At 43.3% G+C, this 71,381-nt stretch overlaps 3 protein-coding genes and 1 long non-coding RNA gene across 6 annotated transcripts in view; 2 read left to right on the top strand and 2 right to left on the bottom strand.

Moving 5' to 3' along the window:
* Window positions 1-12,147: 12,147 nt before the first annotated feature.
* Window positions 12,148-23,767, top strand: PMPCB (peptidase, mitochondrial processing subunit beta). The gene is made up of 13 exons (XM_034766124.1): window positions 12,148-12,298; window positions 13,789-13,929; window positions 14,363-14,449; window positions 15,305-15,434; window positions 17,058-17,256; window positions 17,597-17,676; window positions 18,328-18,440; window positions 18,956-19,099; window positions 19,757-19,917; window positions 22,369-22,454; window positions 22,530-22,618; window positions 23,282-23,357; window positions 23,444-23,767. The coding sequence occupies exons 1-13, from the start codon at window positions 12,200-12,202 to the stop codon at window positions 23,506-23,508; spliced, it is 1,470 nt and encodes a 489-aa protein (XP_034622015.1). The 5' UTR covers window positions 12,148-12,199; the 3' UTR covers window positions 23,509-23,767.
* Window positions 23,761-48,504, bottom strand: DNAJC2 (DnaJ heat shock protein family (Hsp40) member C2). Of its 2 annotated transcripts, XM_034766107.1 has the most exons (17): window positions 48,305-48,502; window positions 46,371-46,561; window positions 45,017-45,092; window positions 42,465-42,563; window positions 39,941-40,082; window positions 36,939-37,019; window positions 35,573-35,638; window positions 31,057-31,148; window positions 30,832-30,953; window positions 29,259-29,408; window positions 28,685-28,773; window positions 28,529-28,598; window positions 27,579-27,763; window positions 27,055-27,155; window positions 26,023-26,130; window positions 25,230-25,384; window positions 23,761-23,888 (listed from the first exon to the last, which is right to left on the bottom strand). In XM_034766107.1, exons 1-17 carry the CDS (start codon window positions 48,360-48,362, stop codon window positions 23,814-23,816), a joined length of 1,860 nt encoding a protein of 619 aa, XP_034621998.1. In that variant the 5' UTR covers window positions 48,363-48,502; the 3' UTR covers window positions 23,761-23,813. The 2 variants fall into 2 exon arrangements, 1 of the variants encoding a protein (XP_034621998.1); XR_004645192.1 differs by lacking the exon at window positions 23,761-23,888 and having other exon boundaries at window positions 25,253-25,384; window positions 27,038-27,155; window positions 48,305-48,504.
* A 1,465-nt stretch (window positions 48,505-49,969) lies between these two features.
* LOC117867562 lies at window positions 49,970-53,400 on the top strand. Its single transcript, XR_004643441.1, has 3 exons — window positions 49,970-50,128; window positions 52,617-52,654; window positions 53,295-53,400. It is a non-coding gene; the product is annotated as an uncharacterized LOC117867562 (long non-coding RNA).
* A 7,855-nt stretch (window positions 53,401-61,255) lies between these two features.
* Window positions 61,256-71,381, bottom strand: part of RELN (reelin) — a 438,814-nt gene continuing 428,688 nt past the window's right edge. The window contains exons 64-65 of one of the 2 annotated variants that reach the window (XM_034766139.1): window positions 69,466-69,471; window positions 61,256-62,382 (exon numbers count right to left, since the gene is read on the bottom strand). In XM_034766139.1, the coding sequence (XP_034622030.1) occupies window positions 62,286-62,382; window positions 69,466-69,471 (103 nt within the window). In that variant the 3' untranslated portion in view covers window positions 61,256-62,285. The remainder of the gene's footprint in view (window positions 62,383-69,465; window positions 69,472-71,381) is intronic. The other variant, XM_034766147.1, reaches the window with a different exon arrangement.

Consider the following 71,381-nt stretch of genomic DNA (forward strand, 5'->3'; position numbering starts at 1 on the left):
GTCTAACCAGGGCTGGCTCCAGCATTTTTGCCGCCCAAGTGGGAAAAAAAAAAAAAAAAAGCTGCGATCGGCGGCACTTCAGTGGCAGCTCTACCGCTGCCGCTTCATTCTTCGGCAGCAATTCGGCGGCAGGTCCTTCCTTCCGAGAGGGACTGAGGAACCCGCTGCCGAATTGCCACTGAAGAACCGGACGTGCCGCCCCTCTCCGTTGTCCACCCCAAACACCTGCTTGCTGCGCTGGTGCCTGGAGCCGGCCCTGGGTCTAACATAGTTTAATCAGCTAAGAGCTCCCTCTTAGCTTCTGGGGTCTTCCCAGCCCTCCTTCTTGAAGCTGAAGAGATTTTAGTCCTGGTCTTCCTGGCCTGTTGATTCTCCCTCAGGTTCAGGGGATCTCTCAGCCCTTCCTCCTTCTTGGAGCTGGCTTAAAATGCGAAGTCTCACTATCCTTGAACCAGTAGTCCACAGCCAACTTCCTCCACTGGGTTATTATGCAAATAAACTCACGCTTTTCAGATAAGGAGCCCACAGCTCTCATAGACTTAAGATCAGAAGAGACAATCATGATAATCTAATAGTGGTTTTTCAACCTTTCCAGACTACTGTACCCATTTCAGGAATCTGATTTGTCTTGTGTACCCCCCAAGTTTCACCTCACTTAAAATCTACTTGCTTACAAAATCAGACATAAAAATACCAAAGTGTCACAGCACATTTTTACTGAAAAATTGCTTACTTTCTCATTTCTACCATATAATTATAAAATAAATCAATTGGAATATAAATATTGTACTTACATTTCACTGTATAGTATATAGAGCAGTATAAACAAGTCATTGTATAAAATCCTAGTTGGTATTGACTTCGCTAGTTCTTTTTACGTAACCTCTTGTAAAACTAGGCAAATATCTAGATGAGTTGATTTACCCCCTGAAAGACCTCTGTGTGCTCGATTTCCCCTCTCCCCCCCCCGCCCCTGGATCTGGCCCTCCATCGCCTCTGGCCCCACCCCTGCATCACCCTTGCCCAACCCCCATTCCACCCCTTCCCCAAAGTCCCCACCCCACTCTGCCTTTTCCCACCCCAGCCCCGCCCCCTTCCCGCCCCAATTCCACCGCCTTCCCCCAAGTCCTCACCCTTGCCCTGCCTCTTTTCCACCTCCTCCCCTGAGCACGCCACGTCCCCGCCCCTTCCCCTCCCTCCCTCCCTCCCAGAAAGTCCTAAGTGCCACCAAACAGCTGTTAGGTGGCAGAGGGTGGGAAGCGCTGGGAGGGAGGGGAAGGACTGGGGACGCGGCACGCTCATGGGGTGGTGGAGAAAGAGGCGAGGAGGGGGGAGCTTGGCTGCTGGTGCGTGCGGAGCACCCTTTAATTTTTCCCTGTGGGTGCTCCAGAACTTCACCTACCCACTTATATAATAAACCACTAAGCTCTGGCTGAGTTACTGAAGTCCTCAAATCATGATTTAAAGACTTCAAGATACAGAGAATCCACCATTTACACTAGTTTAAACCTGAAAATGACCCATGATTTGATGTGACCCCTTTCTCCTTCACCATTTTACCTCTCAACTTAGAGAGTTTAACAGGCTGTAGCTTCTCCTGCAGCAAGAGAAAGCTCCTCTCCCCAAGTCCACATCCTTGCGACTGATGGCCTTTGATCAGGGCCAAGTGCTTGATAGACAATCAACTGCCTACATGGCTCTTTCCTCTTAAATTAGCTTCCCATACATACCCTGGGCCCAGACTCCCCTTAAAGGTACCAGTAACCCCATGACACATCTGCACTGACATTCATTAGTCTACATGGAAGATGGGAGCTATTTATCTAGTGTTTTCAGTTGGTTCCCATCACCATAGTATCTGAGGGCCAAGTATCTGAGTGTCATTTCTCCTGTGGGGAGGCAATCTCTCTTCCCTCTTAACAAGAGCCTGACTTTTTGTATTTAATTCAATATAAAGGTGCATGAGTGTTGGTGAGTGGGGGCTTGTTTACACTAGAAAGTTGTACTGCTTGAGCTCTGCCAGTATAACAAATGCGGTACAATCCCCCTAGTATAGACAGAGACATATCAGTATAAAGGTGCCTTTTACCAATATAGCTATTCCAGGACAGGGAGGGGAATACGCTATTTTTTTTTTATAAAGATATAACTTTCTCCACACTAGAAGTTGTGCCAGGACATTTTTTTATGTAAAAATAAATAAATTAATTAAATAAACGCATCCCTAACCAAAGTAGTTATATAAGTACAAAGAACTGTGTGTAGACCAGGCCTTTAAATGTTAGGAAACACCAGAATGAAGGTTGCTTGTACAACCTTAGTGCAGTTCCGTTGTGTATATGTATTCTGATACAGACTCACAAGTGTGGCCTTGGGATCAATTCCCTTCCCCTCACTTCATCAGTTTCCTCCAAACTACCAAGGGAAGTGGTGGACACCCCATCTTTTGATATTTATTAATAAAGACTAGATGCCATTCTGGAGTGTGCTTTGGTCAAAAACTAACTACTCTGCTATACTGAGGCCTGTGATATGCGGGGGGCTGGAGGGGCGGGGTTCAGATGATCTAATGGTCTCTTCTGGCCCTAGAGTCTAGAAATCTCTGAAAAACTGAGTGTAGTACATTGAGCAGCCTCCGCTGTTTTCATGTATAGCCTGCTTGATCCCAGAACTAACACTGAGTGAGTAGTGTGATATAGGGGGAGCAGCTCAAATATCCAAAGGGGCTGGCCAGGGGCAGGACATTAGCATTGCGGGGCAGGGGTGAGTGGGGCAGTGATATCACAAGGGCCATTTGCAGGACCTCAGCTTATTGGTCAAAGGAGGTTGGAAGGTGGTGACCTCACAGAGAGAACCTGACAACAGCCAGACAGGACAGGCTGCAGAGCAGGGGCACTCTCAGAGGCCCCTATGGCTTTGCTATAGCGAGTCTCTTCTCGAGGTCTCTCCTTGAGGACTGAGAGAGAATTCAGGTTCTCGTATGTGAACATGAGGAGGAGCCTCTTTCGAGTTTTCTCCTTGCCAAGTACTAATTTTGCTAGAAAACAGATGTCCCTGTTGGGAAGGTAAGAACCTCAGAGAAGTTTGGAACCTATTCAGCCTGATCCACCTGGTGCCGGCCAAATTCTAGGCACGGAAATCACTAGATTGAGGGGGCAGAATTTTTTCCCAGTTAGGCCTTATTCTCTTAGAATCACTGGGGACATTGGGATTTGTCTTTTCGTTTCCCTTTTCCCTGCTTCCCTCCCTCCACCAGTGAGGAGGGGGTTGCTCTCTAGCCATGGGTCGCGGGTGAAGCCCCGTTTTGGACAGGCTATCCTGTTGGCCATGCCCCTTCCAACCGAGGCTCCGCCCCCCACATGCCAGAGCCTCGGAAACCCCCCATCCCCTCCCGTAACAGGAGGAGCCCTGAGAGCCTCCCCTGTGACTGGAGGAGTCCTGGGCTGCCCTCCCACCCCGAGTGTCAGTCCGGTCCCAGCAACACTGGGCCAAGCCAACACTACCCCCTGAGCTGCCAGGCTGGCCTTAGCCACGCCAGGCTGAGCCGCCGGCCAGCCCCCCGCACCCGGCCAGACCCCACGCCAACCCCAGTGCACGGCCGAGCCAACTCACTCCCCCGCCGGACCCTTCTGCCCACCGCTGGCTTGCTGCATTCCCTCCTCACTCCCCTGCCTCCCAGGAGGAGGGACACAGCAAGCTGCAGCAGGCAGGCAGCAGCAGCAAAGGCAGTGGGGGTCTCGGGGAAGGGGAAGGGGCAGGCCCAGGTCACCGTGGCCCAGGTGTCCGGCGGGTCCACAGCAGCTGTGCCAGGGAAGGCTTAGCCTTCCCTGGCCTATTATACCCACCGGCCATATCTCCAGCACTCATTGTGGGAGGTCCTCAGAGAGGTGGGAATGGACGAGTGCTCTGACAGTGATCCCCACTGGGGTGTCCTGAGCCATCTTTTGGGCCATCTGGTGAGAACCCTCAGCTTCCTGCCCCTCAGAGACTAAGTCTCGCTGCTGATTGGCTGAGCTGGGGATCTAGTGACAGGCAGGAGACTCAGGACTTTGTTGTTCTCTTTTAAGACCAGGCAAATAAGCCATAACCAATCATATGCTTGATGAATTTTGCTACGTCTCTCCATTAATTTTCTCTGAGCAGTTAATGATTCTCTCTAATGTTCTAGTTCTTCTCAAATACTTGCTGAATAATTACTATGAACAGTTGTTGGTCTGTAGCTCTTTTGAGATCACTTTATTCTGATCATTTGGTCTATGAAATTCAAGATTGATGGTTAGTGTTAAAGTCAGGACTCCTGAGTCCTATTCTCAATTCTGCCATTGAGTAGCTGTCTGATGTAAGACAGGTCCCTTCTCCTTTCTCAGCCTTAGTTTCTCCCTCTGTCAATTAGGGATAACAATCCTCTCATACCTACCTTATGGCAGATGGAGGTTGGGGAGCTTTGAAGATCTCTGAGAGCGTTTCACTAGTAGCAGTCTATAATATTAGGTGTCCTATCATGTTGAGTCATTGCAGATTGTGAAGTAATGCAGTAGAACCCCATTTATCCAACCAGGGGTGGCAGGTTTGTATAATTTTTGTGGCGCCCAGAACAGATCCACATCCCGTCCCACCATCCCCAGGACCCTCTGTTGCTTTTTACAGATTCAGACTAACACGGCTACCCCTCTGATACTCATCCCCACCTTGTAAGCCGATATATATATATTTTTAATAATGTAAAAATGGATGGGAAACAGTAAGCGTTTAACAGTTTCCCTATATTGAACAATGAGGAGGTGGAGGATGAGGGCTCTGGTGTGGGGCTAGGGGTAAGGAGTTTGGGAGGAGACTCATGGATAGAGCAGAAGGTTAGGGTGAGGGGGTGAGGGCTGCAGGGTGGGGCCAGGGATGAGGGGTTTACAGTGGAGGAGGGGACTAGGGATGGGGCAGAGGGTTGAGGTGTGGGGGGGTGAGGGCTCTGGCTGGGGGTGTGAGCTCTGAGGTGGGGCAGGGCTGGGGATGAATTTGGGGTGCAGGCAGGCAGCCCCATCCCTTTCCCCTTCAGTGCACACTTACCCAGCACCATCACGGCACGTGCTCCTAGGGGCCAGGTCCCTCTCAGGTCCAGAAAGCTCCCTCACCTCCCCTGTGGTGAGTGCCAGGGGTGGGGGAGGGGAAGGACTGCCATCACATGTGCGCCTCCTCCATCCACAGGTTGATGGCTGTGCTGCCACCTCAGCCTGCTGCTGGCACCACTCCCTTTTGTAGCCGGCAGCCAGTGAGGGAGCACAGCATGCAGCTGCAGGGGGGCAGCAGCTCGCTGCCCTGGGGGAGGCGCACAGGACGGTAAGCGGGGTCGGGGGAGAGACCTGGCCCTGAACATTGGTGGAGCCGGGGCCCCAGGCCCTGAATTTGCTGGAGCATGGGCACTATGGGCCCATATAACTTGCCACCCCTATGTCCAACCCTCTATTATCTAGCTGTCCATATTAACCAAACAACCAGCGCACACAGGTCCAGAAGCGATTTCTACTGTGGCCGCTAGATGGCATTGGAGCCTCACACCTTCCCATTCTCTGGATTATCCAAATTTTTTATTATCTAATCTGGCCTGCTTCCAATTAGAGTCAACAAGCAGGGTTCTGCTATAATAACTGAAATATGCTATTTTATTTGTATTTTATGATTTTTAAATCATTAAGAGGAGCAACTACTTAGTCCAGACTGAAGCATCTTATCTAGCTTTCTAGATCAAAGTGTCTCTTCTTTGTGTGCAATGAGACAATTTAACAGTATGTGAAAAACAGGAGATGCTTTTGCAAAGAATTTTCATCCAACTTGATTTATAATTTCAAAAGGCAAGTTTATTTAATCTTAATGGGATTTTCCAACAGAAAACCGTTTCAATGAAAATTGTCCCCCCCATCTCAATTCCTGGGCTCTGTCACTGCCTCGGGGGGGGGGGGGGGTTGTTGTCTGTTGGTGAGAGCAAGTCCCTATTTCTCCTACATCCCTGGTGAGTGCCCTTACCGCTGGCTTACTGGGTGGCCCTCACTCCCCAGAATTCCATACTGGACTTGAGGAAACCTTTCAGATGAAACTTTTGTCAAAACAGATCCTTTTCCATGAAGTTTTTCAGTTTGACAAACTGGCATTTTGCAAATATGTTTTGTTGAAAAATTCCAGACCAGCTCTAGTTTGGAGTTTAAAACTTGCTAGTGATTGTGATGTGCTCGCCTGTTGTCTCGGCTCTGCTGTCCTGGGACCCGCATTGCTCTCTGCTCAGCGGCATCCTCTGCATGACCATCCTCATCTGCTTCAGGAGTAGGACATGGCTCTCCAGCAGTGCCCACTACGCTGGTCTCACCCCCTTCGGGGGGAGCATTGTTAACAGCAGTCCTTCTGTTTGTCCCTGCCTCAGTGGCCAACTGCAACCCTATAGTCTAGCCCCTCATCTCAGGGGCCGGTCACAGCCTGTCTCAGCCCCTCTCCTCGGTGGCCAGGGGCAATGCAAGGGGGGGGGGAAGAAGGAAAGGGAGGGACCCAGGCCCACCAGCTACTCTGGGTTCCAACCCAGGGACTCTGTAGCGGCAGCCTCTCCCTGCTCTCCTTCTCTCCACGCTTGCTCGTCTTCCCTGTGCCACTTCCCCTTTGGCCCTATGCACCTTTTCGGCCCTTGGTAGCAGAGGCTGCAGCCTGGCAAGTAATGGGCTAGAGCGGAGCGGAGCTCTGCTCTGCTCCCCCAAGCCTGCCCAGCACTGCTCTGTCCAAGGTGCTACTCCTTACCTCAGGAGCCAGTCCTTCTCCCTTGCTAGCCAGAGAGTGACTGCCTTCTCCTCTGCTAGGCAGCCTTTATATAGGACCTAGCCCGGTGCTGATTTGCTGCCTCTTCTTCTGCCCTGTTTGGTTTTCCCCAGGCCTTTACTGGTTGGCTGCTGGTCTGCGCAGCCTCTCAGGCCTGGTTCAGGCCTTTCTCTCAGGGGGTGGGGCACCGCCCCACCACACCTTGTTACAGCACTAAGGCTAAATTCTGGTTTCAAGTATCAATTGAATCAATTAATATCAGTGGAGTTACTCTGTATTTATATCAGTGTAAACAATAGCAGAATTTAGCTTCTGGCCTTTACAGGGCTGTAACTCTGTTCTTTAACATAGCGATTCAAAAAATGGCTTATGTGACCATTTTTCAATGTATAGATTGTTACTGAACAGCTCACTGTGACAACAAAGATGATTTCCTATACATAACATGCTGTCTAGTTAGTCACCTTAGTCACTTGGTACTGTTCCCTGTGATTTTATATGTATATGATGTGTACATATATGTATGAATATATGTAACAGCATCAGTGGACTTGGTGGATCAGTGCTGTAACTTGAACCTACCCCCTTAGGACCATAGATAAAACTGCTATAAAATTAATCATCTCTTGCCAGACTTTGGATTTTTGACCTCTCATCAGTATATTAATTGTAGTGACACAGCCATAACTGGAATAACCCATGGAAATCACAGGGTTGAGATAGGAGAAAAGACTACAGCAATGGAGCCTCCACGTGCTTTGTGGGAGGTATGGATGATGGACAGAGTTCAGCATCAAATGAGGAGCATATTAAGCAGAGGCCTCTCATTCTTGTGAAATGATACTACAGTATGTACCTCAATTGGAATGAAACAAATTGATTTCCAAATGCCGCAAAGTGGTCCTCCCTGGCTGTCTCCCCACAGCCCTAATACCTCTTCTGGCCCTGACATCAAGGCCTCTGCTGGGGGGGTTGCCAGGCTGGAGCTCCCCCAGCTCCTCCTGCCCTTCCCCAGCACTACGCTGTCCAAGATACTCTTTGCTCTTTCAGGCAGCCAAGGCTGGAGAATCTCCACCATTGTACTTCAGGCCCCCTGCCTTCCTGATCGTCTCTCAGCCCCAGCCCTCTCCAAGGGCTGGCTTTTAACCCTTTCTGAGCTGGAGCGGGGTGATCACCCCGCTACAGGGCCACATTGAGAGAGTTCCAGTAACTTAAGCCACTATGTTTTATAAACCATATTACCACCATACAGTGTTGGTCTTTGTTCCCCTTTAGCAGTCAGTCTACATAAGGCCATGTCTACACTACCAATTTGTGTCAACAAAAGTGATGTTGACACCCAAAAGTCGACATAATAAAAATCGCAAATTTGTGTTCACACTTGCTCTCTCTGTCAGCAGATCATGTCCACAGTGGGGGAACTATCATTGACAGTGTGAGCAACGCACTGTGGATACCTATCCCACAGTCCTTCTGTCGCTAGGTGTTATGGGATGATGGAGCGGATTGCGGCGCATCTTGGGAAAGTGCTAAATGTCCCATGATGCATTGCTTTCTGTCCCAGCACTCCATGGGCTTCCAGCTTTCTTTCATGGCATTTTGTCAATGGCCCTTCTTTGCTGTGTACCGCACCATCTTTGTGAGAAGGGATGGATCCCGCACTGCTCTCCTATGCTCTGATATCTGTCATGAAGACATCGCGGATGGCAGTGCAGTTAATCATGAAATTCCTAACTGAAGAAGACTCGCAGGTGCCTGACAGTCTGCACGATATGGACAGAAACTTTAGATTGCTTTTGGCATTCACACAGCAGGTGCATAGGGTAGATGGTCGTTTTTGGGCTCAGTGAAACAAGCACTGAATGGTGCGATCGTATCGTCATGCAGGTGTAGGATGATGAACAACGGCTACAGAACTTTTGGATGTGGAAAGCCACCTTCCTGGAACTGTGCACGGAGCTCACCCCAGACCTGCAGCGCAAGGACGCCAGAATGAGAACTGCCCTCTCGGTAGAGAAGCATGTGGCAATTGCTGTGTGAAAGATGGCAACTCCAGACTGCTACCAGTTGGTCGCAAATCAATTTGGAGTGGGGAAGTTGACCGTTGGGGCTGTGTTAATGCAAGTGTGCAGGGCAATAAATTGCATCCTGCTACGAAGAACCGTGACTCTGGGAAATGTGCATGAAATAGTGGAAGGCTTTGCAGAAATGGGCTTCCCTAACTGTGAAGGGGCGATAGATGGCACACATATTCCAATTTTGGCACCAGACCACCTTGCGACGGAGTACATCAATAGGAAGGGGTATTTCTCCATGATGTTGCAGGCACCTGTGGATCGCCACGTGGGTGTTTCACTGACATCAACGCAGGCAGGTCTGGGAAGGTGCATGATGCACGTATCTTCAGGATCACTCACCTGTACAGAAAGCTGCAAGCGGGGTCTTTCTTTCCTAAACACAGAAGATTACAGTGGGGGGTGTTGAAATGTCCATAGTGATCCTGGGGATGCTGCATACCCCTTACAGCCGTGGCTCATGAAACCTTACACAGGACACCTAGATAGCAGTAAGGAGCGGTTCAACAACAGGCTCAGTGCAAGGTCCTCCTATTTAAGCCCCTCCCCCCCCCAGGGCCTGAGCAGATGTCTACTATCAATTGTACAGGGGAACATGCACAGCTCTTCAGAAACAATCTCCATGGCAGCAACACATACCCCATTGTGGAAAGCTACAAGAGAGGTGGATCAGTTTATGCGTGGGTTTCAGTTCCCCACACAACTGGCACAGGGAGACTGATATATGTAAGGGGAGAACTAGAAAAAGTGTCTCCAGTGGCAAAAAAAACAAACAAACAAAAAATCTTTAGGCTTTGTTCCAGCAAATATCCTGGGTGAAATCCCAGTTTCACTGAAGTCAATGACAAAACTGCCATGGACTTCAATGGGAACAAGAATTCACCCTATGGGCTTAGGGTTGCCAAACCTCCAGGAATTAAAGATGAATCTTTAATTAAAGACTATGTCATATGATGAAACCTCCAGGAATACATCCAACCCAGTTGGCAACCCTAGGTTTAATATTACTGATGTGATTAAGTAAAGTTAAGCACGTTTGCAGGCTTGTGCCCTTATTTTTTTGCACTTAGTGCACATGTGGAATTGCCATTTAAACCCTTCACTGCTGAATTCATAGCTATCACATGCAACATGAATGCGAGTCCCACGTGTGGAACAATTATATTCCACCCTTAGGGTAAAATCCTACCTACCCTGAAGTCAATGGAAAAATCCTCCATTGACTTAATGCAGCTAGGACTTTGCCCTCAGTGTTTACCCAAGACTTCTATGTGATGCCAAGAAGAGTTTCATTTAAGGGTAGTAAATACAAGGTGTAATCTTGCTGTCATTCCAAGAGAAAAATTCCTACTGGACACTTGAAACACAGAGGACCTTAAGTTATGATGACATGAAAAGTTATTGAAAAGAGTCAGAATAAAACTGGGCATCCTTGCCTACCCCATGGGAGAAAGTGGAGAGTTTTCAGAGATAATCTGCAGAGCAAGTGCATCAGGAAATAAACTATCTGCTGCCTGATATACAAGATACTTCAGAGACAAAGTCAAATAGTTCTAATAAAATGTACAAATAATTTAAAATGTGAGGGTCAAGTTCTGCTCCCAGTTCAGAAGAGTCCAGTGGAGTTACACTGGATTTAAAACCAGTGTGAATAAGAGTGGAATTCAGTTCCCTGTTGGAGAGAACACCACCCAAAGCCTTACGAAACTGAAATGGATAAGTTGTACTATTAAAAAGAAGCTACTGTTTTCCATTTTGATGGTGGGAATAAACAAAAATATACATTGTGCATAGAATCCAACCTACATTAATATTTTAGTAAATATTTCTAAACGCGCAGATCACCAGCATGTGTCTGCTCTCTTCCTGGGCTTGGGTCAACAGAGTAAAGTACAATAAATCCTTCAGGCCTAAAGTATGATGGATTAATCCATAGCTATACTGTATGTCACCAGAGACTACGAGTTTGCTAAAATATTATGGGCCCCTTCTGAGGTTTAGAAAAATTGGATTCCTTTAAACTGTCATCCAAAGGCAGATTTATTCTTCAAGTTTGTGTGCAAACTCAGTAACTTACATATAACTGGGCTTTTTGTTTTAATCATGAACATTCAAGGCTTAACTGTTATCATTTTGTGTTTGCAGAGTTTAAAAGAACTTTAATGGTAAAGCTGAGAAAGATAATTTCTCTTTCTACCCTGCCTTATGCATTCTAAATGGTTTTTCCTGCTTCCACAATAACCTATTTAAGCTTAGCATCCCATTTCAAAGTACATAAATAACCAAAAGCAAGTTAATGATCCTAGGAGTGAGTCATGCATACCCCTTTCTCACATAAGTGACCCAATAAGGATTACTCAAGTGAATAAAGACTATTTGTATTAATAAGGTTTTGCAGCACTATCTGAATTCTATTTTAATAATAAAGAGCCTGATCCTGCAATCAATCTGAACTCAAAACTTCCATGTCACTTCTGTAGTAGAAGACAATTTATTTCTTCTTGTTACCGTTCACTATATTTAGGAGTCTATTTTTTTAAAATTTTGAGTAATATTAAGATCAAATCTTGTTTGCCTTACTTGTACAAATAGCCCCATTGAAGACATGCTGGTTAGATGGGCAAAATTAACTTGAAGTCAAAGGAGTTGTACCCATTTACACCAGAGAATTTGGCCCAGCTGGTCTACCTGTCCCAGGAAAGTGAGCACGATTAAGCATTATGTCCCAAATCCTGCAAAATCTTACCTTCAAGAGCAGTCCAAAAGAAATCAGTGGGACTACTCATGAGACTATACATTTGCATTAATTGTTAAACCAGAAAATAAATTGCCTCATCACGAGCTTCAGATATTTTTCATATTTTAATAATAATATTTATTCAAAGGATATTGTCAACCACTTAGGCTCATTTAAATGTTGTAAAATAAAGTGCTGTCATGAGAGAGTTGGAGGTTGGAGGTATGGGGGGGTGGGGTGGTTGAAATTTACAAAACCTGATCTGAATATAAATGCAAAAGAAGCCAATGCAAGCAATTTTGTTTTGCTTATTTTAACATATGTGATTCATTCCCTGAGCCCTTAGAGCTGTGCTGACAGAGGCGTTTATAAGGCTACATGGAGAACGCAATCTATACCCGGCCCATGACGTACGGACTCCAAATGGCAAAACAGAGACATTGAGGATCACAACGCGCCGCTGCCGCTAAGAGCCAGACCCGCCTGCCAGGGCCGGCCTTCGCCCCGCCCCCACCTATCCCCGCCCCGCCCCGCCCCTCCGCCCTGGGACGCTCCCGCCGGAAGTCGAGACGCGCGGCCGCCCCGGCTCTTCTCTAAGATGGCGGCGGCGCTGAGTGCAGGTTGCCTGGCGGCCCGACGGCTCCTCTGGGCCGGGTCTGGCCGCCGCCTTGTGCGGGGCTCAGCTCCAGCGAACCGGGTGAGTGGCCGGGATCGGCGCTCGGGGGAGATGCTGGGTGGGCTCCCAACCCTCCGGCCGGGCCACAGGCTGCCGGCAATTCAAGGCCAATGGGCTTCCTCCGCGCGGTGCACTCTGGGAGCTGTAGTTTCAGGTTCTTTTCACGGGGGCGCACTGAGCCCTGGGACCTGCACACTCCCACCCCACGCCCCCACCCCAAGCTGCGTAGGCCTATTGGGTGCTGGGAAGTGGGAGGCATAAGCTAAAGGCCCCTCCCCCAGCCTGGGGAGGAGCTAGTGAGCCCAGACATCAACACAAATCGGGGGACAACAAATTAAAAAAACAATAACAGGTGTGGGGGGGGGGTTGAAGGACCAAAACTAGGGGACACCGAGCAGAGAACCCTGGATAGCGCTCACTGCTCATCAAAAGCATCCAAGGAGCCAGCGGACGCTGCACAGAGGGACGCTGCCCAGATGCGTGAATGGATGAAAGAACGAAAACAGGCCCCATAGTTGCAGGCCCCCCCTCAGCCTGGTGTTATAAATGCCCACTTTGGCCATGGCTAGGAGGAGGTTGACAAGGTGGTCCCGTGACTTTGTGGGGCCCCGGATTGGGTGTGTATATATAAAAAGGGGTGGGGAAAAGTGCAGCCAGAACCTCAACAAGGGGTTCTGGAGGAGCTGGAAGAGGGACTGCAACTTGGTGCACTGTAGATAGACATGCGCCAGGGTCTCCCACACACCGCAACAAGGACAAGCATTGGGAAGAGGGGTGAACCGTGCCAGATACACACCTGTACTCACAGCTCCATGAAGGAGTCGCCAACTAATGTCCCCGGCGGGCCGTGGAACCAAGGTGGAATACAGGCTGGCACACTGGGGTCCCCCAAGCTTTGTAGTTGCCCGCTGTACTCGTGGGGTTGTCTGGCTGTGTGGGATCTGCGCAAGCCACAGTGCGGGTGGCTCTGCAGTTTTTGGCTGAAGCTGGAGCAGCCTGAGTTCTGTAGGCTACATGGGGTGGCATTGCAGGCTGAGCCCTGGACCCTGGGTTTCTTGAATAAAAACATGGATCTGTGCAGATTGAGGAGCTGTAGATGTTGGCCCTTCTGGGACTAGTTCAGGTACTTATATGGCCCCTTACTGTAATATGTAAGCACCTCATAATCTTTAATGCTTTTACTACTATTCCCCATTTTACACATGGGGAACTGAGGCACAAAAAGACTAAGTGGCTTGAGCTGAACCCAAGTTTCTCACAGCCCAGGCTAGTGCTCTAACCATTGCATTAAAAAGGGGTCAGCTGCAGACTGGTCCATTTTATGCCCCTTCATGCTTCCTTTCTGGGCAGAGTTGGTGCATTTCTGAGGAGAAGAGCAGTGGCCACCAAATCAATGCTAATTTTACAAAACAAAAATAAATAATTCATACTTCTAAGTTCATGAGCATGCTTTCCTGACAAGCATCATAGGATGGTGCCTACAATTTGTAACTAATGGCTTTTCTTTACAGTCCATACAACTTGGGACAAGCAGATTCAGGGCCACCAAGGCAGCAACGCAAATAGTTTTAAATGTTCCTGAGACTAAAGTGTCTTCTCTGGAAAATGGCCTGAGAGTAGCTTCTGAAGATTCTGGACTCTCAACATGCACAGTAGGTAACTTGTGAATGAATGTTTTACTTAACTATGTACCTGTATTTTCATTACATTGTGAAATTAGATGTACTATTTTCCTTGAGTATTTAGCAGAAGTATTTAACAGTTTGTAAATAACGAACACAAGTTTGGGTGAAGGTAAGTCTAAGCCTTTAAAAAGTGACTAGTGATTTTGGATGCCAAACTTGATACACTGTAAAGGGGTCTGATTTTTCAGAGAGTGGGTGCTCATCACTTTCTGGAAATTGTGCCCCTTTAACTGCAAATTAGTTTACCCCAAAATTGAGGCACCCAAATCACTAGTCACTTTTGAAAATCTATGTGTAGTCTATTTATAAAAGTTAAAATCTTAGCCAAAGTAAGAACCAGCAAAACAATGCCAATGCTATCTTCTATTAAATAGTAAAATTAATATTTGTTTTTAATAAGGTTGGTCTTTGGATTGATGCTGGAAGCAGGTATGAAAATGAGAAGAACAACGGAACAGCTCACTTTCTGGAGCATATGGCTTTCAAGGTAAGTATTAAAACTAGTTTTCAAATTAAAATTTTTAAAATTAAAATTGTTACTTATCTTTAAGGCTAACTATGGAGACTCTTTACAACTGATTTCAGTCTATCACTTTTCAAAATCACCTGGAAAACGCAAGCAATTTGGATTTTTGTCCAAAATAAAAATCAAGGATGCAATCCTGGCCTCATTGAAGTCGATGGCAAAGTTGCTGTTGACTTCAGTGGAGCCAGGATATCACCTCAGATCTGTATGGCTTCATCCGTACATTTGCATGTGCTGCTATGGCCTTGCCTGAAAGAAGAATTTCATGTTTGATCTATTTGAAACAAAAAACAAACAAACAAAATGGCTGACAGGAGGAATTCAAGAATGATAGATCTGTTAGTTTCAAGAGTTAGTTCTGCATGTTATTTCAGCATTTTAAAATTAACAATTTGAGTGCTTACTGAGGTGCAGTCAAAACAACACTGGTCTGAGTCAGGTGTTGTGCAACCTTCCTTCCATATTTCTGCCACTATGTTTAAATTCCTGAACTGATCCGCTCCTGCTGATACCTGAGATTGGTAGAGTTGAGTCATGCTGAATTTAACTAATCTTTAAGGAGACTAAGGAGACAAATAGGCACGCTATCCTCAAGTTAATTTTCACTTGGAATCTGTGCAGGCTTTAAACTTAGTTTTCCAGTGGAGAAAGACGGATTTGCCAACCTTCCCCCCTCAAACCAGTTGTTTCTCTTGTGCTCAAATCAGTTTTTTTTTTTTTAAAATAAATCCTTGCTGTTCCCCATGTGCAAAAGCTACTTTGTGGGTAGGTACCTTCCAGAGTGCAAGTAAACAATTTTTTTCCCTTTAATTTCAGGGGACAAAAAAGAGGTCTCAATTAGACCTGGAACTAGAGATTGAAAACATGGGAGCTCATCTTAATGCCTACACATCCAGAGAACAAACTGTGTATTATGCAAAGGCTTTCTCAAAGGACTTGCCAAGAGGTAACTGCTTCTGTTCTGCAGAATTTCTGAAGGAGCATCCTTCCTAAAGATTGTGAGGAGGGGAACAACAAGGAATTAAATGAGCTGACAACCCTCTAAAAAAGCAGAAATGGCAGAACAGTGCCTCTGCAGTGTGCTTCCCACCTCCCTTCCTTGGCAGCCCCCTGCTGAAACTCCATGGGGATGAGGCTTAGCAGGTTTGGAGAGGAGCATGTCAGCATTGTGGCCCAGGCTTGGCACATCTCCTAGGGACCAAATGGCTCTCCTTTGGGGCTAAAGATGTGAAATTCTCACTCCCCTGCAGATCTCAGAGAGATCCAGAGTTTGCAGACCATGTTCCCTGCCCCTATTTTGGCACCCTTGTCCTTCTAAGGGAACTTTTGTTCAAGCTCTAAAGTGAACCTCCCAGTGTATCTTGGGCACTCTGTGCTCCTCCAGTGTGTTTGACCTTGGGAAGGTATGATAGGGCCCTGGATATTTGCATTGTGGTTAACTTAAGCTATTGTCTCTAAACATATTGTGAAAAAGAAGCTTCCAAGAAGAGAGAAACAAAGTGCTGCCAGTTGAAGAACAAGCTATATTTTTGTTTAGTTTTCTCTAATTGTTCATTCCTGGTATGTCTAAGTGAATTGTCTTACTCCATAGTGTTCATCTGAAATAAAATAATTCATATTGACAATTCCTTGATGAGAATACTAAACTGCTCAAGATAGTTAAGACCAAAGCAGACTGTGAAGAACTTCAAAAAGATCTCACAAAACTAAGTGATTGGGCAACAAAATGGCAAATGAAATTTAATGTGGATAAATGTAAAGTAATGCACGTTGGAAAAAATAACCCCAACTATACATACAATGTGATGGGGGCTAATTTAGCTACAACTAATCAGGAAAGAGATCTTGGAGTCATCGTGGATAGTTCTCTGAAGACGTCCACGCTGTGTGCAGCGGCAGTCAAAAAACCAAACAGGATGTTAGGAATCATTAAAAAAGGGATAGAGAATAAGACAGAGAATATCTTATTGCCCTTATATAAATCCATGGTATGCCCACATCTTGAATACTGAGTACAGATGTGGTGGTCTGATCTCAAAAAAGCTATACTGGCATTAGAAAAGGTTCAGAGAAGGGCAACTAAAATGATTAGGGGTTTGGAACGGGTCCCATATGAGGAGTGATTAAAGAGGCTAGGACTTTTCAGCTTGGAAAAGAGGAGACTAATGGGGGAGATGATAGAGGTGTATAAAATCATGAGTGGTGTGGAGAAAGTGAATAAGGAAAAGTTATTTACTTGTTCCCATAATATAAGAACTAGGGGGGCCACCAAATGAAATTAATGGGCAGCATTATGTTCTTTAGAAGTTTTAGAAATCCCTGAAGAACACACATTCTCTCCAAGAAGGACACTAAAGTTTTCCTAAAACAAATATTACAAAATAAGATTACACTATGTAGAAGTTTATTTTCAATTTCCTGTTAGATCTCTCTTCCTGTACTCTATGCTAACAGTTCTGCCTACTTATAATATGTATTTGAGCTACTTATTTGATTACGATATAGTGAGCTGAAGGTTCCAGTGTTGCTGAAGCACACTTGCCCCCCATCCCTTTGTGTTTTCAACTAGCTGTGGAGATTCTTGCTGACATCATACAGAACAGTACACTGGGGGAAGCGGAGATCGAGCGGGAGCGAGGAGTTATCCTTCGAGAGATGCAGGAAGTTGAAACCAATTTGCAGGAAGTTGTCTTTGATTATCTTCATGCCACAGCCTATCAGAACACTACACTGGGACGGACAATATTAGGCCCCACCGAAAACATCAAGTAAATCCACCTTTTATTTCTCCTTTGTCTTAATTTCATGGTTACTTTCCAGTATTTGAAAACCACACTTAAAGATAAATGGAACAATTTCTGTTCTCTTTATGCCTTATGAAGTGTTTGGGGTTGCACAAGGTGGAATTGCAAGGGGAATTTCCCCTGAGTACCTTACACTCAATCAGACATGTTTGCTTTGGACATTATTACAATGTGAAACTTCTGTTTATAACTTTTATATACACTTAAAACGCTGCAGTGGCATAGCTGCATCGCTGCAACGCTTCAGTGTAGACACTACCAATGCTGACAGGAGGTGTAGTCATTTTCTTCTTTACCACTACAGATCCATAAATCGCAATGACTTGGTGGAGTACATAACAACACATTATAAAGGACCCAGGATAGTGCTGGCTGCTGCTGGAGGTTAGTATGAGACATGCATCACAGCAAGCACTTGGAAATAAGTTTAAAAACACAGCACTTTAACTTTGTTGAGATAGTACAAAGATCAGACACAGAAATATGACTTATCCACTACTTAATAAGTCATAGAAGTCTAGCCCTCAAAGTTCTGTGTATCTGCATCTCATCTGTTGTGTTCCCCCTTCTCCCCCCCCCCCAGTAATCTTCCAGGGACACCCTTAAATTTATCTTTAGGCAAGGAGGGTGCTTGGAACAGCCTCTCAGTTGAAAGCCAAGTGTAAGAGGACAGTGTGACAGAGCACAAAGCTACAAATATGGGAAGGAGATGGTGTTCAGGATGGGAGAGGGAATAAGGGAAAATAGAAAGGTGGGGTGAGATGATATAAGGCCTTGCAGTTGAGAACAAGGAGCTTGTGTTTGGTGCTGTATAAGATAGAGGAGGCAAGAAAGGTGATGAAGATGATTTTAGCAATGACATTTAATGACGTGGAAAGGGGGGATGGGAAATCAGAAATGTACAACAATCAAGTTGGGAGAGAACCAAAGGTTATGATGGATTGTTGTAACTCTGGCATCTTGGCTGAAGCTTTTTAACGTCTGTGAAAAATGATCTTCTTAGATGATACATTTTTTTGAACCTCTCTTGTTCAGGAGTCTCTCATGACGAATTGCTTGATTTAGCAAATTATCATTTTGGTAACTTACCGTCTACTCAGGAAGGAGGAATGCCAGCCCTACCCCCTTGCAAATTCACAGGTAGTGAGGTAAGCACTGAGATTGCTTTTTGCCTTTTCAGGTTAATCAGCTCAGCAAGCAACACTGAGTAATGACTAATATTAACGAGTTGTCTGGTGTGATCTAAGTTTCTAGCGTGACTTTCAAAGCTGCTAAGCACCCATTGCTCCCATTGAAGTTAATAGGAGCAGCTGATGCTCACCATCCTTGAAAATCATCCTGTTCACTTGATATATTTCTGGGCAGGGGTTTTTAAAGGTTACAGCAGAGGACTGGAACTTGGGACTCGTGTGCTGTGCCCCGACTCTGGCAAATTACTTTGCCATCCTATGTCGTCTTAATCGTCTGCAAAATGACTAGTATAATAACTTCCTTACACACAGCATTAGGTTTACACAGACAGTGAAGGGTATTATTGAGTAAAGCTTTTTACGCTTTGCACTAGATTTTATTTGAAAGTTTCTAGTTTCCTTCATTTGAATAAATGTATACACTATGATATGTTTGCTGCATTACATTTGAAATTAACATTTTTGTGATTCAGATTCGTATAAGAGATGACAAGATGCCTTTGGCACACATCGCAATAGCTGTCGAAGCAGTTGGCTGGTCTCACCCAGATACAATTCCCCTTATGGTAGCAAATACTCTGATAGGCAACTGGGATCGTTCCTTTGGAGGAGGTGTGGTGAGTGAACCTCAAGAAGCTTTGATGAGGGTTGATTATACCAGTAAGAGGGGTTTAATTCAGTAATTTGCCAGCATCAGTACACAAATTCCTCCTTGTCTGGGATGGAATCAAGTTTTCTGGCTATTTCTATCGGCGTTTAAAAAAAAAAAATCAAAATCCAGCCCAAAGGTCTCTGAATGCATTCTGTTGCCATGTGACATGAGAATTGGGGCGCAGGTGCAGTTGGGGAATGGCACACTGAGTCACCAAAGGGAGGAGCCTTCATAGAGCCTAGCAACCTATAGTGAAAACAAGTTGGAAAAACTAAATAGGCTCCAAAGCTGTATGCAATGAGTATCCCAGTGCCTGTTCCCTCTCTTGGAATCTTACTAGCTATTTTTATTAGGACTTAAAAAAAAAAAAAACCTTTGCAATTTAAAACTGACAAGTTCAGGCTGCCACTTGGGGAGTGAAAGATTATGTGCAGGAGAGGAAGCTGCCTGTTCTACACAAAGGCATCTGGTGCATACTCATAGCAGTATTGTTGGCTGTGGAGGAAGCTGCCAATCTGTCTCACTTGAAATAGCAGTGGGCGAGCTTAGTGGTGGGAAAGAATATTTAAAAAAAAAAAAAAAAAACACCGAAATGCTAAAACTTATCATCTTGTGTAAACAGAATTTATCCAGCAAGCTTGCCCAGATCACTTGCCATGGCAACCTGTGTCATAGCTTCCAGTCTTTCAACACCTGTTACACTGATACTGGACTGTGGGGGCTCTACATGGTTTGTGAACAATCCACTGTACAGGATATGATACACTTCGTTCAAAGAGAGTGGTAAGAAAACGCATGTTTCTCCAAGCAGCTAGTTTTGGGTTGAGGACTGCCTATTTAAAAATAGCAGCTTCATCAAAAAAGTGTTCTGTTTGTTTATCACAGTCCAAATTTGTTGGGAAAGAACACGTAGACTAAGTTCAGAAGCTTGTGATGTTTGTTTCCAAAAAGCCAGTTTCTCCCACCCTTGCTTCACCCGGACAGTACCTTACACTGGAAGTAGCTCCAATGAAAGCAATGGGTTTACTTGAAGAGCAAGGTACTACTTGGAAGAGTAAGAGTGGTGAAATCTGGCCCAAAACATCAGTAATAGCAATTTGATTTACAAATTAAATTTTCTGGCAGGAGGAGGGATTGGAAGGGTTATGTAATCTTCTGTGGAATAAGATGCAAGCTAAGTAAGGTCTGTTACTTCTTATCTAACTTTATATACCCTCCAATCAACTGCAGACAGACTCAGTGGCATTTAGTTTACATTTTCAGAGAAGCACATTAAATTACCATATATACTCATTCATTAGCCCGTTAGTTTATAAGCTGACCCCCCCCAAGATGGTTAAGTAAAAATAGCAAAAACCGTATAACCCTTTCATAAGCCGACCCTATATTTCAGGGGTTGGAAAACTTTGGCTCCCAGCCTGTCAAGGTAAGCCGCTGGCGGGTCGGAACGTTTTGTTTACCTGGAGTGTCTGCAGGCATGGAGCCCCTTAGCTCCCTGTGGCCGCGGTTTGCCGTTCCCAGCCAATGGGAGCTGCAGGAAATGGCAGCCAGCACATCCCTCGACCTGTGCCGCTTCCCGCAGCCCCCACTGGCCTGGAGCGGGGAGCCGTGATCGGCCTAACCTGTGGACACAGCAGGTAAACAAACAGGCCCGGCCCGCCAGGGTGCTTACCCTGACAAGTCATGTGCCAAAGGCTGCCGATCCCTGCCATAGAGTTTAAAATCATCAAATTTTGGCGTAGACTCGTTTGAGCCGACCCCCACTTTTTGATGCTTTTTTTTTTTTACCAAAAATATTCGGCTATACAGTACTTACTACCACAGTAACTGCATGGATGATGGCTAGTTGCACAAGCAAATGACCAATGAGACATTTATCTGGCACTTAACTGTAATTACAGTGACTGCCAGTGAAAGTGTAGACACACAAGATGGGTGAGGTAATACCTTTTATTGGACCCACTTCTGTTGATGAAATTATAGTAATTACATTGTAACTAAATGGAATTGTAGGTATGTGATTGTGCAAGGATTTCTCTGAAAAATAGGCCAGGGAATGGTGTAATTTAGGGCCTATTTTGAGTCATCTCGACACCAGAGTACCCACCTTCTGAACTGGCTGAGTAGAGCTGGACTGCATGAGCCACAGATAAAATTCAAGTCAGATGGGAACATTTCTAGGACATTTTGCAAGGGAATTTTTGTCCTTTCAGAGGATGGGCTACATCTTGGAGAGGTTTTTGTGGCCCATCTCCCCTCCTGTTCTTCCCCAACCTAGTTACATGATGTCTATGGCAACTACAGCAATTGATTAAATGGAACAGTAGTAGTGGGACCGTAATGTTTTTTTTGTTTAACGGAATTGAGCATTGGGGGGAGGGAGGGAAGGGGTGAGCTAGCCCTATGTGACCAGCCAGCATTGTTCAGCCCAGAGTTTGGAAACCTCTGTTTTAATACATCTCCCTGCACTTACAGCGAGGAGTTGTTCCCTAGTGCAGTGGCTCTCAACCATTCCAGACTGCTGGACCACTTTTAGGAATCTGATTTGTCTTGTGCACCCCTAAGTTTCACCACACTTAAATTACTTGCTTACAAAATCAGACATAAAAATACAAGTGTCTCAGCACACTACTACTGAATAATGGCGTACTTTCTCATTTTTTACCATGTAACAAAATAAATCAATTGGAATATAAACATTGTACTTACAGTTCTGTGTACAGAGCAGTATAAACAAATAATTCTGTATGAAATTTTAGTTCGTACTGACTTTGCTAGTGCTTTGTATGTAGCCTGATGTAAAACTAGGCAAATATCTAGGTTAGTTGATGTATCCCTGGTTGACAACCACTACCCTACTGTAGTACTTTTTGTTTACTTCTAAACATCAGTGCTATGGTTCTCCCAATCTTCCTGTGGAGACTATCAACGTTAAGTAGCTCATGCCATTAGAAAGCTTCCTCAGATTCAACCTACATTTACCCTTTAATCCTACTACTCATATGGAAGAGGCTTGCTACAGGGATAAATCTCTAATCCTCCACTTACATATGCTGAGAATACCACTAACCCATCTCTCTCTCTAGAAATGACATTCTCTCATTGGTGTACTAATATGCCTGGTGTCTTAGCATTGTGCATAGGTAATAGGGCACCCTACCTCAAATAACTAATGCCATTCTTGCTTGCTTAAATTAGTAAAATTTCCTACTAGCGCTTCAAACTGTCTTTCAGGATACGACTCTGCACCAGTGTTACTGAAAGTGAAGTATCTCGAGCCACGAACCTTTTAAAAACAAATATGCTGTTACAGCTGGACGGTAAGGTTAAAATTGGGATTTTTAGTCTCGTTTTACTCATATGTTGATAACTAGAGTATTTTTTGCCTTCATTAGGGTCCACCCCCATCTGCGAGGACATTGGGAGACAGATGTTGTGTTACAATCGTAGAATTCCAATTCCTGAGCTTGAAGCAAGAATTGAAGTAAGTAATAAGTGTGTTGTGTATTTTTAAATGAAGAATGTTAACGTAGCAGCTAGCAACTTAGCTGTCTAGAGCAGGGGTGGCCAAACTGGGGCTCATGAGCCGCATGTGGCTCTTTTACACTTGAAGTTCAGCTTGTGAAGCTTCCCCCATTCTCCGCTTATCAGAGCGGGGGAGGAGGGGAAGCTCGGTGCTCTGCTCTGCACCGGGGTGGTGGGGCTTAAACCCCAAGACACCCCCCCTCCCCCTTTCCCAGGGGGTCGAAGTCCCAGCAGGGGGTCCTGGCTCTCAAACTTTTGAAGATTCTCATTTGCATTTCAGAGGGTCAGTAAGTTTGGCCAGCCTGGTATAGAGGATGAAAGGTTGTCTGAAACTTTGCTAGCCCTCTAGAACAATGGTTCTCAAACTATTTACCAAGGTGGGCCATATCCACACAGTACATATACTATCTCTGTATGGCCTGGAGTATGTCACAGAGCTCACAGCTGTGTGCTGATTGGGCTGCAAGCAGCTCATGAGTTGAACTGCTACTTTAGAAAGACATGGCAGCTAACTTACTAGTTGATTAGCTGTAAAACCATTTTATTATAATAATTCAACTCTGGGCTCTAATAGATTTTGTCCAAGAAAATATTAACTAACTTTTCTTAAAACACTTTTCAGGCTATTGACGCCCAGACCATAAGAGAGATTTGCACAAAGTACATTTATGATAAGTGCCCTGCCATCGCTGCTGTGGGTAAGCTTATTCTCCTTCACTGTTTCCTCACCAGGCCAAGCTGCAGCTTAAACGGATGTCTTGACTTACTTCTTTTTAATTTCCAGGTCCGCTTGAACAACTTCCAGATTACAACAGAATCCGTAGTGGCATGTACTGGCTACGTGATTAGGAACACATGATAAATGTTTTAATGAAGATACCAGACTTCTAAAGCAGTTGTCACAAGGCATAAAGACAAATACATTTGATCTCTTTGCCCCCCCCCACCCCTAAATTCAGTACCAATAATTACATAAATGTCACTGAGGGGAAGTCACCTTGACAGTTGTTCTCAGTCCTTACACCCTTTTGTACTTGGAGAAGCTAATTTCAGAAAGTTAACACTTATTTATGTGTAATTTGTCTAAATAATAAAAACATGTACAGTATTTGCATTTTTATTATAAAACAGAACACACAGATTGTCACTGAGTCTCATTTCTTTGCTTTAGCAGCATTCAACACTTGTTCCTGGGCAGCTTTCTTTGCTTTAACCATTTCAACAAGTTCCTGCAGGGTAAAAGAAAAGAAACAAAGTGGTATATTTAACCAATTAAATTGTCAGATAACTAATCAGATGGTGACTTAACTCTGCCAATCAAACTAGGACTCGGGCTAGACAAGTATTCATTGGAGTAGAGAATTTGGAGAAAGCAGAGGCTGAATATCCAAAGCCAAGATGTGACATGACTAATCAGTTATGCTCCCTTTCCCCCAGCTTGAACTGCTGCCTTCTTCCTTTCAGTACTGTGTGAACACTTTGTCATGCTTGTTAACCTTAACTGGTGAGACAAGATAGGTAACTTTTTTTTTTATTTGGACCAACTTCTGTTGGTGGAAGCAATGAGTATCACAGAGCTCTTCTTCAGAGGAAGGTAACCAGAGTGTCTTAACGTTTTAGTGCAGCACTGGCCTTAAGTCAACCCAGCTACATTGCTCAGGTGAGTGGAAAAATCCACATCCCTGAGTGTTGTAGTTAAGTCAGCCCAACCCCCCCATGTAGACAGTGCTAGATCAGTGGGCAAGTTCTTCTGTCTACTTAACTACTGCCTCTGGGAGGTGGCTTAGAGTGACAGGAGATCCCCTCCCAGTGCTTTAGTGAGTGTTGACATAAGCTGAATACAAGCTGTAGGAGACCACTTAAAATGAAGGTGAGGTGATGTTACAAATTGGTATCTCATAATGGCTCATTATAACAATTTGTAACATACCTTGATTGCCCACTTAGTTTTAAGCAGTCTCCTTCAGCATATGAACCCCTTGTTTCACAATAATGAGGAGGCCAGTGGCACCTTAAAGTCTAACAGATTTATTTGGGCATAAACTTTTGTGGGTAAAAAAACCCACTTCAGATGCATGGAGTGAAAAGTACAGATGCAGGTATTGTTATACATGAAGAGAATGCCTGGATCTGTAATTTTCACTCCATGGACCTGAAGAAGGGTTTTTTTTTTACCCACGAAAGCTTATGCCCAAATAAATGTTAGTCTTTAAGGTGCCACTGGCCTCCTCGTTGTTTTTGTGGATATAGACTAACAGGGCAAACCTCCCCTCCCCCTGTTACTTGTTTCACAATCTATTCCAAATTGTATTTAGCATAGACACACTGGTTACTTTCCCCAGACTTGAATGAAAGCTCTGTGAAGCTCAAAAGCTTATCCCTCCCCAACAGAAGTTGGTCCAATGAAAGATTATTACCTCAGCTACCTTGTGTCTCTCATATCCTGGGACCAACTAATTTTTACCACTTGTTTTCCTTGAAGAAACAGCAGCTCTGGCAGTTGTGGAGACTAGACATTGCAGCAGGCTAACCACATAATCGTAGGACACAGACAAAACAGTGTTTCCTACCTTATAGCGCTTCATGCAGTCTTTTCTTGACCGGCCTGGGACAGCAGCTGCTATTTTTTCCCATCTTTCAGGAGTATTTACTGGATATGTCTTCAAAGCCTGTTCTAAAAGTTTTTGCTCTTCTGTAGTCCAAGGGGCTGAATCTGTGACTAGTCCTGTTTTATAAAAAGCCATTGATAAATGAGAATAGTGATGAAATATTAGATGTTTAGCCAGAAGTCCTCTAATTATATAAAACTTTGTCCCTGCCATGGGATGAGCTAGCAAGAATGCTGCTAAGAAATTGATATTCCTATGAAACTTGTGCCTTCTAAACCATTTAAGAAGCCTATAACTGCTTGCTTTTGCATTTCAGTAAGGAAATGATCATCCACTTCTAGGAAAGCCCCTTGGGGAAGAAAGTGTCCTGGACAGATCTTGGGGTTCTATGCAAAGCCAAGCTCATCTGGGGAGAGGGCCCATACCTTCTCTGCCCCTACAGTGGAGCTCCTGATCCCCCCCCAGTTCCTGACAGTGTGGCTCTAGTGGCCGGGGTTGCTTCTGGGGAAATGAGAAGGATCTTTAGGAGAGACAAGAGAGCCTCCCCAAAAACTGCATTAAATCTGACAGCTGCCACAAATGGATGTGTCCTGGGCCAACACATTATTTGGCCATATTCTGCACTCACTAAATTATAGTTTTATTTCACCTGCAGACATCCAACGAGGAATCTGGGACACTGTCTTTCATCAAGCATAACTAAAGGCATAGAATTGTTTGTGAAGGGCTGAAAATAGTTCTCCGACAGCCTTACCTTCAAATCGCTCTGAAGGTGCAGCACTCTCTGTCTGAGGTACCACTCCGTGCTCTTTCTTAAACTTATCAAAAGCTTTCTTGTTTATGTCGTCCTTTTGATGAGGGTCTGAGGACAATACAGATTCATTTAATTGACAAGACCAGAGACCACAATAGGAAGTTTAAAAAGCCATACATAATGCCTAACACATCATATAGCAGATTAGCCTAAAGCTAGCATTTAAATATTCTGAAGATGAATGTAATGTTTCATTTCAAAGGTTAGCAATAAGGGTGGTTAGATGAAAACTAGGTGAGATTTATATTGATCCAAAAATGACATATCCAACAGCTTCAATCTTATTCTAATGTTTACACTGTACTATAAAAGCTGTTTTCCAGGGCATGGGTCTGATCCTGCAGCCCTAATCACATGCTTAGTCCCACTGTAGCCAAGTGGGATTGTTCCCAGGAGTGATGACTACAGGATGAGGCTCTAAATCTGTTAAGCATTAGTATGGATAACTAGCTCTATCAGCAGGTACTCAGGATATTGTCGGTCGTTTTAAGTCTCTTTCTTGTCCCAGCAAGTAGCTTGGTACAATATGACTGAGAAACTCCTTTAAATAATGCACTCTCTCACTGGTGGAATACTGAGCAGGAAGAAAGGAATGTCTTGGTGTTCGACTTTTTATTTTCAGTAATGATTAATACAGATAGCATTGTGATGGTTCAGTCTTAAACTGAACTTCATCTCAACAACACAGCATGGTGGTTTAGCCATTGCACAATGCCTGTTTGTATTTCATGGTAAAATCTCTTCATCACAGCAGCACAGATCTAAAAATTCATCTTGATAAAGATGATTTCCACTCAGAATGAGCTAAGGCAAGTGGTTGTGCTCATAATAGCATCTGCTTTCACTTAATGAAGATAGAAACGGTTTCCATGAATGGACAATTAATGTTTTGTTTTGCATTTAAAGAAAAATAACTTATTACATAAATAATATAGAAGCACGCAGACCATCTTACAAAGATAATAAAGATACCAAGTTTCTGGAGGCTCTTTGCTTTATTGATGACATCTTTTGCTGTTCGTTTTATTCCAGTAGTAGAATGCAAGTTCATATAATTGGCAATAACTTCCCACCTACACCAAGAATGGAAAACAAACAATGCAAAATAGCATACGGTAGAATAGCAGTGAGAGATATGTTTAATTTCTTAGCTAATTATAGTGAGGTCTATGCTTGCAATAGCATATCTATAATCCTTAGCACTCAGTTCTTTGGAAACTAAATATGCTACTTTACGTCCACAGTAAATGGAGTGCAGAACTTTTCTATTAAATTGCATTGAGGTTGGGTTGGCCTCTTACTAAGGTCTCTGCCCTGGACTGAGATAAAATGAAGGGATTGTCTAAAGCGTACATGGAGGGACATTGTAGAGGTCCTACAGCAAAATACTGTTTCAGATGCTCTGAAATCTCATGAGGAATGCCACAAGTTGGAAAATGTTTTGTTACTAAAAAAAAATAATAGTTGTCTTTTACATTTAAAACGTGAAAAAGTACCTTGAGTTAGTCCCAGCGGGGAAGAGGTTCACAGCTTTAATCAATAACTGTAAGTCATCTTCTGACCAATTTTTACTTCCACCTCCGCCACCGCTTGTTGATCTCTCTGAACTCTTGGTTGCCTGGCGCAAACGAGCCTCTGCTTCTTCTCTTTCTTGCTTGATCTGTTCATTTATTTCTTCTATCTAGGTGAATAAAAATATGCATCAATTAATATTAACATTTTATTCCACAAATCCAAAATTAAAGTCCCAACTACATTTTCAGCTACTGGAATTGCTTCAAGCCTTCAACTTTCCCTGGTTTTCTTATTCTTATACATCACACTTGTGGAAAGAGAGTCTACCTATTCCACCATTATTTCCCCAACAGATGACATAGATACAGCTATGTGTAGACATACTCATGGGCATGCCAAAAAAACTGACGCATAATGAGTGCAAACTCATGAAATTAAACTAGACACTTTTCCAATATTTGAGCAACAATATTGTAGGGGAAGTCTAGACTGACTGCTGACTTTTGGTCATTGGCACAGAGGGTAGATTTTGTTTGCATAATGAAGATAAGCGAAGATTGGGCCATTCTTCCCAGAGTAGTTCACTACTGCTGAGGAATATGAACTTCCTTATCTAAAATCTTATGGGATATTACACCAGTTACTGACTGTGATGATTAGGTACTAATCTAAAATGCATAAACTCTTACTCTGCTGGCACCAGCACATTAGACTGACCCTGAACTATGCTATTTATTGTGGAAGTAGTGGCAAAGTCTCGTCTCTGTGTTATGAAACAGGTCTTGGTGGCCATTCTTACCATGTAACGAACCCCGTCTAAGATGCATATCTTAAGTTAATATCCAACTTGTTTAGATGCTGTCAGACAGTCAGGAAAGCTTAGTTAATCTAAATATTTTCATTACATTGATTTGACACCATGTATAATTACCTGTTTTTCTACAGCAGCCTTTCCTCCTTCCCTTGTCGTGGATGTAAGTGCTTCATTCAAGCATTGCAGACTAAAAATAAATTGTTAAGTTATATTGGAGAGCTAGTAGAAAGATGGATATCAAAATATAGAGTAAAGAGGGTCAGGAAAACGTACCTTGCTAGTTCAAGACGATCACAAAGCTTTTCCACCTCTTCCATCATTTTAACACCCTCTGCCTCATTATCAGAAAAGTAATTCCAGTTCTGAAAGCAGAAATACATGTTTTCCATTGAAGGTATAGGACAATGAAATTCAAAGAGTGTCTCAAAACACACCCATTCCTCCAGTATTACTATAATTGGGGCTGAATAGCCTTAAAATAAATTGGATGTTTTTCATGCAACTGAAATTGGACTATGAGTGTGTACTTTTATATTTTGCTTTTTAGTTGATAGTCTTCATAAAGCTACATTGGTTTGTCTTTACAGACCAAAGCATCTCTTTATGTTGTGATTCTGTATTTTAAAAAAATAAATCTATAATGACATTTACTTGTAAACAACAATACAAGTGTTTCTGACACGTGGAGAAAAAACACTTTTACCTATGGACACAATTTCCACCCACCACCTCCATTTATAAGGATAAACATACATGAGTGATTTGACATGAAAGCAAAAGTTCTGGTCTAACCGGGTGCGACAATTTCATTAATACAGTCTATATTCAGCTATAATGACATCTATACCTTGCACGTTGTTCTCAATTTTTGTCTTTCCTTCTTAATTGCTTTTTTCTGTATATCTTTTTCTTTTTTTGCCAGCAATGCTTGTTGTCGAACTTCTTCCTCTTCCTTCTCCTTAGCCAACCGTGCTGCTTCTAATTCTGCTTGTCTTTGCTGCAATCAAAGGGAAAAAAATTTAGTAGGTCTTCTTGTGTAAGATGCACAAGATGCGCCTACTTTAACAAGGTGAATAAAACTATCAATACTTAAACACTTGGAAGATTGACCTTTTAAGAAATAAACAAAAGGTGAATGCGCAAGCACATATGCACACACTGCCTGGCATTAATTAACAAATACCTCACTAGCACTGAAGATACCCAGTTTCTAAGGGCTGATCTACACTACGTTAAGTCGACATAAGGCAGCTTACGTTGACCTAATTATGTCAGCGTCTACACCACAGCCTTCCACCCACATAAGACTTATGTTGGTGTAGTTAGGGCGATGCATTGTCTGTGTAGACAACACCAATGTCTACATTGTCTGTGTAGACACATCCACTGTTGGCAGTCTTGTCAATTTCACTGGCTCTCCCCTCACTGTGAGCCAGGGCTTCTGGGTGAGCAGTGAAAATGACAAGGCTGCCTGGCTCCCGGCGGGGGGGGAGAAGGGGGGAGGAGGGAAACGGGGGGAGAGCCAAGGCAGCTGGACCCTGCTCCCTGGGGGCAAAAAGCCTCAGGTGCCTTCCCCAACTCCTGGCAGGGAATGGGGAGCAGAGGAGGAGGAAGCCCATTGGGAGCCTGTGGGGCAACCGGGCTCCCAGCAGGGAGCTGCCAGCAGAGCTGAGAAGCCGGACTCTCCGCTCCCCACACCGCCTTTCTTAGGTTGGTGGAGGCGCTCCTGGTGAGGATCTGCCCCACCGACCCAAGGAGGGTAGTGTGGACACGAACCACTGCAGATTTACATTTTAGAAGAAATCTTATTCCTGCTCCAGGACCAGTCCTTAGAAAAATCTAATGGTTCTGTAAGCATTTGTGCTGCTCCTCTGAAGTGCAATTGCTGGTGGACTGCAAAATAGGATTTTTAAAATCATACCATTTGGATTAGCATCTTTTACGTCCCAACTTCTTCAATCACGCTAAGATTTTGACAGCAGCTATCTCACAGATTGCTTGCATTAGCAAGTGCAAGCTGCTGCTCATCTTCAAAGGGCTTTACAGATACTAACCAATCAGTCCATAAAGCACTCCCATAAAGTAAGCAATTATTTCAATTTACAGATGGGGCAACTAAGCCACAAATGTTAACGGAACTTGCTTGAGACAGTAAAGAAAGTCTGCAATAAACAGGGATTTGATTTTAGAAGTTCCTGGCTGCCAGGGCTGTGTCCTGCCCACATCTCACTCTCAATCTTAAAAGAGTCACTGGTCCCTAAATATAGCAGTGCCTTTTTGGCACTGGAACAAGACTGAAAATAGCAAGTCTCAGGCCTCCGTGTAATTTTCAGTGTGTGGCCTCTATCAGATCTGGAAGCTGATCAGATACATTTAAGTCTCTGAGTTTCTCAACCCATATAAACAATTTACAAACTTACTCTCTCTTTTGCTTCCTGTTCTTTTCGTTTTGCTTCTACCTTTGCTTTCTTTTCTGCTTCCTTCTTTGCCTTTTCTTCTTCCTTGAATTTCTTTATTCTAGGATCACAGCTGTATGCATTGTCTAGCAGAGGAAACAAAGCATTGTGTCCATGAAAGGGGACACTAAACCTTTTCACTGCTAGTTACCAAATGCCTCTTCTTAAAAAGGCAGAATTTATACTTACCAACTAATGTCCTTATCCTGTTCATCTCTTCTTTTTTCCTCAGTGCTCTGGCTGCTCTGTTCTGTTTTTCTATCCACCTCCTCTCATCTCGACTACAAATTGGAAGGCATGGTGTTAGTTCAGCTCTGCCAATCACCAGCATTGTTAATAAATGGATGGAGATATACCTATCTCATAGAACTGGAAGGGACCTTGAAAGGTCATCGAGTCCAGTCCCCTGCCTTCACTAGCAGGACCAAGTACTGTCCCTGACAGGGTTTGTTTTTTTTTTTTTTTTTGGGGGGGGGGGGGCGGGCCCTGTCAGGAATTCCATTACAAGAACCAATTTGCAGATACTTCAAATTTCAACTGTAGTAAAAGCAGAGTTACGAGCATCAGCTGTTGGCCCACAAAGGTCAAGTGCAAACCCTGAATCCTTGCACAACAGCTCAACCACACTACATAGTCTAACATAAAAGACAGTTCAGTAATCATAGGCTCATAGAAGTGAAGGACTGGAAAGGACCTCAATAGGTCACCCAGGCCAGGCCCCTGCATTCAAGGCAGGACTAACTAGTCCATTCCTGACAAGTGTTTGTCTAACCTGTTCTTAAAAACCTCCAATGATGGAGATTCTACAACCTCCCTAGGCAATTTATTCCAGTGCTTAACCACCCTGACAGTTAGGAAGTTTTTCCTAATGTCAAACCTAAACCTCCCTTGCTGCAATTTAAGTCCATTGCTTCTTGTCCTATCACCAGAGGTTAAGGAGAACCATTTTTCACTTCGTTGTAACAGCCTTTTATGTGCTTGAAAACTATTATGTTCCCCCTCAGTCTTCTCTTCTCCAGAATAAACAAAAACAGTTTTTTCACTCTTTCCTCACAGGTCATGTTTTCTAGACCTTTAGTCATTTTTTTTGGCTTTCTGGACTTTCTCCAATTTGTCCATATCTTTCCTGAAATGTGGCACCTAGAACTGGATACATCTTATCAGATGGAGTACTTCTCATGTATTGCTTACAACACTCCTGCTAATATGTCCCAGAATGATGCTTGTTTTTTTAAACAATGTTACACTGTTGACTCATATTTAACTTGTAAATCCATTATACCTTCAGATCCCTTTCCACATTACTCCTTCCTAGGCAGTCATTTTCCTGTTTTGTATATGTGCAATTGATTATTCCTTCCTAAACTTTGCATTTGTCCTTTATTGAATTTCATCCTATTTACTTCAGACCATTTCTGCAGTTTGTCCAGATCATTTTTAATTTTAATCCTATTCTCCACAGCACTTGCAACCCCTCCCAGCTTGGTATCGTCTGCAAACTACCCTGTTTCCCCGAAAATAAGACAGTGTCTTATATTAATTTTTGCTCCCAAAGATGCGCTAGGTCTTATTTTCAGGGGATGTCTTATTTTTCAGAAATGAAAAATGCCTTATTATCGGTGGATGCCTTATTATCGGGGAGGTCTTATTATCGGGGGGATGCCTTATATTACAACGAGAGGCAAAACTGTAAGTAGGCCTTATTTTCGGAGGATGTCTTATTTTCGGGGAAACAGGGTATATACATGTACTCTCTCTGCCATTACCTAAACCTTTTATGAAGCTATTGAACAGAACCAGGACCAGGACCGATCCCTGTGGGACCCCACTCAATATGCTCTCTCAACTTCACTGTGAACCACTGATAACTACTCTATGGGAACAGTTTTCCAACCAGTTATATACCTACATTATGGTTAGAGCTCCATATCTGTCACAGAGGTCACAGAAGTAACAGATTTCATGTCTTTCTGCAACCTCCATGACATCTGCAGCGGCCCGTGTGGCCAGCTGCTCAGGCAGCCCCAGGGACAGTTGCACCAGCGCTGCTAGAGCATCTCCGCAGCCAGCCGCTCCGGCAGCCCCGCAGCCAGCCGTTGCTGGAGCTGCCCTGGGGCCAGTCGCACCGGCCGCTGAGCAGCGGACAGTGCGGCCAGCCCTCGGGACTGCCTAAGCAGTGGTCCCAGGGGCAGCGGAAGCGCCACAGCTCGGCAGCCCCCAGCAGCGGGTGCCGCTGGCCCTGGTGCCTCTCCCCAGAGCTGCGGCCCTCCGGGGACACCCCCAAGCAGCGGCTCCCCCCAGGGTCCCTCCAGCAGCCGCACTCCTCCCTTCTCCCCTCCCCCGGGCCTCCCAGAGCAGCGGCCCACCCAGCTAAGATTTAGTCTGGGGTATTTATAGTACAAGTCATGGACAGGTCACCAGCCGTGAATTTTTGTTTATTGCCTGTGACCTGTCCACGACTTTTATTAAAAATACCCATGACTAAATACTTAATTATAGTAGCTGCATCTAGGCTATCTTTCCTTAATTTGTTAATGAGAAGGTCATGTGAGACAGTATCAAAAACTAAAATCAAGATATACACATCTACTGTTTCCCCCATCCACAAGGCTTGTTACCCTGTCAAAGAAAGCTATTAGGTTACTTTGACATGATTTGCTCTTGACAAATCCATGTTGATTGTTACTTATCACTAAGGCTATGTTTTAGTCATGGGTATTTTTAGTAAAAGTCATGGACAGGTCACAGGCAGTAAACAAAAATTCACGGCCGGTGACCTGTCCATGACTTGTACTATACCCCTGGCCAAATCTTGGGAGTGCCGCAGATGCTCATGGGGAGACCATGGCCCAGGGGGTGCTGTGAGTGCTGGGGGGTGTGTGCGTTTGCAGCCCGGGGGGGCACCACAGGTGCCTGAGTGGGAGCAGCCTGGGACCCCCCGCTGGTGCTGGGGGGCAGGGGCAAGTTGGCGGGGTTGGCAGGATCCCTACCCGGCTTCTCGGAAGCGGCGACATGTCCCTCCCTGCGCTCCTAGCGCTGCACACTGCCAGCTCCTCAGTTCCCATTGGCCGGGAACCGTGGCCAATGGGAGTTGCGGGGGCAGTGCCTGTGGGCAGAGCTAGGAGCTGAGGGAGAGATGTTGCCACTTCCGGGGAGCTTCCCCCCCCCCCCCACCCAAGGTAAGCGCCACCCAGAACCCTCACCCTCTGTTGATACTCACACCTTCTCGTCAGCTGTTGTGAATGGGCCACATCCACCATGATTGAATTGGCCTCGTTAGCACCGACCCCCAACTCGGTAAGGCAACTCCCATCTTTTCACGTGCTGTATAGTTATACCTGCCTACTGTATTTTCCACTCCATACATCTGATGAAGTGGGCTATAGCCCACAAAAGCTTATGCCCAAATAAATTTGTTAGTCTCTAAGGTGCCACAAGGACTCCTCCTCGGGTTTTTTTTTTTTTTTTGCTGATACAGACTAACACGGCTACCACTCTGAAACCTGAAACCTATTTCATTCTTTGACAGGCTTACAAGCTTGGTTGATAAAGGTGACTGTGTAAATGTAATAGAGACAAGGTGGGTAAGGTAATATACTTAAACTTTTGTAAGGCAATTGACTTAATACAGTACAATGATCTGACTAAAAAATTAGCACTATACAATATTAAAGCACACTTTAAATGGATTAAGAACCGACTAACTCAGTGATCTCAAAAATTAGTAATCAATGAAGGATCATCGTTGAATGGGGGTGCTTCTAGTGGGGTTCTGCAGGGATTGGTCCTAGGCCAGATACTATTCAACATTTTCATCAATGATCAGGACACAAATATAAAATCGGTGCTGATAAAATTTATGAATGACACAAAGATTGGTGGAATGGTTATTAAGGATGAGGGCAGGGCAGTCATACAGAATGATGCGAGTGCTTTCACATCAAGACTTGATGCCTTTCTGGAAGATATGCTTTAGCCAAACACAAATTACTGGGCTCAATAGAAGAGTAAGTTGGTAAAATGTAATGGCCTGTGATATATAGGAGATCAGACTATATGATCTGAGAGTCCCTTCTAGCCTTAAACTCTGCAAATCTATGAATTACAACTACAGGAAGGTTAAAGTAGGTAGAATGTAATTAACAATTGGCACTTGGTCAGGACAATTCAGTAATATCACTACTCCTGAGTGTCATGGAATCTTTAGTGGCATTAAGATGCCAGCAACTTGCTGTCTAAATACAAACAGTATCACTTCCATCCTCAGAGCAGAGTATCAAATCAGTGCTGATTCAGAAAGGAGAGTGATACCTACTGAATCACCAGTACCACCCTGGCCCAAATCTGCTTTTGAGCTCTCTTGAGATCATAGCTTGAAGTTACACAAATGCACAAGAAATAAACACGTGGCACCTGTATAGTCTTGCCACCATAGGATCTCAGAGCACTTCATAAACACACCTGTGACATACGCAAGAATTATTCCCATTTTACCAATGAGGAAACAGAGGCACAGAGTGTGACTTGTCCAAGATCACACAGCAAGTTAGTGGCAGAGCCTGGAATAAAACTCAGAACTCCTCACTTCCAGTCCCACACTCTAATGACTATCCTTCCTCCCCCTGATTTACAACCTAACTACAAGGTGAAAAGTCTTGCTGTAATAATCAATTAGTCCCTTATCAAAGACTTTTTACTTACATACCATTCTGCTTTTTCTTTTTCTTCTTCATCTAAATAAGAAAACTCTCTCCAAGAATCAAAATTATACCTATAGTAAATGCAAAATTAAAACAATGCAGGTGAGAGACACAATTGCCGATAAAACAAAAAGATAAAGCCATTTTAAAAGTGTCTGCATTTTTAATGTTAGGTTTTAGTATGCAGTTAGATCATTAGCAATCAGACCAACATTGTTGCATTCAGTCAACTTGCCAAATTCAAGAAAAGCTATTTGTAAATATTATAGAAATAGATGCCGTCAGTCCATTTGAGAATCATTGTTTTTAAATTTGTTTAAATGTATTTTAGTTTTGTTTATTTAGATGCCAGATACCCTATGAGTTAACTAGCATCGGTGGTTTTCTTAAGTCTTCTTCCATTTATAGAAATTGCCTATCCACCCAGTCTTATGTCAATGTTTTAGCCTCTTTGTTTTATGAAGAAAACACCAGTTGTAGCATTACTAACAACAACTACTCTGTCCCTCTACTGTGTCTTTCAGTCAAAGATCTCAAAGCACTTGGTAAGCAAACAATTATCATTATCCCCGTTTTACAGAGGGGGAGTTCAAGGTCACACAGGGAGTCTTGGAAAAGCCAGAAATAGAAGCCAGGTCTCCTTACACTGAGGTCTGTGCTTTAGCAACAAGACATCCCTTCCTCTGCTGAATTGTCATACACAAACTGACAAAGAGTAAAGATGAAAACAACCTAGAAATGAAGTAGTAGATTTATTTCACCTAGAACAGAGGACAGAAGAAGAAATCATTGGATGTTCACATCGGGGGAACAGGCTAGGGTAAAGACACAGAGTTGACTGTGTATAAATTGACTGGTATTGCAATTTGTTACTTTTTTTAAGTGCAACTTTAGCTCAAACTAGGTTACAGTGTGTATGTTGCAAATTACTGTTAATTAATCCCTTCTACAAATCTGACTCAGCATTACTTCTTGAAATTGTTATTACAGAGCCAGTGTGTGTAAGCAGAGTGGCTCTCCCTCCAAGAGCGCAGGGTGGAGTTGCCTGTAGTAATTCACAGACTGGATTTTCTAGGGGTGGGAAGGTAGCCTCATCTCCACATTCATTCAAACCCTGGCTATTCTGGTCAGATTGCCAACAAGGGTGCCAACTGTGTGGTGGTTTTATGTGGAAGACGTATTAACTATGAACTAGAGTGAAACCAATTCATTTCATATAAGGCATCAAAGAGCCACTGGGTCACTTTTGACCACTACCAGCCCAGAGGAGACTTCAACCAAGGATGTACAGCTCTGCAAACCTCTTAACATCCAGTATATCACATTTTTAAAGTGACAGTTCCTTAACTATAAACCGAAGCATTAACTTACCAGAATGAATAAAATGCATCCACATCTTCAAATGAAGAGTTCATGTTCCCCAGTCTAGGAACATTTTTCTTATTTGACCATCTGTAACAATGAATTGAACCTTGTTTAAAATGAAAGTTGTAAAGGCCATAAAACTGAGTCTTATAAAATAAAATTGAATTAAACTCAGTCTAGGTTCCTATTTGCTAGTTACCTGTTACATGGGTTTTTTTGGAATACACAGAGACAGTGTCAATGCAACAGCAACCTTGCAGAGAGAAGCAACTGCTTAATAAGCCAACAAAGGAAATGAGCAGCTATGCTTAAATTCTGGGCAAAAGGGAAGCATGTCACTTTTCTGAGAGAATGAGGAGGTGCGACACCAGCTAAAACAGTGCCATGCGAACGCCTATTCTCACTTTCAGGTGACACTGTAATTAAGAAGTGGACAGCATTATCTCCCGTAAATGTAAACAGACTTGTTTCTCTTAGTGATTGGCTGAACAAGAGTTAGGACTGAGTGAACTTGTAGGCTCTGAAGTTTTACATTGTTTTGGTTTTGAGTGCAGTTATGTAACAAAAAACCCTATATTTATAAGTTGCACTTTCATAATAAAGAGATTGCACTACAGTAGTTGTATGAGGTGAATTGAAAAATACTATTTTATTTACCAATTTTATAGTGCAAATATTTGTAATAAAAAATAAAGTGAGCATTGCATACTTTGTATTCTGTGTTGTAATTGAAATCGATATATTTGAAAATGTAGAAAAACATCCAAAAATATTTAATAAATTTCAATTGGTATTCTATTGTTTAACAGTGCAATTAATCACAATTAATTTTTTTAATTACAATTAATTTTTTAGTTAATCATGTGAGTTAACTGCGATTAATCGACAGCCCTAATTGCAATCTCATGCAATATATTTGGGGACCACAGTGTATTAAATTTATGTATCACTATGGGCCAGGGATTATATGCAGTTTCAGGAGGGAGGCTTTACCACAACTCCTCCAGGAACCAAAAACAGTGGGGGCTGAGTAAGGCAAATCACTCAGGTTGTAAACACTTCAAGAGAGATACAACCTCCATGGGAGAATTGCATATACTGGTTCAAATTAGGTTTTTCAGATACCAAAGGCTGTGTTTACACTGACTCAGGGCCTTCTTTCTGATCCAAACAGACAATACCTTATATCCAAAAGGGGCCCCAACCTTTGTGGAAGTGTTGGAAAGACTTTGGCCTATGAGGTGATGGGTGACTCTTGCTTTGTTTAGTCTGTATTTAAATCTGTTTATTGTTTTTTTATATATTTCCTCTGTAATACTTTTACCATAACAATAAATGTGCTTACTTAGAAAGAGCTCTATGGTATCTCGTAACTGCTGGCAATACACTGTTCATAGCCCTCAGAAAGAGGAGAAAAGAAAAGCACAGCTGCTGGCTTTTAAGAAGAGTGGTTTGCTGGGCATATCAGTATAAGGCAGGGAGCTGTTCAGACTTAAAACCCTGGTCAAAAGGGAGAGAGACGGGGTGTGACGGGTTGGATCACAGAAACCCCCTTGGGAGCTGCCACCCGATGTGCAAAGACTACCCCTGCTCCTGTTTTCCCTGCCAGCTCAGGACTCCAGCACCCTGTCTTGCTGAGCCAGACACTCCCGTCTGGCTCCAGACACAGACCCAGAGTCTGAATCACTTGTCCCAACGCTGCAAGTTTACCTGAAAACAGCTCGCAGTAGCGTGCTTGTCTTTAGCACTCAGATGCCCCACTCCCAATGGGGTCTAAACCCAGATAAATCCGTTTTACCCTGCATAAAGTTTAAAGTTCATGCAGGGCAAACTCATAAATTGTTCGCCCTCTATAACACTGATAGAGAGATATGCACAGTTGTTTGCTCCCCCAGGTATTAATACATACTCTGAGTGAATTACTAAATAGAAAGTGATTTTATTAAATACAGACAGTAGGATTTAAGTGGTTCAAAGTAGTAACAGACAGAACAAAGTAAGTCACCAAGCAAAATAAAATAAAATGCGCAGATCTATGCCTAATCAAACTGAATACAGATAATTTCCTCACCAGTTCCAGAATGCTCCCCTTTACAGGCTAAGCTCCTTTTAGCCTGGGTCCAGCAATCACTCACACCCCCTGTAGTTACTGTCCTTTGTTTCAGTCTCCTTCAAGTATCCTGGGGGGGGTGGAGAGGCTCCTTCTTTAGCCAGCTGAAGACAACCTGGAGGGGTCTCCCACAGGTTTAAGTAGACTCTCTCTTGTGGGTGGAGACCCCCCCTCCTCCCTCCTATGCAAAGCCCAGCTTCAAGATGGAGTTTTGGAGTCACCTGGGCAAGTCACATGCCCCTGCATGACTCAGTCTTTGCAGGCCGACGCCATTGTCCACATGGCATCTTGCATGTCTCCAGGAAGACTTCTCATGTGGATTGGAGCATTCCAAGATGCATTGTTCCCTAAGTGTCGCCTGATCAGGTACTTAACCTGGCAAATTCCTTCCTAAAGAAGCTGACCAAATGCCTCACAAAGCTTACTTAGAAATCAGGCAAGCATACAGCCCATATTCTTAACCTCGAGTAGAAAATGATATATATGTACAAATAGGATGAATAGATATAGTAGACCATAACCCTTACGGAGATATGTTACATGGCACAGGCAGCACAAAACATATTCCAGTTATGTCATACATACATTTATAAGCACCCCCTCCCCATAAAGCCTTATGGGGTACACTGTCACACGGGGGTCTCCACCTGAGAGGTGACGGTTGGGAGATGGAAACCTTAAGTTGGTGCCCTTGAGGAAACCACGGAGGAGGAATACAGGAGCTGTTACCCTGAGACATAATTAAACTAAACTCTTGCTAAGTCATTGTGCTTCCTAGCCACACTTAAAATCTTGGGGAAAGAACCCACTAGTTACAATCATAATGCCATATGGAATTGCAAATGTCCGATTCCTATGCAATGGCGATGGAAGCCGGAATGACTGTGACATAACTCACCTGGCATTCTTTTCAAAAACTGGTGAAAAAACTTCAAAGAAATTTTCCTTTGCTTCACTTTTAGAAGGTACAGAATTATCAAAAGTAGGATCTATGCTGTTAAATGCTCGTCTCTTCACAGGATCAGACAAAATTTCATAAGCTGGAGAAAAAAGTTAAAGGCCATAAAACACCAGGTTGGAAATGAATGTACATACAGGAGCTTCTTGGAAGAAATGTTATAGACAAATTTCTAAACACTTAAAAAAAAAAAAAAAAAAAAAAGTCCACCATACTTTAGAACTCTGTGTTTCTAACATTTTTGTTGTTGTGACTGGAAGAAATTTGCTGTCAACTCCTGAAAATGGTCAGTAACAAAAGCACTGAAGAGGAAGAAAAAGCTTATAAAAAACAGCCAACAAATTTAACCCTTAAAGTACAGCTATAAATGGCAAACCAAATTATATGTTAAACTAATTGTGTAATGGTCAATTCAGTTCAGTGCAGTGGGAGTTCGGGTGAAACTCCTTTAGGCCTCGATTCTGCAATCACATCCATGTAGACAGGTCCTTGTACCTGTGTGGTGTCCCATGGACTTCCTAGTAATTGCCTGTGCGAGTCTGATTACAGGATCAGGGGCAATAACAAGAGCTATCGACCGGAGTACTTATGTCTTCTGCTGCGAGTGTCACTGGAACTTCAAAATGGAGCATTAAGTAGCATTCTAACATGGCCATTAATACCTAGGGGGTCATTCACTTTGCAGGTTATGTAGACAGGGGCTTGGCGCATCCCTCCATTCCACCCCACAGCCTCCCTACCTGCCACCCTCTCTCACCCCCCTCCATTTCAGGGACTTCCTCCAACTGCCCCACCCCTTCCTTATGACTGGGACCATGTGTCCACCTCTTGTCCTCTTCCCCCCATACCACTAACCCTCATTCCCCACCCTCATGTCTGGGTCTCTGTGTACCCCCCATTTCCCACATCCCTGCATTGTATTCCCTCCTGTCAGAGTCTGTATGCCTCCCCTTCCTCTGTCCACTCATTTTCCTTCCCCATCTCCCAGCTTCCACACCTATCAGCCCAGCTCCCCTGCTCCATGTCCCTGCTTCCCCCATCACCATCTACCCCCACTCCTATTCCCTTTGGCTCCCTGCTTTGTCACCCCATCACCACTACTCACCTCCAGGTCCCTGCTCTCCCCTTCATTCCCCCCTTCCGCACAGGTCCCCGCTTCTCTCACAGCCACTGCCCCATTCCTGTGGCCCCTGCTCCCCCCACACCCTTAGGTTCTGCTTCCGCTCTACAAACCCTACCTCTTAGGCTTTGTTATTTCTACTAGACTGCAAGATATGGCCAATCTCCCCACAAAGCAGCATCAGGCAGTCTGGGACTTTAGTTTCCCCCTGAATCTGGCTTTTCTGGTATTCCAATTTGCACCAAAATCAGTAGGGTCATAGAGCTGGGTGGGAAACAACGTTCCTATCCCACAAAAAATTTTGAGATGTCAGAAATTTTTCCCCATCTCAAACTGGGATGAGATGTCAAAACTTCAATAAATTTTCACAATCCAAAAACAAACAAACAAAAAAACCCCGACGTGAGGTCAATCAAAGCATTTTGTTAGGTAATTTTGAAAGTTTCATTTTAATTTTGACATTTAACAAAAGTTTGTACTGTAATTAACTTACATTTCAAAATGAAAGTTATTTTGAACCAGAAAAACAAGTTTTTTTTGTTTTCAAAATGGGATGTTCATGACATTTCAAAACTTTTTTCAAAATTTTCAAGTACAGAAATTTGTCAGGACTGATTCTTTCCCGCGAAAAGTTTTCATTCCAGTGAACTGGCATTTTTGATTAAAAACATTTTGTTGAAAAATTCCTGACCAGCTCTACAAGATTATGCCCATTAATGCCTAGAACATTCCTTGGAAATTTGGAATTGATCAGATGCCGTATTCCAAAGTTATCTATCATGTTATAGACAGATAAATGCTATTGAGTTGAGCACAAGACCTTGCTTGGCTTGGCCAACTATGGGTAATAGATAACAGTGTCTGCTGACTTGAGCTAGGGTATCGGCTTCTTTAGCTCAACTGGCAGAGCAGCTGCACGAGAAGTCAGGTCCTAGTACCGCTAGTGACTTCTCCCCTTTAAATTAGTCTATTACCTGGCATAGTAGGATGCCAGTTTATTTTAGGAGATACGTGGCTACTTTTATTGGTTCATGTTAGTATATATTGCTATAAAGAATCTACTTTAACTGCCCTCTCCTATCACTTGGCATGAAATGGGAAACCGATGCTCTGCAGGTCAGCTGTGAAATAAGAGGAGCTATTCTAGAATTGTTTCCAACAGAAGGAAAGCTATTTTAATTTGATTCTACTTCTTGAAACAGCTTGATAAAATGGTAAACTACATTTCTTCTGGTTTTACAGCTATCAAACTGTGCAAAGAGTAAGAACTACAATTGAAGCACTGTAAAAATACTAAACACCAGATTAAACTAGCACTGTTATATTTTCCTCCAAATCTCTTACCTTTAGTTATACAGGTAAAATAGTCATTGTCACCTTCACCTATCTGCTCCCCTGCAGCTTTTCGCTTGTCTGGATGATGTTTCAAAACCATGGCTTTATCTAGCAACAAACAAGTTGAGTTTAGACATGTTACACCACCTACGTTTCACTTTGTAATTTGGAAAATAAACAAAACAGCACCATAATCATGATCTGCATTTCTTTATTCAGATTTTTTTTTAGTATCAGGAAGGAAACCGAAATAAGTAGACCCTCCTGAATATAATATCATCACTGAAAAATTAGAATCCAGTGTTAATTAAAAAATGTTTCCATCCTATGCCAGGACACAAAATTATCATAACTACAGACTATCTTTACCTCTCTTTCCAATCAATTGGAACCAGCACCACTTTCTCTGGGACTTCTAACATTCCAACCCCCTGGCATCTTCCAAATGACTGCAGCCCTAAACCTACAATGAGCTCTGCTGGGACACAGGGGTCTGCATGGAGTAACTTGCAGGACTGGGGTCTTACTGACTACAGAGGAAAAACTGTAAAACAAACTTTGTACAAAGTGCTATCAAATGCAAAAATTCAACAAACTGCTAAAATAAATACAAAAATTCTTTAATTTACAATATTAGATATTACTTGTAACTAGAGTAGGTAAAAATAATGTAGACAGAATGTGACTTTTAAATCAACGGTGTCCCTTTATAGGAGTTTCATTGCAGATTCAATTTTTAAGGAAAATAACTAAGGCGCGATCCTGAAAAGACTTAGGTATATGCTTAATTTTATTCACAGTGCATGAAGTTGAGCATGTGTGCCAGTCTTTTTAGGATCAAGGCCTAAACCGAGAGCGCGCTAAATTCTAAGTTGTATCTTTCACATACGAAATCTTTACTGAAGTTGAAAACCACAGGACTGTAGTGGAGACTTCCAGGAGGAAACCATATTTAGTTATTTTAACCCCTCTGCTACAAGCTCTAGCTGCAGCCTCCCTTCAGTGGTAGAACTCTGCAGCACTCAAAGTTGTACTGGAACCAGCCCCGGAAATGCATTTTACCCCATTTATCAGATATATGAAGCAGTACTGGAGTGATTACATAAATCTATGGCTTTTGAAAGGAACCAGATTAAAGCCTCTAATTCACAGAACAGGAACAGTGGATGAATCAAGAGTGAAAGCTCTCTCATTTTCACTCCAATGTGGCCTAATTCTGCATTGATAGGACCACCTCTGCGGAGAGGGTATTGCAGGCTCCTTGGACAATTTAATTCTTTGCCTTTCTGTCAAAACAGTTAACAAATATGGTAATTAGCATTGATTGGGATGGTGGTTCATGTGAAGTGAACATGACCACTGGGAACATAACAAACATTTACACTCAGGAGTAAACTATCTTAACCCACACGAGACAATGGGTTAACCCTTTGGAGACAAGGAGTTTATTCACATGCATAAGTGTTTGCAGGATCAACCCCTAAATCCATCAATTTATTTCACAAAGGTCATTAACTAGTTATCATAACAGTTTTAAATACTGTTCAGCTAAATATTTTACTATTTCTCCTAAGTTCTCTCTTTACTGTATTACTTTAAAGCACTAATTACAATTTTAGAATATGACAGATACTGCTTTTTAAATTTCTAAATGTATAAATGCCATAAAACACCCCAGAACATGGAATTGTACAGATTAATCACACTTCATGACTTATGATAAACTTGTGTCATGTCACTAAGCAGTGTAACTGCATGAGCTTCCTTGTCTTATTGCTTAATTAACTGTAATATTAAGAAGATTGTAACATCAGTTTAGCATATGAGAACTTAAAGGTTGTTAACTACATTGCTCTATCCCAGAGACCCAGACCTCAGGAACCAAACACTTTTTCAGCTGACAACATAGTAAACATCCCTTTTACGTTCAAATCAGGGAAAAGCAAACTTCTTAATAATCTAAATTATCACAAAATCAAATAATATGTAACAAAACCTTTGATTACATGCTAATTCAGTAGTTACAACCTTATTCCTACATGACATTAATTTAAATGACTGGAATAATAAGAGCAGTAACTAGATTTTTCTGATAACATTCAGTAATTAAACAGTTAACCAATGTTACAATGTAGGTACTAATAAATAGGCTTCAAAGGTAACAATACCCCCTCCCCTCCCCATATTCAGCTGAAGGGGACCAGATCTTGTTTCTTTAAGTGCTATTCTCTCAGCTAGGCTGATTGCAAACTCAAGAAGAGATAGAGTGGGTTGGATTATATTGTCAAGGTTGTCTCTGAAAACCAAGGCTAGATCAGAAAGCTGAGAGTCTGAAGATTTCTGTCTGAGATGTTTGGAATCACTAAACTTTCAGACCTGCAGGTTTTAGATGTCTGAGATGAATGAAAAAGTTGATAAGTGAAACAAATTCAGCTTTATAGTGAAATGAATATACTCTTGGTCCATAAAGTTTACATATTTGTATTTACAATATGGAATTGTATACACAAGATAAAAAATACTATGTTCTAATACCACTAATAAGAAATGCAATTACTTACGCGCTGCTTTGATTTGTTTCTGAGCGGCCCTGTATCTTATGTGCCCCAGTCCAAGAACTGCATAGTGATCTTGATTCTGATAAAGAAATATAAACATTAAAAACCATAGCTACCTGTAATCTAGTAGAATTCTCTTATGGGCTTTAAAACAAGACCACATATGCAGACCAATATAATTATTTGAAAGGTTTCTTTACATAGCTTCTTTTGTGAGGAGCAAAGAGAGGCAGCAATCTCCTCTCTGTGTATAAAGATTAGAAAAAGGCAATTTGAACAATTCTCCCACAGACTATAGCAATGTCGAACTACAAATTGAGTAGTTACAAAATAAGCCATTGTTATAAAAATGCATCCAGTTTAACACAAATTCATATAGCTATAGGATGTTACAAAACACAGATGAGTGCGTACCTCAATTTGTAAAGAAATGTTATGTTGAAAAAGGTGCCTGGATTCCCCAGAAGAAGAAAAACAACATTTTCTTACTGAGCGTCACTTGATTTTAGTGGGTTTAGGACTGATCTCAGGCCAATCAGTTCACTAATTGCACCCCCAGTTAAGCAGGACATGGAGCTTCAACGCTAAGATCTCCTTCTGATGCGCATTTATTAGGGTATGTCTACATTAGAAATGCTACAGCAGCATAGTTGCGCCATGGTAGTGTAGACATGGTAGTGTAGGTTCTTCTGTCGCTATAGTATATCCACCTTTCTGAGAAGTGGTTGCTAGGTTGATGGAAGTCTTCCTTTGACCTAGGAGTGTCTACACTGGGGCTTAGGTCAGTTTATTTACATTGCACAGGGGTGAAAGTTTTTACAGCCTTCAGCCATATAATTAAGCCAACCTAATTTTGTAGTGTGGACCAGCCCTCAGTCTACTTAACAATAGGAAAGTTACTGACACTTTGTAAAACTATCCTCACTTAGGTTATGTTTACACTTAAACTGTTGCATTTGCATTGCTGTAGTACTTCAGTGTAGTCACTACCTACACCAACATGAGGGGTTCTCCCGTCAGCGCAGGTAATCCACCTCCCTGAGAGGCCATAGCTAGGGCAACAGAAGAATTCTTCTGTCAACCCAGCACTGTCTAAACCAGTGGTTAGCTCAACATAGCTGCTTCGCTTAGTGGTTTGGATTGTTCACACCCCTGGGAGATATAGCTATGCTGATGTAAGTTCCCAGTGCAGACCAGTCCTTAGTCACCTGACTACCTGTGGAATACAAAAAGGAAGGTATAGGGCTAAAGAACTTGGAAAATCCAGATGAGAAAAGGAAAAGGAACAAGTATTTAGATAAATTTGTTGGATGCTTCTAGCAAAAGAACTAACTCAATGTTCACATTAGTTGTATACCTTCCAGTCCTTTGGATCAAGTGTTTTTAACATAGGGAATTCCTCAAGCTGCAATTCTTCATCCCCTGACTCTTCAGAGAGCTCTTTCTCATCCTCCAGTTCTTGGAAAGAGGCAGAAACATTTATGTTTCTCCTCTTAATAAATGCTTCAAACCATCTTCCCACAGGTTCAACTTGACAAAGCACAGAAGCTGTAAACAGAAGTATAAGAGAAACTTAGCTTCATTTTCTGGATTAGAATTTTCTTTCCATCCTGAACCCAGAAGTATTTCACCAAACGTCTAATCAGATACCACAGCCAGGAGACATTTTAATTCACATTTAATAAAACTTGTAGCAAAGGTTGTATCAACTTGTAAAATAGTCCACTACTTTGTTTATGCCAAGTATGTTATTGTATTTTCAAATGCTAACATGTCATCAAATTAGAAGGACATGCCAAATTAAATCTTTTTTTTAAATAACATTATTTCCTTTGTCATGAATATTGGGGGAAAGGGGTGGGGTTGCTAGCAGTAAAACACTGAAGTTAAGATTAACTCTTATCATTTATGATGTTAACTCTTTAAACATCACTCCCTTGTGACAATGAAATCAAATTGGTTAATTTCACTCTTTGGCCCTCACTGGCATAATAATGCAATATTTGCGTTAAAACCATTAAAGGATAATGTTCAAATACAACAAAACCAAATAAAATAGGGTACTTCATGAGCTAAATGCTCTTCTATTTATATAACATAGCTTTGCAAAACCTGCATTTTAAGCCTCAACTATAGAACAGTGACTTTTAAATCCTCTTCTTTCTTTTAGATATTAAATTGCTCAGAATTAAACAGATAAAGGATCTGATCCAGAAAACACTTAAGCATGTGCTTAGTTTTGGATTTCAATGGGATTATTTGCAGGAGTAAAGTTAAATGTGTGTAACTGTTTGCAGGATCATGTCCTAAAGTCAGCAAGCAAACAAAAGCATTCCTCACCCCATAAAAGTTCCTACACTGTTGACCCTATGCAATAGCTATGAGAAATGGAAGGGTTGCTTACTGCGCAGCATGCCCAAATTAAAACACCAGTTTAAATACTTGCTTTTGACTATTTTGAAATACTGTATTAGATGTTCTATGTACAGTACTTCACTACTTATTCATTAACTCCCTAAAAATACCCGTGGTTTGGCACTGCCAGCACATATTTAAGTTTAGCAGTGTCCGGCTTCCTGTTAAAGGAGTGGCCTGGGCAATCATTGCTTAAAATCTAGCACCGTCAGTCTAATAGAACTTTGCCAAAAACAGAACCTTTATTTGGAAAACCTATGCAACAACACTTGCTGCAAGTTTGTTAAAGTTGTAAGAACCCTATAAATCACTCTTGCCCCTTAACGATCCTGCAATCGTTTACATGACGTCAAAGGCAATAAAGTTAAACACATGCCTAAGTGTCTGCAGGATGGTGGCCGTATGTGGTAGCATATCGCAGGCTGTAGGGGTGTGTGTGTGTGTGTTGGAGGAGGGGGCATGTGTCTGGTTAGCAGCCAGGGGCATTTGAGTGCTGGATTGTGCTTGGCGCTGTACAGGGACACACTCCTGTCCCAAGGGTTTCTATATTTCTCGGAGCACGGATGTCCTGGCTTGGACGAGCGGAGCTCTGGGCAATCTGGGCACAGCTGTTGGGCGCGGGGCGTAACCCAAGCAGCGGCGCGGTCACACCCAGAGTCCCTCGGTGAGTTAGCGCAGACCCGGGGGGCGTGAGCAGGGAGCTGCCAGGGACAGCCGGGGCGGTGCTGACGGTCACTCCCCGGCCCGAGCCCCCGGCGCTCCGGGGGTGGCGGGAACGCCGAAGATGACGCGGGTCGGGGGGAGGCCGGGCAGCGGCGGGGGCGGAGCCGCGTGGCCCGGGGTGCCCGTGGGGAGCGGGACAGGGAAGGCACCTACCCGCTGACAGGGCTCTGGTGACCGCGGTGACCTGCCCTTCCTCTGCCCCCCTCAGCATCGTGGCGGCCGGGGGGTGCTCCCAGCTGCGCCCGGGCCGGAGGCTCCGAACTCGCTCGCTCCCTCTCGCCAGTTGCCAGGAGCCGGCGCATGGAGAGATACCCGGCAACCACTTCCGGGTCCCCGCGCGTGTCACCCGCTAACCGCCCCCCCGGGACCTGGCCCCGGAGCCGAACAGGCCCCGCTTGGCGACGTTCCTGCGCTGCAGCTCGAGCAGCCGCTTCCCCCGCTCAGTCACTGTCCTCAGCCCCCGGCTGGGCGCTCGCTCTGCGCCCCGCCTCCCCCTGGCAGGTCAGGGCACAGCGCAGAATTAGCAGCCGTGGGCGGCCAGCAGGAGCCATCCTAAATCTGGGGCCTTCCTCCTGTGGCGGGTCAAGCCAGCACGTTGTCACAATCTTCCCTCAGTCAGCAGGGTGACAGAGCCCCAGCCTCTCCCCTGACCCCCGGAGCCAAGCCTGACATAATGTTTTAAAATTCTGCATATTTTTGTTAATAAATAAACATGGAGGCTGCAGCATGGCAGTGGGGAGCACACACCACTGGCTGCACAGAGGGGGCAGATCACCTTGCAGCTCGCCCACCCCAGCCCACAGCTGCTAAGGCTGCACTTGACATAGCGCAAGGGCTGGGAGTCTGCCCCAGAAACACGCTTGATCCCTGCCCCTCTGCACCAGGCACAAAAAGATAACAAGCGAGAGTAGGGTGACCAGATAACAAGTGTAAAGAATTGGGCAGGGGGGTGGGGGTAATAGGAGCCTATATATACAAAAAAGCCCCAAATATTGGGACTGTCCCTATAAAACCGGGACATCTGGTCACCCTAAGCAAGAGGAACGGAGTCTTGCTTGCATGTCGAACCCAGGCCCCTGATCCAGGTGCGGCGCAGGCAGGCTCAGCCCGGCAAAATCCAGATGTGGAGGAATTTAGTGTGGGGGGATCCAGGTGTGGAATTAGAAGGTTCTGTGTGGGGCAATCTGGGTGCACACATCTTGGTGGGACAATATTTGGTGTTTTGTTTAAAGACCCAGTTCCTGGAGTCAAGTGATTACAGGAGAAGCTCAGCTTTCCCTACCAATCAATCAAATCCAGAGAGGCGGAGGTGGCTTGAAAAGGCACAAGCTTACTGCACCCGAGGACTCAGAGCAAAAGGCAAAAGAAAAAATCCTGCTGTGCATTTTTAAAACGCTCATGGTTTTTAAGCCAAGCTCCAGCCGGGGTCCCTGAGGGGCGCTCCGGGAGCTGCACACCAGGGGCCCGGTGCAGGAATAATGCTGGTGCCTTGTTTGCCTGCCGCCCTGCTTCCCCTGAGGTGCCGGTGGCTGGGACCAGGGCACGAGGCGGGTGCGCTGACTCGGGCGTGGAGTGGACAAGCAGGCACAGAAACCCCGCTGGCTGGCACTCGAGGGCGGGGGAAGAAAGCCTAGGGCACCACTTCCTCCCTACCGGAAGCGATGCTGGGGGGAACAGAACCCGCTTGCACGAGGCCAGCTTCCATCTTCCGGCTGGTTGCACCGAATACTGCCCCCCCGCAGGGCTGCTTTCCGGGGCGTGACGGAAGCGGCCTGGGCCCCCGGGTCAGGCCGGCCGGAGCGGAAGCTGGGTGAGGTGCTGTGTCATGCATCCGGGGGCGGGGCGGCGCCTGCGCAGTGTCTCGGGATCGGGAGGAGCCGCTTGAGGGGATCCGTGTGGCCGCCGGGATGCCGGACTATCTGGGCGCCGATCAGCGCAAAACCAAGGAGGAGGAGAAGGAGGATAAACCCATCCGCGGTGAGGGGCTGGGCGGCCGCGGCCTCCCCCAGCCCGATTTGCGGGGCGTCCGGGGCCTGTGTCCTGCTCCCGCATCCTGCCCAGGCCCTTCTCCCGCTGCCCTCTGGGCTTCGCGCGCTGGAGACACCCGCAGCCGCGCGGGGCCTCGATCTGGCTGGCTGTGCCCGGCCGGCCTCTAGCCCTGCCGAGCGCCCCGGCCCGGCGAGCTGGGCGGGGAGCCGAGCCGCAGGGCGAGCCTGTGGCTTCCTTAGGCTCGTGCAGGCGGCGCCCAGGACTCTGGGTCCCACTTGGCTTCTGTAGGGCCAGGAGCTGCCCAGACTTCCCCACCCTCCCGTGGGCACTCGGGGACGGCTACGCTGCGCCCGGCCCGCGGACTCGGGCTCCCCGGGCTTCGGCTCCGGGGCTGAAAAAAGGTGGCGTGTGAGCCCGAAGGACTACCCAGTAATGTTTAGCTTGAGCCCGAGTCAGCTGACCTGTGCCAACGCAGCTGTGCTTTTATCCCCGTGTCGGCGTAGCCTCAAGGGTGGGATCTACAAAGGGAGTTGGGCATCAGAGTGCCGAGAAAAATCACCGTCTGCAAAGCCTGAGTTTGGGTCCGCCTCTCCTTCTACAATGAGCAGCGGGAGAGAAATGCAATCCACAAACTCAGCATGCTAGGCAGACTGCTGCCCAAGTCAATGGGAGACACTGACCAGAAAGCGTAACCGAAACCCCACCACTCTCAAAGATAGGTGCTGAAGTCCAGGCTGGGGGGGAAGTACTTAGCAAAGTGGACCCAGCAACGAGTTAAGGGTCTGCCTCACTCTACAAAACAGGGAGCAGGGGGTTGTGTGCACCCCATAACTTTTAGCCCAATATCACCACTCTCCTGAAAGGAGGGATACCCCTGTTCAAACTTATCTTTCTGGTGGGTGCGCTAACCACTGAGCCACTGGATATTCTCATGTTATGGATATTCTCCATCAGTCTCTGCAGTTGAAGGTGTCCCAATGTGGATAAAGGAGTCATTGGAAGCGGGGGCTGAACCCTAGAATTCCCATTTCCTGGGTGGGTGCCCTAACTACAGGACTCTCTAACCCAGTGACTAGTTAATGATTTATCTACGTATTGATAAAGTGGACTGCAGCACTATCACTACCTCCTCCAGCCAGATTTTGAGTGGGACCTGATCCAGTATGTGTACTCAGAGGCCGCTTGGTGGATTGGGTCCCACATGCAAGATAAGGCCAAATGCCTATCATTCCCCATGATTTGCTCTGGAGCTTAGGCTGATACAGGATTAGGTGGGAGTTCCTTGGATCCCAGTAGAACCAAAACTGGGACTTAGTGCCTAAGTACCTTTGTGGATCCCACCCTTAATGGGTCTAGGCCTCCATTCCCTTTCCATAAAACAGGGGTAATAGCACTTCCCTACCTCCCAGGGGTATTGGGAGAATAACTACATTAGAGGTGTCAAGTATCACGGGGTAGCTGTGTTAGTCTGTATCCACAAAAACAACAAGGAGTCCGGTGGCACCTTAAAGACTAACAGATTTATTTGGGCATAAGCTTCCCCGGACTCCTTATTACATTAAAGATTGTGAAGCACTTGGCGGTCTACTGATGGAAAAAGCACTATATGAGTAAACATCAGCCCCCAGTGCTGTTTGTGGTGAGGATCGCTCAGAAATGTGAGCGTTGTGTAGCGAACATGTTTGTGGCTGTGCTCATGCACCAACACTGTCTACCTTGCTGTCAAGCACTGAATAAACTGGGAGGGAATCATGCTTTTTTGGGGACCTCTGTATCTCACCTGCAAAACCTTTGTGTCACGTCCTGCCTGCTAACAATCAAATGATTGGATTGATGTAAAGACTCCTACTCCTTGTTTGTTGGTAACTTCAGCACAAGAGTGTCTTAGATTTTGAAATAGGGTCCTGTTCTTCCCACCTGAAATGTGGTGTTAGGCTGGTAATCAGTATGCTGGTATGCTTCGTGTGCAGGTATGCATTTAGTTATGTACAGTGGTACAAGTACAGTGGTACAAGTATCTATGAGAGGTTAGTATCAGAACAAATGACATCTGGATTTTGGACAATTGTTGAGACTGCCAGAAAGCAGAACTTGATCAGTTTGCTTATTTATTACTTCCTTTTCTCCAGTCCCTTGTTTATATATAGACTCTTTAGCTCATAAGCTCTTTTGGACAGACTGCTTTCATGTTGGTCATTGAGATGCCTGGCTCAGTGTGGGTGCGTGATAAATAACAATGCAGTACTACTTCATCCCTGCAAGTAGCTGGAGAACTTGCCTAACTCTTGCTTGTCATGGACATCTAGCTTTATTGCATGGTACTCTGGTTTAGTGTTTTAAAAAAAACAAAACAACCCCCTCCCCCCATATCATAGGGGTTCTGTGGGTGTCTGAATTCACATCTTTAGAAACAAAATTAGACACATTTAATTTTGTTCTTACAACTGAAAGCTAATTCTTGTGTATCTTGTTTCAGCATTGGATGAAGGGGATATTGCCTTGCTGAAAACCTATGTAAGTACCCTACATAACTAAAATGGTAAAGAAAAACATGAAAATCTAATTAACCGAATCGAGGCAAAACAGTATCTTCCAAACTGATCTGATTTGGAAATAATCAGTAAATCTGTTTCCCTGTTCCTCTTTAAAATTTACTCCATCTCTGCAACCTCTCTCCCCTAACGCATTCTCTCCCCACCCCAAAAACAACAAAACTCCTACAGATTTAAATATTACTGGTCTGTGAAGGAACTATGACCAAATAACTTAAGTTTGCAATTTCTTGAATTTCTGTTTTAAAATATGACCATCAATGGCCTGAATTTCATTTACAGTTTACACGTTTAGAGAATTTTATGTGCCTTAGTGTATATGAAATGGGCCTGAATGTGAGAATAAATTAATATAATTTACGTCTATTTTGGCTCCTGTATGTAACAATGGACCATTTGACTCTGTGTTTTAATATCGTACTGTTTTTCAAGCCAAATACTGACTTAAAAAACTACATATCAAGGTCAAGTTAATCTCTGAGGTTAACAAATAACTATATTGACCATCTCAACAGAAGTTAGTAACTGTCTAGCATACATAAATATATGTACATGGTTTTTCTTAAGTTACTGAAGTGCATACAATTATTCTTCTGTTCCAGGGCCAGAGCACGTACTCAAGGCAGATTAAGCAGGTAGAAGATGATATTCAGCAGCTACTTAAGAAAATTAATGAGCTCACTGGTATGTGCTTTTCTTAAAGTAAAATTTAATGGAAAGATAATCAAAAGCAGGTAGACAACTGTGATTTTTTTATTTCAAAAGAGCAGACTTTGGGAAATTAAGGGAAAGGGTTAAAGAAGTCACTGGACTGAAGAGCTCAAGGACTTAGATGCGGAAGAGGCTTGGTGTTTCTTCAAATCAACTAAACAAAAACTATCTAAAATTTGCATCCCAAGAAAGGGGAAAAGAAAGGTTCCAGACCCGGCTGGATTAATTACCATATCAAAAAGGTTATTAGAAGTAAGCAGAGNCAAAATTCAAACACCAGCCTTTCCCTACTGTGGCTGATGCAATTCTCCAGTCAAATTATGTAGGACCAATTTTCCCTAATCTCTATAGTGAGAGAGAAGGACAGGGAGCACTAATCCATTAATACCCATCATTATGCATCTTTGAACTATAGCAATTGCTACACTGTGAGACTAAATGTTCTTTTTGGTTTCTTTAAGCCCTTGCCCCATTTATTTGGTGTCTTAAATCAAGCATGCTATTTTAAACCAGGATCTAATATTGGAACATTTATATTATATTCAATATTTAACAAATCTTTTTTCCTGAGAAGTAAGTTGTGCAGTTCCTGACACGTTTTCACTGGCCAGGTCTATCTCATGTCTCTGAGGTCTTTTGGAAAATGAAAATAAAATGTTTAATTTTTTTTTTTAAACCAGCTCTTGGTGGGGCCTTCCCAATGGAATAGTAGCAGGATTCCAGTCTATGTCAAATGTTCTGAGCTAGAACAACCAGAATTGCAAATTTCTGGACAGTAGTTTTACATAAGGGACAACTGGGAATAAGGAAACGTGAGGGTGTGCGCTCTGGGCCTAGCAAGTGGTTCAGATTTTCATTCATTGTGACTTTCTCTTTTACAAAGGAAAAGCCAAAGACTGGTCTAATCAGCCTCTGAATGGATGCAAGGGCAGATGTCAGACACACAAAAGCTCTAGCCTCTGACCCTGAAATATTTTGTAAATCCTAGCACAGAGCATAACAATCAAGTACATTTTAGATAGTAATGTGGAGCCTGAGCCAAAGACCTTAGAAGTCAAAGGAGTTTTTCCCCATCAATTTCAATGAATTTTGGATTTTGCCCTTAATGTTTCCTGCTAACTGGTTGCCCCCCATATCTTTCACAAGTATATTATTTTCAGTAAGTCTTGAAAAAGATCCCATTACAATACTGTAAGGATTCTTGTAGTGAAAGACCAAGCATTATAAAGTTTCCCTTCTCATTGCAAACAGTTTCCTGGAAACAGATGTACCTGTAAATCCTTTAAGTTGTCCATTAGGGAGGATTTCATTTTTGTGAGCTGTTTTAATTTGCATGCTTATAGGAATTATACTCTTAGACTCTGTATAATCATTTGAGGGGCTTTGCCAATGTGATATATTACAGCTTGAGCATTTCTATGGCAGCATAAAGGTGAATTACATGCACGTAGTCACTCATTTCTACTGTATACAGAAAGCTGTTCTTTCTTAAAGTCTCCTCCATTAAATTCTATTGGGTTAAGTGGAATTGCACCCACTGATATTAACTCTGTGGCCCTCTCCTTCCAATTCAGCCCTGTGCCACATCCCCGGTGAAAAGAGGCAATAAGATCAGTGGATAAGGCAAGAAGATCAGTGGTCTCGCTCAGGAATTCTCTTGCTATAGGAGTCTTTACTAGCTGGCATGTCAGTCCAGACAGGAGCCCCTGGTACATGGAGATGTGCTGGGGGCAGCTGTATTGTGTTTCAGCCATTCTTGGCTGCTGCAACCACCCTTTGGGGCCACAAACAGCTGGGCTCAAGTTAAGGCAGTACTCAGGCTGGTCTACCTTACAAATGAGGTCAAAGGTCCCACAAGATGGCCCAGGATGGGGAAAGTACAAAATTTGTGTATAGCCACTTTGCCCCCACCTTGAGCCCTAAGCTGAGTTCAGCTCTGATGCAGGGATGAATTGGACCCTGTGATGGTCCTCGCTCAGGGTGGTTGGTAGGGGAGCACCACCTATTGGTCAGGGATTAGGTCTTTGACCTGCAAGGGGGTGGGGGGTTGTTGATAGGGGAGCCCAGGTCCTTCCCTCCATTGGGCTCCGACCCAGGGTTCCTGGAGGGCTATCAGTAGTCTGAGAGTCAGGGCTGCTTAAGGCTGAAACTCAACCAGGTAGGCAGACACCTACTTAAGGTGGCCAGAGCACCTTTGGAGAAACAGGTGCGAAGACAAGTGAGGAATGAATGGCATATGTTTAAACATGTACACCAGATCAAAAGCTGCCCAGAACCATTCACTGTAACAGAGCTGGAACAGACACTGGGTAGCATCAAGTGTGGAACAGCTGTGGGCTATGACAACATATCTCCAGAATTCCTGAAAAACCTTGGTTCCCCATGCTTGGCTTTGGCTTTGGCTTGTGAAATTATTCACCAGGGTCATCAGTGAAGGTAGGCTACCAAAGATATGGTGCACCACAAAAGTCATTGGCCTCCTAAAGCCTGGAAATGACTCAAGTCAAGCATCAAGCTATCGTCCCATATCATTATTGTTGGTGTGCTTCAAGGCACTGGAGCGCTTGGTCCTATAGCGCATATTACCCGACGTGGAGAGAATTTTGAGCCCTACCCAAGCCGGCTTTCGCCGAGGCTGTAGCACATGCAACCAAGTACTTGCGCTGACCACATTTGTTGAAAATGGCTTCCAGAGAAACTTGAAAACAGGCGCTGTTTTCATCGATCTAACAGTGGCATACGATACAGTATGGCATGCTGGCCTGTTCATGAAGGTATCACGGGTCCTGCTACCTTGGGTCACAGGTGTTGTTGAACTGTTCCTCCGCGATAGGCAGTTCAGAGTCCATATGGGGGAGAAGACGAGTGCTTGGAGATGACAGAGCAGTGGGTTACTCCAGGACTCTGTGCTTTCTCCAACCCTGTTCAACCTTTACATCAATGACCTGCCATCAACGGAATCAAGGAAGTTCATTTACAAAGGCAACATCTGTTGCGGTACCCAGGCCCAGACGTTTCACGAGCTTGATGCCACCTTAAACTGGGACATGATAAAGTAAGACTTGGCGCCTCCAGCCAAGCATCATAAAAACAGTCTACAGTTTGTTCCATCTTCATCACGCCAGAACAACCCGAGAACTGAATGTTTATCTGAATGGTCAGAAGGTGAAGCATAGAGTAGAATCGGTCTATCTAGGTGTGACCTTAGACTGCACACCGAGTTGCCATACCCACCTGAAGAAGACAGCAGCTAAAGTTAAAACGCACAATAATCTTCTTACAAACTGGCAGGTTTGTCATGGGGTGCTCGTGTTCCAACTTTGTGGACTTCAGCTCTTGCCACCTCGTATTCGGTGGTGGAGTACTGCGCACCAGTTTGGAGTCGATCGTCACACACCAAACCTTCTGGCAGCTGTGTGTAGTGAGGTTGCTCTCTTTCTATCAGGTGGCAAATGCCTCCTCCTGCCTCAGTCCTAGGGCTTCCCCCTTTCCCCCTACCCCCCCGCCTGTAGTCCAAACAAAGTAAAGGAGATTCACCAAGTCCGGAGTTTGTATGAGAAAGAGAGAGAGAGAGAGGGGAATACTTCCCTCTCAGGCTGTCTCTGCAGCAGGTCCTTCCTTCCCTCAGGGAGGGGCCTTTGGGCAGTTGTTTGGGGCAATTCTGCCTTCCCTCAGCTCTTCTCTCCTGGAATTGCAGGTCTGCTCTCTTCCCTGGTCTGCCACCAAATGAGCGGTTCTCTGCCTTTTAACTCCTCCTCCAGTTGGCACATTTGCTACAGGTGTGGGGCTGGCTGGGCCCAGAGTAGTTCCTTAGCCCCTTGTTGCCCAGTCTGGGGGTTTGTATATTCCATCACAGACCCAGTTTCACTAACACCATTTCTGTCACCTCCTGAATTTGGCCCATTGTGTTGTTTAATGGCAGTGCTGATGTTACAGTGAGATACTTTAGTGAGTCACATATTGCTCTGTCGTGTGGGTAGTTACTAGCCTAATGTGGTGGGTCTTTCAGAACGTTATTGCAGCTTCCTTCTTGTGCCAAGGTCAATGCAACAGATGATGGCATCAGAATATGAATCGTGCACTAATGGATAAATAATGAATTGGAACTATGAGAGCATTGTAATTCAGTGGTTTTATTTGTATTATACTAAAGGATTAACAAGAAAATAAAATATCAACAAAGAGACACATTTTCTCCTATCGCTATATCAGTTGAGTGATAATTCACTGTGGCACTGTCCTGAGTGTAAACAGCAGAATGGTCCCGCTGTTGTGGGGAACTTCCTGACTTCTGTATTAATCTGGTGCAATCGGATGGCAAAAGGATCTGAGTACTCACCCTCAACTCCCTTTACCCGGATGCCTGCCTGAGCTCAAGGACACCTCCTTTTCCACTCTCCCGTATGGCAGAGTCCTTGTAACTCTGATTCAGGCTGGGCCCAGGATCCCGCGGGGGCTTAACGCCTAGTCTCGCCCTGGGTCACTCAGGACAGGGGCTAACATGTTCCCACTCGGGGTTCTCTCTTCTCACCTGTCACTTCCTAACCCACTAATCATTGAATTTAAACCAAATACAATTGATTAGATAGCAACTGTAAACAAATCAGGGAAAAACTGAGCCATTAAAGTCTCCAGAAACCCCACACTCTGGGCAGGGGATATCATCAACAATGGTTTTTGGCATGACCCAGGCCTTCTGCCCCAGGCTCTGGCTGTGCTATGGTGTTACTGCAGGTAAGACACCTGCTGTGGTGGCAGCTACACGCAGGGGAGGGGAGCAATTAGGTCTGCAAATCTCAGCTACAGTCTGGTAATTCAAAGGCAGTGATTTTTACCAGAAAGACGAGCAACAATTTAATTGTCCACATAAGGCTCTGGGCTGCATAATATAATATTAAACATGTTTCTAAAGCTCATGTGCATTGGCCAGTACCTAAATGAGGCCAAGCAGTTACAATCCAAGCAATCATGCCCTTCATTGATCAAAAGCATTGCACTGCAAATTAGGACTGTCCTAAGAAGCTACCATTCAGACATGATTAGGCTGGTCTGGAGGATCATGTTACACTATTCTTGAATAATGCTAACTGCTCTCTCTGATTCGGGGACACTGGAGTAGGTTTAATGGTAGAGTATATTGATCTGCTAATTTTCAGCATAAAAAGGGTTGAGCTCTTTTTTCCTGTAAAAGAACATCTTATAAAGACAACATGACTGCTTCATTATCAATGCTGTATTGTATCATTTCATGGTTGTAAGTGAGGGCTGCTGACTAAGTAGTTGCTTCTTAAAAGCTAAAGCAAATTGGGGAACAAGCATATATGCTAATTAGAATAATAGATTTTACTTGGACTGTTGAATCCAAGCTGGATCGTCGGGTTCAATGGGTAGTGATCAATGGCTCAATGTCTAGTTGGCAGCTGATATCAAGCGGAGTGCCCCAGGGGACAGTCCTGGGGCTGGTTTTGTTCAACATCTTCATTAATAATCTGGATGATGGGATGGATTGCACCCTCAGCAAATTCATGGATGACACTAAGATGGTGGGGAGAGGTAGATATGCTGGAGGGTAGGGATAGGGTCCAGAGTGACCTAGACAAATTAGAGGATTGGGCCAAAAGAAATCTGATGAGGTTCAACAAGGATGAGTGCAGAGTCCTGCACTTAGGATGGAAGAATCCCATGCACTGCTGCAGGCTGGGGACCGACTGGCTAAGCGACAATTCTGCAGAAAAGGACCTGGGGATTACGAGAAGCTGGATGAGTCAACAGTGTGGCCTTGTTGCCAAGAAGACTAACGGCATATTGCGCTGCATTGATAGGAGCATTGCCAGCAGACTGATGGAAGTGATTATTCCCCTCTATTTGGCACTGGTGAGGCCACATCTGGAGTATTGAATCCAGTTTTGGGACCCATACTACAGAAAGGATGTGGACAAATTGGAGAAAGTCCAGTGGAGGGCAATGAAAATGATTAGGGGTCTAGGGCACATGATTTATGAGGGGAGGCTGAGGGAACTGGTCTTATTTAGTTTGCAGAAAAGAAGATTAAGGGGGGATTTGATAGCAGCCTCAACTATTTGAAGGGGGGTTCCAAAGAGAATGGAGCTAGACTGTTCTCAGTGGTGACAGATGACAGAACAAGGAGCAATGGTCTCAAGTTGCAGTGGGGGAGGCCTAGGTTGGATAGTAGAAAAAACTATTTCACTAGGAGGGTGGTGAAGCACTGGAATGGGTTATCTAGAGAGGTGGTGGAATCTCCATCCTTAGAGGTTTTTAAGGCCCGGCTTGACAAAGCCCTGGCTGGGATGATTGAGCAGGGGTTGGACTAGATGACCTTCTGAGGTCTCTTCCAACCTAATCTTGTATGACTCTATGTTAAGAACTCTAGGAGGCAGGAGTTTTACTTCTTTTCATATTTTTAAATTCAAATTTTGTTGGACTTACATTCTTCTTATTCCATTGCAATGTGGGTTAGTGATGACCAGCAGGAACAATAAACTCTGCCAACTTCAGAGCTATCCCTGCCACGGTGTAATATCAATAGATAAGATTAGCCCATTTTATAGCATTGCTGCTATTATACTGCTCTTGATAATGTACTATATCATTCTTGCTACTCCAGTGACCATTAGTATCAACTGATACCAGTGTTTCACCAGTCACGTGGGAGAGAAAAAAGACAGTAAATACACTGAGCACACAGTGCATACAAACTCCTTGTGTGTTATATTAATAAAAACACAAACTTAAGAAAGAGCTTCCTTGACCCTGGGGAGGGCAAAAGGGCAGAATTCACTGTGGAGTCCCCTATGAACTTTGGCATGCAGAAATGATACATTATGTTTAGATATTATAGTGCTGGGCTCTAGATATATAATTCAATTGAACCAATTTGTCACCCACAAATCTTTATTCAAGATAAATGTCTATGATTTTGAGAAGCATCTGACTGACTGTACTGGTCTCACTTATCTGGAGTGTGATTAATTCATACTCACCTTCCTCACTCCCTTATACAATTGTACTTGATAGAAAGTGTTTTTCTCGCCATGTAACAGCTACACATGCTGTATGTTAAAATGTGGTCCATCTGTTGACATGCTATGCCAAATAAAATTATCTTAAAGAAAAGAGTTTTAATATCTTGGATCTTTGTTCAGAAGGAGGGAGTTGGGACTTTGTATTATAATATTTTCAGTCTTATAATAAAAAACATTAAATATTATACAATTTAATAATAGTTTGGTTAGGGTCTCAAAACTCTTTCCTTTGAATAGATCTTTTATATTTTTTTAAACAGATTGACAAGATTGAGAGTAAAGTAATTGTCTTAAAAAGGAATGGTCCAGTCCATAGTGAAGGACACTGGAAGTCTGAACTTCTGGGTTTTGTTCCCAGTTCTGCCAATGATGCATTATGTAACTCTGGCTAAGTCAACGTTTTCAATTATAGGTCCTAGAGTTAGCCCCTAATGGCCTGATTTTCAGAAGTGTTCAACACCCACATTTTCCATGAAATTGTATGGGATCAGCGTAAATATGGATTTAGGTGCCTAACTTTAGGTATCCAAGCTTGCAAATGTTTGTTCTTACTCACCTGCCCTCAGCTTTGCCACTTGTAAAATACTTATATATCTCAGAGGTGTTATGAAGCTTCCTCAATTAATGTCTGTAAAGCACGTTGAGATTCCCAAAGGAAAGACACTACTGAAGCACCATGTACTAAATATTAAAAAAATATTAAACAGGGTTCATCTGTGTGCTATTGTTAGAATCTGAGTGAGCAAACCAAATCCCTTACCAAATAATTTAATTTAGGACACAATGGCCTGAAAAATCTAATAACAAACTTGTTTATCAACTTTACTTTATTGAAGCATGGATCTTTAGCTTGGTTCACCATATAGTGAAACATTTTATTTATGATAATAGACAGCTTAGGGCTATAGGGGCATTGTAATGTTGCTGGTGTAGGTACAACTTTATCAGAAGATACAAACATGACCCGCAATAGAAACAAACACCAAATAGAACACGATGAAACTTTCACTTTACAAATCACTCCATTACTACAGACATCAAATGGCAGTTATTGTAAGTAAATCAGTCTCAGAGAACTGTTTTACCTTTAGACAAGGAAATGGGAACTTCTGTTTGGGGTTTTATCCACAGCTGCTTAGTAAAAAAGTTTAAATGTCAAGCATTTTTCTTATCCACAAAACAATGCTAACCAACAGACATATCAAAGAGTAAGACTGAAGGAGATCAACGTCTTTACAACTACTTTTGCAATTATCTTCTTGAGTAGGTATTGCAATTTGCTTTATGCATGTTATCAGAGTGTAAATAGCCCAAAAATCAGCAGCAAAATATTACAACAACATAACAAGTAAATACAGTGCCAATGTGTCATGTTGTAGAAGAGAATACAAAGAAGACAATGATAACTTAATCATATAAAATATGATACAGAGCTGAAATACAAGTGCATTTAAATAGCTATGTGACAAAGAATGTTAAATACTGTACTTAATATGTAGTTTTTTAAACATAAAATCTGAAAAAGTCTTTGTGCTTAAACTTTTTTTCCTGTTAAACAGATTAGTTGCTTACTTCCCATACTGCCACTGTAACTGATATTACAACAGATCACAATTTTCACAGACACGTCAACATTAAAACATTTATCTATGAGAAAATAAGTCACTTCTCATTAGTTCACAGTGCGAAAAAGTGGTGTACACTCTGTCTTGAGAAAGGCTTTTCGTTATTCACCAAGCCAGTTGCAGAAAAGTCCTGATACCAGATGCAGTGCTAAGATTTAAAGAATGGAAAGCAACACATCACATGTTGGGAGGAAAATATAAATTTCTCGTTTCTTCATGGGTATCGTCTAAGTGACCTTCGTCTTCTGTTGTAGAAATGCCTGAGCCCATGTTGCCGTGAAAAATTCATCATGTAATTTTGTTTGCGAGTGCTGTTAAAATCAAAGGGTAGGGAGGAGGAAAAGAATGTCAATCTCTTTGCATCCATTTTGACATTGCCTTCTGACATGTAAGCTGGGGGGCCAGATTCTCCACCCTCTTGTGCCTTGCACAGTCTTTTCTGCCTCTGCAAAGTGATGTAAAATATTACCATTCGCATCTGATAGCATGTTCGAACAGTGACAAGGACTGTACAAGGTGCAAGGCAGTTGAGACTCGGGCCCACTTTGATTTTGCTTACAATTCAGTATTTCAGAACTAGAGCAAGAGTTTAAATTAATTATCACTGATGGGGGCTTAGGGCCAGATTCACTCAAGCTGTATGCACTCTATCCCCTCCCAACATAGGGCATTTCTCCAAGCCTGATTTATACTCCAAAAATCCTTGTCTCTCTCATTTACAGATTCCTAAATGGGAGAGATGCTGTTAACCCCTTTCCTTTTGAGTGCAGCAGAAAAATACCGCTCCACCTCCCTAACGTCTGGCTTTGCTATTGTGACGATTTGGGGAGTCTGTTTGTAGAACTTGTGAATTCAGGCCAATGTTACTCAGTTGTTATGAAAATGTCTGTATCATTGAATACCTCTATATGAATGTGGTTCCACCATTGCTGACAAGGGGTGTGTCACATCCCTCCCTCACCAGGCACAATGGGGGGGTGTCATTAGAATGCCACAACTACTTATTCGAGTGAAAGTACCATGGGACAATGGTTTAGCTGAAGCCTAGAAGAATCAATTTTATCCTACCTCTCTGCAGGAGGATGGTGAAGGGGAGAGAGTGGAAAATCCTCAGCCAGAATAAAGGGGCAGAGATGACAAAGCAGGGTTTTGAAAAGGGCTCATACGTGAGAACCACACAAGAAGTTTTGAGCAGGCAAGGGGGAAAAGACAAGCGATTTTCATAGCAAACAGGGCCCAGTTTAGCTGCAGGACCAACCAAAATCAAAGCAAACTGACCTGGGGAGGGAAAGATAGGCGCTCCATGATTGAGAAGAAGAACCCTGGGAAAACCCACAGAGGATTCTGACCCCAACCCAAAGAATGCTCTGCTCTGCTCTGCTGTGTGTGTGTGTGTGTGTGTGTGTGTGTGTGTGTCTGAGAGAGAGAGAAACCTATTATATGCCCTTAAAGTGTTAACCCTGTGACCCCAGAGTGCGTACCTGGCTGGTGTGCTGGGAAAGGGTGTGTTAAACTACAGGAGAGTGAGGGGTTAGCACTAGTCCCAGAGGCTAGGCAGTTGGACTACCGGTCTAAGCTCTCAGGAGGGGATGCTAAACAGAGGATTTGCACCCCAAGAGTGTGCCCAGAGACCTCAAGCCGGGGCAGTGCCTGAACTCTGTTCAGACTCTAGAGCTTAAAGCACATGGAATCCAGAGTGGGATCCCTTACAGGGTCTGGTGAGTAGCCACTTCCTTTTGAGAATAAAATAAAAACACTGCTCCACCTCCCAAACTTTGAGATTTGCTAAGCAGCAAACCTTTGAACTAAATGACTTTGACTGAGTGAAGTTTTCTTAAAAAACCCCAACAACCCAAAAATCTTTAGAAGAGGATCAAAGAAACACATGGAATAGAATGACCCGATTTTAAATGAGAAATCAAGACAGTTTTCCATTTCCAAATAGGGCTCTTTCTTTGAAGACGGTAAGGCTTAATAAAACAGGGTGACCAGACAGCAAATGTGAAAAATCGGGACACGGGGTGGGAGGTAATAGAAGCCTATATAAGAAAAAGACCCAAAAATCAGGACTGTCCCTATAAAATCGGGACATCTGGTCACCCTAATAAAACAAAACAAAGGGAAATCCCAGAGCACAAGGGAAACAAATGGAAAATTGTGGAAAGTACCATGAAAAGTCCATGAAAAGTAAATTTCCTTACTGGCTGAATAGGATAGGGGTATTTGGGGGCCTAGGGTGACCAGATGTCCTGATTTTATAGGGACAGTCCCGATTTTTGGGTATTTTTCTTATATAGGCTCCTATTACCCTCCACCCACTGTCCCGATTTTTCACATTTGCTGTCTGGTCACCCTATGGGGGCCTAATATACACTACAACTGAATGGGTGGAGGCTGTTGTATCTAATCGCTAGAGACAAGCACCATCAACTAGACTTCAACTTCCTTTAAGGGAGAGGGACATGGCTGTTGCTATTTTTGGCCCTTTGGCTACACCAGTCCTAGCATATAGAATGGCCAGAAGATGGTGCAAGAATTTTGGTGCATATTATGTATAAATTCCATAAAAAGGCTGAGCTGTATTTAAATATAAACATAGTTAAAATAATCTACATTGAAACAGTTGTAATACATATAAACAGCTAATATTTGCTGAAGAAGCCTTTTCCCCAATGTTCAAGCCCTCACTTAGGTTGGGTGTCAGGAGAGGCCACTTTCAGAGCTACCAGTCTGGAAAGAATGAACTGGGAAAAAAGAGAGGTCTCTTCAGTGTTTCCTGCCGAGAGATTGGTTTCTGAACAGTGTGCCTTGTAATATCTGGCCAAAAGTTATAAAACCAAGCCAATATATTCCTGGTGCGGCGCCACTGATTAAATGCACTTGCATCAGAGATGTCGCTCCATGTTTCTCCTGGCAGCTTAATTCCTAACTGGTAGGAATGCCACAGGCTCTGGAGAAGAAACTCATAACTTTCATGACGATTCAATACAGTTCTGCTCCTAAATGCAAACTTGCACATAACCTTGAAGAGACTCACTTTTGAGGCTACATGGCAATTCTAAGCTCTACCATCTGTGCTGGTGGAGTGGAACTCTGAACAGCTCCATTTGGTTTAACTTTGTTTGCTTGTAATTCTCATTAGCACACTGGTGAATACAAGTCTCATTTAAAGTTACAAGCAAAATCCATCCAGCCTTATGAGAATGAAAAGATACATGTAGCACAGAATGCGACTATCTGACATTACTACAGCGCCTTTCATGCCTATTGATCACAAACCACTTCACTATCCATATACACACATCACTTGAAAGCAACCGGTTCTGGATGGGGAGCGTGGCAACCACTATGGCACAACACTGGGAGGAGAGGGGACAGATACACTGGTCAGAACCTGGGGTGAAACCCCTGCTTTTAAAAATGAAAAGTAGGTACATGGGGAATTTAATGTCCATACTTTGCAGCAAGGGCCTAATCTGTAAAGTCTCATCAGAGAAGTCCCACCCAAGAAACTGCACAGAACGAATTTATCTCAGAATAATAAAGGGCAGTATTGACTATCAGGCTTTGACACTGTTCTAGGAAGCCCAAGTATTATAATCCTGATGCTTAATGCCGCTGCACTATCCCTTCTGGACACTATTTGCAAAAAATATTAATATTCTCTCAAGGCTAAGCTGGAAGCCATCTTAGTCCAACATCCACAATCAGATCCTATGTGCAACCAACAATACTGATGGTTGCCAGCGTGAGAAAACTCAGTGATTCAGCAGAACAACTGCTACCCACCATAAGATGAACTGTCACAGGACCTGATCCTATCTTTTCTGGTTTCAATGGATGCAGGATCAGGCCTATAAAGATCAAGTCTCAAGGTCAGATTCACCCTTGTAGATGCAAGGGGTGGGATGCAATTTTCAGCCCTATGCATCCATGAGGGGAACACTGACTGCACCAGAGTGAGGGAGATTCAGTCCAAGGAATGCCACCATAATTCCCTGGTGTGATTCCATGGAAAGACAGTAATACATTCTGGTGGAGTCCATGCAGCTTCTGGCTGGCTTGGCTCTGCCCCTCCAGGGCTGATCAGCCTGCTTTGGAGGTAGTGGGAGTTGGTTTTGGTCCCCCAGTGGTGAACAGGATGCTGGCAGCTTGGCCTATCTACCTCTGCTTCAGGTGGACTGTGGGCCTCTGTTGGTGGAGGTCCACAACCCAGGGAGTTCAGCAAGTCCTAAGTTTTGTTATAAAGGTGATGCATGAAACAACAAACTGGCAGCAGGTGTCACAATTAACTCTCTGTTTGGGGAGCTAGGGCAGGGTGGTGAGTTTTCATTGTGAATGAAAAGTAAATGCTCAGCTTGCAATCAATTACCCTCTCCCTTCCAAGTGCATAAGCTTATTTTTAGTGAATATGACCCCTAAGGAAAAAGATTAAATACACGTTTCTCAAAATAAGCATGAACCTCCATAGGCAAGAATAGCTTTTACTGTTGTATAAAGAAACCACCTGTATAAAATTGACTTCAAAATTATCCCCTTTCCAACAACTAACTGAGAACTTAATTTATAGACTACAGTACACTACAATAATTGACTCTATTACCCTGCCCGCCCAGTTTTTCAAGCCATGCAGCTTCTGGTGGGAATGGATACAATACAAACTCTTGCATTGTTACAGTAGCCATTATGCCAGAGCATCTTTCATTTAAGAGGTGGTTTTTGTTTAACATTTGAGCTTGATGTCACCTGGCTTTTACCCAGAAAGGGAAGTTCTGCACTACAATAATTTATTATAGCTTTGTGTGAGACTGACAGTGATTAGCAAAGCTAATGTTTCCTGTGCACCTTTATTTTCCTGCCACCTTATAATTTAAGGCAAATCAAATATGTTTTTAAGAAGAACAAATAGCTCAAAATGTTCTTTAACAATTCTTATTAATACACTATCATCTCTGTCTAACACTGCTTACCACCTTAAATGTAATGACACTAACAAGACTTAAGCAACAATAATTATGCTGCAGACATTTTAAGGAAATAAATGAAGAATTTTCATTTAGAAAAGATGATCACGTGAGTTATAGGCCAGAAGCAGCTGCTTAGTCTTTGACTTAAGTTCAATCTATTAGTGGTATTTTACAAGGTGGTGAAATGTATTTGTTGTGTGCCCCAAGGAAAGAGTTCACATGTTTTACTATGTTAAATCAAAACTGTGCAGTACAAGAAAAAAAAAGGTATGAAAACAAAACCAAACCAAACCCACAAAACAACAATTAAGCTAATGCTCAGTCCTTCAGTTGTGCTGATAGGACCCAATCTCACTCCCACTGAAGTCTGTGGTAGTCTTCCCACTGACTTTGGTAGGAGTTGGTTAGGGCTTGAAGGGTTGATTCAAAGCCCAGTGAAGTCAATGGAAAAATTCTCATTGCCTTCATAGAAGTTGGATCTGACCTTTAGTGCAGCATATAAGAGTATACTCTGCCATCTGTGGGCTGGGGTGGAGGTATATGCATATAATTTTATTAACTATAATGGAAGTTAACATCATACATTGATAAGAGAACAAAGTCCAATAGTACTTTATAAGATCACCTTAATAGCTATATCATAAAGCCATTGCAGAAAAGATAATTCTGCATTTATTGGATTTAGTGTCTAAAGAAGCCCTTTAATGTTTTATATAGCAGTATGGAACTTTATTTCTTTTTTTTAGAAATAAACAGATTTGTCATTAAGACTGTATAGAGATGCTGTTGTTATTATTTATATTGTAACAGTATCCACAATGTGCGATGCACTTCAAAGATATATGGGGAGAAACAATCCCTACCTCAAATATTATGGAATCTGAATGGAATCATTCCAACTGCAAAGGGAACTTAGACACCATTACAATTTCAGTGACAGTGCACAATAAACTTTCCAAGGTTCATCAGCATGCACTGATCCTTTGGTGCATCTTCGGTGCACTTACCAGATCATTGGATGAAGAGTACAGATGAAAAAAAATCTCCCAAAGACTAGTTATCTGTGGATCATTTGACAGAATGAATAGTAACAAAACCTAGGAAGCAATTATTGCACAATCCAATCTGTCACCTTTTTAGGGCAATCTGCTTGTATTTAAAAAAAAATATGGGGGCTGAAATACTGCTCTCACTTACACTAGTAAATTCTAAGTAATTCCAACGAAGTCACTGGAGTCACACCACTGTAAACGAGAGCAGCTCAGGCAGATCTAGTATAATGAAGAGCCATGTTGGGGATGCTCAGTAAGCATGAACAATAAAGCAATTTATGAGGAGTTACTCTGTATGTGCCTTTTAAGCCTCAGCAATTTAACAAGATTTTTTAAAATATAAATTTCTTAAAGTACATATTGGACTATTATCCTGCTTTTTTTTTTTGTTTTAAATTAAACATGGCCAAGCGAATAAGAACATTTGGTAAATAATAGGTACCTATTCTAAGACCATGAATTATTTTTATTTGTTATTTATATTTTTAACTGAAATGGCACGTCAGAAACAAAGGCTTCTGGGTGCCAAACCAAACTTTAACCTAAATCAAGCCTTTGAAAAAATGAAAGGCAACATGGTCTGATAAATAAATATAACAGTGTTTAGCATGCAGCTGAGTTACAAACCCCCTAAGAATGGTGACAGACTCCAGGCAAAACCCTGGCCCTGCTGAAGTCAATGGCAAAACTCCAATAGGATCAGTATTAAAACCTATGTCTCTAGCTACTATGGTGATTAGAAATGCCTAGCTGCATAACTATGGCCATACAAAGTGATGATGTTATAATAAGCAAAAAACCCACCCAAATAAATACTTATTGCTTGTTTTAGTTACATGCTCATGCATCACTGCATATATTTATTGTACATGTTTACTGACACACAGCAGATAATTTTGGCCTTAATTCAGTAATTTTAATTTACTGAAAATAGTGAGAATTTTACATCAGGTCTAAGAGCCAGATCCTGCAAGTCGTTGAGCATCCTCAGTTCCGACCTACTTCAAGGATTGTTGGGAGCACTCAGGAACTCTCAGGTGGAGCCAAGCACCTACCATGAGCAGGGCTCTGAATCCTTAGTTACAATGCCCACTGTCTTAATTGAAAGTTTGCTTGAGTGAGGTGCTGAACATATCCTGCAAACTTTAACTCCTCAGGGCACTGAGAACCCCACAGAATCAGTCTGTGAGGAACAGCTGCAGGCTTTGGGCCTTTATGAGACAGCAATGCATGCTCACTTCTTTGAGAGTACAAATGAGGCCGATCCCTTTCCCACAAAATATCATCATTGACGAAATACAGGGTTAGAGTCTTTAAAAGTACCATAGCTGTACTACCAACATATATTTGATATTAATTCAGGGAAAGTACTTACCTTACTCTAGTGTAAAACCAGTGACAGCAAATAATGAAATACAACACAAATTAGAAAATGCCTTTCAATGCATGCAGCACTGTGACTAGTCATAAAAGCCTGATGAGGTTTAGAGGCAATATAGGACTTTTCATCTCTTTTGAAAATAAAAATTGAACAAATTATTTTCTGATTTTTAAAATCAACATTTATATTTTCTATAAAAATTCATCATGCAATTTTTTTTAGAAACATAGTAAAAGACAGTCTTAAAAGCACATACTAAATTTGGCATAAATCTTGTGAATACAAAGATAATGCCCTAACATTTTAATTGTTCCTTTTCTTTATTACAAATATTTTTAATAATCTTCAGTGAAATGTTTCAAAACGTTGCTTTCTGCTAAAGAAATGAAGCAAATGAAAATGTTTTCCCACTTGAATATGTTTTGTTATGGCTAGAAGATATAATTTATATTTGAATATTGCAAAAAAGCATAAAAATTCTTTGCAACAAATGCAACACAAAATCCAAATCATTTGTGCCAAAAATGTAAGATTATCTCGACAATGAATAGCATGAAGTGATGGTTTATGGAGGGATTATTTCTGTGATTATTATTGCAAAGTTAAACACACAAACACACAAGAATGGGGCCATATCCTACATTTCTTGCACAACTAAAATTCCCAAGGATGTCACTGGGAGTTTTGGGTGCTTAAAGAATGAAGGATCAGACCCTTAGTTTGCAGTTTATTCCCCTTCAGTTCTGAATGCATTTGATCAGAGCTCACTATTTCTTTGTAAGTTATTAAGGGCCCACTCTGTTTACAAAGAAATGGCTTTTCAAGAAGCACATGCAAAAAAGGTGTGTGGTTTTATTGTGCAGCAGACAGACTGTGAATTATATGTAGAGAAAAACTGAAGTGCAAATGCAATGCAGAGCTGGACGCAGGCCGTTTTTAGGGTAGAGGTACGTGGGCACAGAATAAGCATTCTTCTTGTAGGAGTGGAAGGTGGGGGATGGGAGGTGAGGGAGAATTACTTTTTTATCCTAAGAAGGGCCACATTCATTGATCATGTAAGGAATCTGCCCAAAACTTTCTTCAAAAGTGCAAAGAGAAAGTATGCTGTATTAACAAATGAATCAAAAGCAAACTTGGTTTAAAGGGACAAGATGACTTGATAGCAGTTTCACCCCCACTTTATAGGTCCACCACTATTAAAATAGTTTGACAAATTATTAGCTGGCAAGATCATACCAATATATACTATATTCATAATAGCTTCTATATTCACTCTGAGCACTATTTGCAGCTGCATTACAGGATTAGGAATATTTCTGTTATATTAATTGAATGATTCAAAGAAGTATTACAGATAGGCCCTTGTTTCCAGCCTTCCTTATTGCACACACAGGTTTTGCATGTGCAAATTAACTGCCGTTCTAAATATTGGCATATTTGTTTGTGCAATCTATCTTGGGAGAAGAAAAAAAAATTGCTTTCACAAAAGGAGAGGCTAAACTTCTGGAAATGTAGCCCATACCATGTCACAGGCTAGTGGTATGTTTGTGTTATCAGAATCAGGAGTAAATCAGAATGAACAATATATAATAATCCTCTTTATAACTCAGTTATAAACTATGTTCTGGATGCTAAATTGGCATGGAGCCTCAGGAGAAAATTAATTTTAAATATTTGGAGGGATGAGAAGAGCCAAAGCATCAACATAGACATTTTAAGGTCATGTAAGTATAAAAATATTCATAAATGTAACTCTAGAAACTGCTCTATTTCTAAGGGATTAAGTGGCCACTAGAGGGCACTGTAGGAGGGAGTAGGGAACATTGGTAAGTTGCTGGAAAGCAGAATCAGACCTGCACTCTTGCTTCCAATGAGTCCCTACTGACCACAATATCCCTGGAGGTGCCACT

This window comes from Trachemys scripta, chromosome 1 (assembly GCF_013100865.1).
Source record: "Trachemys scripta elegans isolate TJP31775 chromosome 1, CAS_Tse_1.0, whole genome shotgun sequence".
Lineage (NCBI taxonomy): Eukaryota > Metazoa > Chordata > Testudines > Emydidae > Trachemys > Trachemys scripta.

Bases quoted from the DNA above. Each gene is read 5' to 3' on its own strand.
- PMPCB (XM_034766124.1), top strand. From the start codon at position 12,200: ATGGCGGCGGCGCTGAGTGCAGGTTGCCTGGCGGCCCGACGGCTCCTC. The intron at 19,918-22,368 runs GTAAGAAAACGC...ACTGTCTTTCAG, and splicing joins CACTTCGTTCAAAGAGAGTG to GATACGACTCTGCACCAGTG. The intron at 22,455-22,529 runs GTAAGGTTAAAA...TGCCTTCATTAG, and splicing joins TATGCTGTTACAGCTGGACG to GGTCCACCCCCATCTGCGAG.
- DNAJC2 (XM_034766107.1), bottom strand. From the start codon at position 48,362: ATGCTGAGGGGGGCAGAGGAAGGGCAGGTCACCGCGGTCACCAGAGCC. The intron at 37,020-39,940 runs GTGAGTTATGTC...TCATTGTTACAG, and splicing joins GTTTTTGAAAAGAATGCCAG to ATGGTCAAATAAGAAAAATG. The intron at 26,131-27,054 runs GTATCTTTATTA...TATTGTCCTCAG, and splicing joins AAAGAGCCTCCAGAAACTTG to ACCCTCATCAAAAGGACGAC.